At 44.6% G+C, this 72,089-nt stretch overlaps 1 protein-coding gene across 1 annotated transcript; it reads right to left on the reverse strand.

Annotated features, from left to right (window-relative positions):
• Positions 1 to 1,366: 1,366 nt before the first annotated feature.
• Arid3b (AT-rich interaction domain 3B) lies at positions 1,367 to 53,503 on the reverse strand. Its single transcript, XM_036191693.1, has 9 exons — positions 53,404 to 53,503; positions 50,310 to 50,914; positions 23,911 to 23,982; positions 23,650 to 23,722; positions 9,823 to 10,006; positions 8,207 to 8,514; positions 7,839 to 8,087; positions 6,457 to 6,555; positions 1,367 to 3,671 (listed from the first exon to the last, which is right to left on the reverse strand). The coding sequence occupies exons 2-9, from the start codon at positions 50,841 to 50,843 to the stop codon at positions 3,478 to 3,480; spliced, it is 1,713 nt and encodes a 570-aa protein (XP_036047586.1). The 5' UTR covers positions 50,844 to 50,914; positions 53,404 to 53,503; the 3' UTR covers positions 1,367 to 3,477.
• Between the last annotated feature and the right edge of the window lie 18,586 nt (positions 53,504 to 72,089).

Raw genomic sequence — 72,089 nt, forward strand, 5'->3', positions numbered from 1 at the left:
TCTCATGTAGTCCTGGGTGGCTTTGAACTCACAATGATCTAGATGGATCTCTGCCTCCCGAGGTGCTAGGATTAAAGGTGTGTGCCATCACTGTTCAATCTAGCAGTTTGCTCTGTTCTCTGATCTTCAGGCAAATTTCATGAGGGTACACACTATATCACCACAGAGATCAGAGGACAGGTTGCAGGAGTGTTTCCCCCTTCTACTGTATGGGTTCCAGAGATCTAACTCAGGTCACCAGGCTTGGCAACAAGCACCTTACCTGCTGAGCCACCTTGCTGGTGGTTTTTCTTTTCTCAGGGGACACGATCTGGCTATGTATCTTATGATGGCTTGAAACTCAAGATCCTTGTGCACAGTGTGATGGTACACCTCCCACTGGCTAGTGGAAGCATGAATCTGCTAAGGTTCCAGTAGTTCCGAGTGGCAGTGAAAGGGGGATGTGCATAGACAGGTGAGCTGCTTGTGGTCCTGGATGGTGGGGGCATTACCAGCCCATGCAGGCCCAGGCCCTGCACATTTCCTCCTACCGTGCTCTAATATTGCTCAGCCTGGCAGAGAAGACTGACATCTGGTTGTAGGTCACCCTTCTAGTCCATGCCCTTGCTGTGGGATGTCCTGTATGTTGTAAAAATATGTTGCTATGATTGAATTATAAACAAACACTGACTGGCCAGTAGCCAGGCAGAAAGTATAGGCGGGACTAGCAGAGAGAATTGGGGGAGTGGGAAGGCGGAGTGGGAGAGACGCCAGCCTGCCATCCATGGAGCAACAGGTAAAGCCACGGAACACGTGGCAACATATAGGTGAACAGAAATGGGCTGAGTCAAGTGTAAGAGCTAGTCAGTGGTAGGCCTGAGCTAATGGCCCAGCAGTTTAATTAATATAAGTTTCTGAGTGACTATTTTATAAGTGGTTGTGGGGTCTGTGGTGCTGGGGAGGACTGGAGAAAACTCCAGCTACATGCCCTGGTTAGAACACATTCTCTAAAATGCAGAAGATGTTGACAAATGCAAATCCCTTGGCTTGAGGCCCTTCCAGGGCCCAGACACATTTCTGCAGAATCAGACCCAGCGAGAGCTCAGGTAAGGATCTGCTAGGCCACGGGGGTGGTCCCTGCCAGTCAGATACTAACACACCACTGCTGTCGGTTTTGGGGACTGGTAATATCAGGAGATTCTCACAGCACAGCAGGGAAATGGAGGTCTAGCCCTTCAGGGAAGTAGACAGTGAAGGGAGAAGGTTCAGAAGGAGCTAGGGACCTAAGGCACAGTTCACGAAGTCCCTTTTCACTCTGAAGGACCTTGTCAAGTGCAAGTCAGTGAAAGGAACCCAGACCTATTCATGTGGAGAGGTAGAGCTTTATTGAAATATAAACATTCAAGAACATGTAAGACAGAAAATAACCACGACATATACAGACACTTGCTGTGAGAGGACATCTGAGGTATTTATTCACTGCCTAGGCTACCATGTGCTATCACATTTTTTTTTTTTTCTGGTTAGAATACATACAAGACACAGAAAGGAGGGATGCCATCCTGCCAGAAGACCTTCAGGACTATGCCTGCAGGGGAAGCTCCATTTGGGCCAGAGCCCTAATGCTGGGCACACATGGGCACCCAACTCTTGCATTTTCTGGCTAGGAGCCTGTTGCTGGCTTGAGGGCAGTGAGGGAGCAATGGAGAGGGACAAGTGGACAAGCTGCCTGGAGAAAGAGAAAGGATTCGATGATCAGAAAGACCTGCATTGTCCCTGACTCCCCTGGATAGGAAGGGTCTATCCTTCATGACTAAATCCTGAGACACCCTGGCCAAACAGAATTCCCACAGCACCAGACCCCAGATGTCTTCTGAGGCCCTAAGAGGGTGAGACTCCAGTATAGGAGCTAAGTGTGTGAGTCACTGAATGTGTGTGTCCTGGGGCAGGGGAAGAGCCACAAGTCAGCAGTGTGGCGCTTGCCAGGCTGAGGTATACTTGTGCACAAGCTTTTGGTTTCCCTTTCTTGTCCTAGACAGGACTGCTGGGCCATGCTGTGGTCTCCACTGCACAACCTGAGTAGTCCTAGTGGGTGATGCTTTGTGTAACAGAGTAGAGGACACTGGAGTGAGAGCGGAGCCCTGTGTGAAGACCACCCTTTCTCTACACAGTGGCCTGCTCCAGCTACATGCTAAGAGGAGACAGAGCTCTCTTAGCACCCTCTTAGCACCCTGGGGCTCAGTCTCAGGCAGGGCCCACAGCCATTTGCCTGTGTCCCAAGGTGAGGGCTCCAAAGGCAGAGAGATACCCTGCCTTATTGTCAGCTGGAGTAGGGGCAGAGAACCAGTGTGGTTTCAGGATCCACCAGCAAGCATGGGCCCCTCCATCCCATCCTCCTGCTGTGGTGATCCCTGAGTCACCCCGCCTGCTCTACCTCCTGGCTAGAGCATGGGCAGGTTGGAGGGAGGCTGGCTGCAAACCGCACCTGGCTGGGTGATCTGCTTTCATTTCTTTGGTGCTACAACAGCAACAATAAAAATTTAAAAATTAAAGTCAGCAAAACACATATAAAAAAGATTACAGAGATGCAAATACTTCCTGAAGACTCAACTATCAACAATTACAAATCTGAGGTATTTCAGTGAGCCTGACATCAGTGTGTCTGGGGCTGGTGGGGCTGAAATGGCCCCAAGAGACAACGGTAGGGGCCAGGGACAAGTGATATTTTAGGAGAGCTGGCCAACATGGGCAGGCAGGGAGCTGAGGTTTGGGGATTAAATGGAGTCTTGTCAGGTGTGTACCAGGGCCAGGACACCATGAGCTCTTCCTCCTTTTCATGTGCAGAGTCCCTGAACCTGGAGCCTACCCCACACTTTTTTTCTTAGAACAGCAAAGGGAGTAGGTACTCCAGGGCCCTGAGGACTGAAGTTAAGACTTGGGTTGAGAGACTCATGCCCAAAGAATAAAGCAGTAAGCAAGGAGGACCAGGAAACCCATCCCCATCCCATGCTCAGCACAAACAAGAGCAAGGAAGACAAGCTCCCGACTCCCAGAGCACCAGATGGGGTTTAAACACTGGGGACGGGCAGACTGAGAGCTGGTGATCCTGGGGTGAAGGCAGCAGGCAGCAGGAGGGAAATAAATTAAGGGAAGGGAATGGAAAGCCTCCAGCCCCGTGTCGCCTTACAGATTGTCATACATTGCTCTGGGATGGGAGGTGATTGGGAACGCTGGGGAAGCTGGATGCCCAGATGCCCTACCCAGTTCTCCAGGACAATCCCTGATTGGACAACGCTCTGCCCTGCCTCCCCCCCCAAGTCTCTCCTTGTCCCCAGAGTACAGCAGAACCTGAATGGAGCCTGGACAGATGGACACTTCCCAATTCAACATCTGGCCAGATGGTGTCTGATGTGGGCTCCATGAGATGAGGTAAATTCTGTGCATCGATCTCCCTTACTCTCTGCAGGAGAGCAGGGAATGGGTGCTGGGTGCTGCTCATCAGAGGGACCAGCTGGTGGAGGGCTCTGCACTGGGGGTGCCCCGGGATGAGGTAGGACTTGGTGAGCAGTGGGAGGAGCTGCTGCTGCTGCTGCTGCCGCCGCCGCCGCCACCGCCGCCGCCACCACCACCAATGCTCTGGGGAGCAGAGCCTGCAATGAGGTGGACCACTGGTTTCTGGGCGAACAGCACACCTGGGGTGGGAGAAAAAGCAATAAGGCTCAGGAAGAGACTGTGACTCAGTTAATTAAACAAGGGAGATCGCTGGCCTGATCCTGGGTGCTCCATTCTCCTACCACACCAGATGTCAGCGGAAGCCCAGACAATTGTCCTGTCATCAAAGGCTCATATACTGCTGAAGGACAGGCATGGAGTATCTCTGCTGGAATGACATAACTGTTCTGGGGCTGACGGAGTGCTGCTGTAGGGACATCGTGAGGGTCTGGAGAGGAGCAGAAGGTACAGCCCAGAGAAGGCTTAGTGGAGAGTGTGGGTCTTGTGGTGGTATTGTGTCCAAAATATTGTGCACCCTAATAAACTTATCTGGGGTCAGAGGATAGAACAGCCACTAGATACAGAGGCTAGAAAATGGTGGCACTCATACCTTTAATCCTAGCATTCCAGAGGCAGAGATCTACCTGGATCTCTGTGTGTTCAAGGATACAGCCAGGCTTGGTGACTTTAATCTCAGAAAGTGAGCCTTTAATCCCAGGGAGTGACGGCAGAAAGCAGAAAGGTATATAAGGCGTGAAGACCAGAAACTAGAAGCATTTGGCTGGTTAAGCTTTCAGGCTTTAGAGAAGCAGTTCAGCTGAGATCCATTTAGATGAGGACTCAGAGGCTTCCAGTCTGAGGAAACAGGATCAGCTGAGGAACTGGCGAGGTGAGGTAGCTGTGGCTTGTTCTGCTTCTCTAATCTTCCAGCATTTACTGGCCTCAATAACTCGCTTCAAGTTTGATTTTATTAATAAGACCTGTTAAGACTCGTGCTACAGGGTCTAGACTGCTCAGAGAGCAGCAAACGGAAGAGATGGTGGCCAGGGAAGCCAAGACACAGCAACATGAAAGGCTACTCCATCGGGGCTGGGGAAGGTGTAAAAGGTCAGGCAACAGCAGAGTAAAGGAGGTGGGTGGGGCCTTGTATAGCTAAGGAACCCATTTGGATGCCCTGAAGTTTTAAGGAGAAGGATACCAAGACATGTGGAACTCAGGATGCTCTCTGGGAGGTCAGAGGATGAGGATGCTCAAGTCCTAGGAGGCCTGCAGAGAAGCTAGCTTAGCAGACGCAGCAAGCATAGGTGTGAGAGGCAGCATGTAGAAGGGAGCTAATGGAAGATGGTGGCCTGGAGTCTCAGAACCACCCTTAGGTTCCTGGATACCCCATCCTGACTGAGAAAACCTGGGGCAGACAGAGCCAAGACAGGTAAGTGGCCCACTGTCTGAGTGTTGGGAGCCTCAACTCCTGACCCTCCGTACTGTGAAGGCAAAGGAGAAAGTTACCCACTTCTTCCTCTCAGGAAGATGACAAGAGGGCATTGAGATCTCACCAGAATGCCCAGTTCCTATTCTCTTCAGGACGCAAACCAGGCCCAGATGTCCCAAGCCACATCATGAGTGGGCACAGGGCACCAGGACAACACAAGAAACTGGCAAGCCACAGTGGCATGGCTGCTTCTATGAGCCCATGCTTCCCTGGGCCAGGGGCTATTCCTAGGGAAATACTCTGGTTAGAATGCTAAGGTCTTACTGGTCTGCAAGTGGATGCTCACCAGGCAGCTGACACACCTCATGCCCTGGTGAAAACAGGCCGATGTCACCAGCCTGAGCTTGTACCCAAGCCTGTCCCTAAACAAATGGAATAGCCAGAGATTCAGGGTTGGGGTCTGTTGCCTATGTGAGCTCTGTAAAACACCTTTGAAAGATCTGTTAGTTAAAGATACAAACCCAGCTACCCACCAAAATACTGCAGGCAATTAGGCTAAGGAGATCCAAGCGGAAAAACGGCAATGCCTCTAGGGGTCAAGGCTGCTTGCGGCACTCAGAGTCACTGCTGGGATGTTTCATTTATTTTTGACAGGGTCTCATTCTGTAGTACAGTCTGGCCTTGAACTTGTGACGGGACTGCTTTAGCCTCCTGACTGCTGGCACTGCAGATACATGCTACTACATCTAGCTATGCTGGTGTCACAGTCCTTAGTTTATTTAAAAAAACACAGGAGATGGGGTTGGAGTGATAGATCAGCAGTTAACAGTGGACTTGGGTAGGATTCCCAGCATTCACATAGTGTACGGATATACATGAGGACAGATGAAACACTCATGCATTACAAAATCAAAGACTTTGTAATGGAGCTGGGCATGGTGGCACAAGCCTTTAATCCTAGCACTCAGGAAGCAGCAGCAGGAGAATCTCCGAGTTTGAGGCTAGCCTCATCTACAGAGTGAGTTCCAAGAATAGCCAGTGCTACACAGAGAAACCCTATCTCAACCACCCCCGCCAAAGCACATACCCAAATAAATAAATAAATAAATAAGCAAGCCCTTTAATGAGTCTTTTACAGCCAGGGAAATGAGTCTTGTTCTCTAGAAGACTGTGCATGGTAAGTGGTGACCTAGCTCATAATGTATGCTGAAATGTGTGTGGGGATGTTGACAAAAAAACCCTCATACTAAATTATATCTTCAACTAACTGGCCATTGACTGGAAGGGTTCCTGTCACTGTAGAAGACTGCTCATCCTATCAGCCTGTGCACCTACAGTCCAGGATCTCTGTATCTTAGGAATCTTGTGTTAGTGAAAAAGGACCCCCTACCCCCAACACACACACACACACACACACACACACACACACACACACACACACACACACACACACACACACAGAGCCCAAGGTATCTCAGGGAAGCAGACAGGGCAAGCTGGGAAGCCGCACTGTGACTGGCAGCCAGCACGGGTCTCCCCACAGCTCCAGGGCCTACCTGTATAGGTGGTGCCATCAATATCCACAGACATATTGATGCTCCCAATGCCGCTGGTAGTCAGGTTCAGCGCTGCAGCCGAAGTCTCTGCTCTGTCTTCTGTGAACCAGAGAATAATGGACCTGGTCAAGCTTCCCGCAGTCCTCTCATGCTGCAGTCAAGCTGCTCTGTGGTCTTTCATCATAGGTCTGACAGCAGAACCAGCCTCACCGACTTCCTATTAAGTTATTCCCTGACTCTCAGAATGAAGGGACAGCAGGCCAACCCTAACTGAGTTACCTATTATACATCAGCCCCAGAAAACAGTCATAGCTTCCTCCTGTCCCTGGGACACCTCAACTGTAAGGATCTCTGAAGAAGGATCTTTTGCCTCCAGGCCCTAGCCCTCCCAGCCCTGTGGGCAGCTGGCACAAAGGGCTTCTGCCTGGCTCACTGACCCCTGCTTTCTTTGTTTTTGTTTTTGTTTGTTTTTCGAGACAGGGTTTCTCTATGTAGTTTTGGTGCCTGTCCTGAATCTCGCTCTGTAGACCAGGCTGGCATCGAACTCAGATCTGCCTGGCTCTGGGATTAAAGGCATACGCCACCACCACCACCCAGCAACCCCTGCCTTCTCCTTCCACAGAGTCAAACATTCTTCCATGTGAGTTCCCTTTCCACTGGCCTCTAAATGGTTCCCTCTGCCCACCATCCAGGAGGGCTGTCTGGGAATCTCAGTGGCTCCTTTGACACCTGCCTCCCTTCTCAGCACACAACTACCCATGTGTGCTTTGACGGAGAGCCACGGCAACAATGCCACAGAAAGGGGCTTGAATGGGAGAGAGAGCAGGGGCAAGAATGAGGGAAAGGGAATGCATGTTTTAGGAAGAGAAGGTAGAAAACTAGAAAAGTGGGGGAGGGAGGAGATGTCAAATGTACTGCTAAACTTGTATTGCCTACTTCTTTTCTTATTCCAGAGGCCGTTGGTGGTTCCGCTATTGCTCAGGAACGACAGGCCTGACTGCAGCCTACATCTGGTAAAGTGGGTGGGATGGGTGCAAACCCTGTACTTTAGATAGAGCAAAAGGCTAGGAAGGGTTGGAAGAGTACAACATCTGTCTCCTCCATGAATAAGCACCTTAGAGAACAAGGACTTCACTGCCTGAAGCAACTTCTGACCTAGAAAACACCGGGGTGGTGAGATCTTGGCGGGCATGGAACCTCCAGTGGCTCTCTTCTGGGGTCTTCTAGGGCAGTGAAGGCAATGGGAACAATGGTTGGAGAGGATGTTTCCTAGGCCAGGAGGTCAGGATGTACCTACAGCCACACCAGCCTCGGGGCCTTGAGCGGAGCTGGGGTGTGGAAGGCGTTAGGAAGGGAAGACAGACTTACACACTGAAGCTTACCCCTGCCGTTGATTCTCATCTTCATGGGGAGCTGCCGCGCCATGCTCAAGAGGTTGCGCTGGAAGGCCTGCTGCACCAGGCGCTGCTCCTCCTCCGACAGCCTCGAGGCCTTCTTCTCAGGGGGCTCCCCTGACTCTAGACGCTCCCGCAGCTGATCCAGGGGGCCTGTCCGGTTGCCAGCCTGCTGGCCTGCCAAAGTCCCAGGCACAGCCAGGCGATTTGGCACCGCTGTCACTGGGACTCCATCACCTGGGAAGGAGACGGAGCTAGACTCATGTGCACTGACTTAGCCTCCACCTTAATGCCCATCCCTCTCAAAAGGAGACTGGGCTTGCTCTCCCCCTTCCTCCTCCAAAGGCCCTGCTCACCTTTCCTGAGAGTAGAGGCTGGGGATATCCGAGGGCTACTGGCATTGGTACCACTACTGGAGCCAAGCCCAAGGATGGAGAATCGGATCTTAGGGGGTGACAGAAGGGCAGGGGCCCCAGCAGTGGCAGCATTAGCAGCGGCAGCGGCGGCAGCAGCAGCAGCAGTGGCAGGAGAATAGCCGAAGAGGGAGGAGCTGTAGCTGGGCCTCCGGCCTTCCCGACGATTGCCATCAATGGCTGCCTGTAGTTCAGCTGGGGAGCTCAAGGCTTTCTTCTCACACTCGTAGGCATAAAGATACTTCATGTACCTGCAGAGAGAGGGAAGAAAAATCTAAAACACAGTACCAGAGACCGTCAAATCAGGCAAGAGCTAGGGTGTGGTATGTTGCACAGCAGAAATGGTCTGGGCTCACTGACACATTCCTTCAGGCTTCTCTAGTACTACTTGGGTCTATACACTGCTTGACTCTGAAGCATCAGTCATAAAGCGAACATCTTTCCCACTGGCCTCTATACCTTTGGAATGCCCTTAGATGCCTGTGTTTTGCAGTGCCTTCTTGGCTTCTTATGATTTAGTTAGGCTGGTCAAACAGGAGCAATTCTTCCCACTGGATGGGACCCAAGAGGGCTGCCCTTCTTTGTGAGTGTGGCCTGTCCCAAGGAGCCATTCTTTCCCCTAAAACATTGACATTCTGATTATAGCTACTTCTACTAGAATAGTCCTGATGCATAAAACCTTTCTTCTTACATTTACTTATTGTGTATGTGTGTGAATATGTTATGGGCATGAGCACATGCATGCTGTGGTGTTGGTATGAGAACCACTTAAGGAGTCCTCTTCTATAGTGAGGTGGGGCCTAGGGACTGGACACAGGCAGTCGGTGTGGCAGCAAGCATCTACCCACTGAGCCTTCCTTCTGGCCCCAATCCTTATCATCTTTCTTCTCCCTTTTTTTTTTTGAGGCAGGGTTTCACTGTGTAACAGCCCTGTCTAGGAACTAGCTCTGTAGACCAGATTGACCTTGAATTTACAGAAATCTGCCTGCCTCTCCCTCCTAAGTGCTGGGATTAAAGGCGTGTGCCACCACCCTTTCAATAAGGCATGATGATACCTGACAGATAAGCCAACTGATCATTCACAGAGCAACTAGAACATTCTGGAAGAAGACTCTCCACTTTGTCTGTGTTCTACATGGCTACTCTCAGATTTACTGTTTCTGTCAACCCTTGTAACTAGTTAATCAGTAACAAAACAGATCAGCAACTGATGAGGCTGGACTGACCTGAGGCTGAATACAGGGTAATAGGGGCCACTTGGGTGATTCCATTCTGCAAAGAGTGGACAGAAGCCCAAGTCTGAATTTCAGGCTCACTGGCCCAGTATGGCACTAGCTAAATTGATTAGCTCAGGGTTGTTTTTATAATCTACAAGATGGGAAGGTATCTATTAAATCACACAGAATAATAAAATACTGGCATACAACAGTAATGGTAGCGGCTCATCTCAAAGGCTCCTCACTGTTTCAGGAATTTGGCTCCCTTTTTCCCTTACTCGACTTAGGGCTAAGCAGCAGCCTGTTATGTGCTGAGCTTCCTTCTTAGCCCCGGCCACTCACTGGGTCCTCAGAGTGAAGGCAGCACTGGTGATGGACGTGGGTAGGTTCAGGCCTTTGGTGATCTCCCTCCAGATTTTCTTGTTGATGATCTCCACCAGGCCCCCCTTCTCTGTGACCAGTTTATATAGCATGTACAGGTCCAGGATCTGCTTGGCCATTATGGGAATCCGGTTGATAGGCGTGCCTGTGATTGTCCAACAAGAGAGAGGGCTATGTCCGTCAAGCTGAACTAGAAGACATCACACTCAACATCAGCGGGCTGGACACAAAGCTTGTGAATCTCAGAAGTGTGATCTGACTCTAACGCCCTAGACAGGAGTTAGATTCAATGCCAGTTCTCTCCAAAATAAGCAGGACAGGCCCAACTCAGGGGGCTGTGGCCTGAAGCAAGTCCCTTAGCCTTTCTGATCTAGAAGAATTTAGCGGGTGTTGTGTGTGTTGTCAGAAGCACAATCTCTTCTAAGAGTTCGGCAGCTTAAACTCCTAAAGCCTTTGAAGTCAATTCTGCTTGGGCCTTGCTGACCATCCACCTGCCTAGACCCCTGCTAGTGCTGAGAGCAGTTGAAAAACATGCCTTTTCTCCTGAGACAGGATGGAGAAACATTGTTTTCTTTTTCTCTTATGACTAGCCAAGTCAAAGTGGCTACTGGACATAAAGGTCCCCCAGGGAATAAAAGCCACTCGACAATTCTTACCCACTCACTAATCACTCCCCCCCTCCCTGGCCTCTGAAAGAGGGAGGGTCAAAGCAGCTTCCGCCCACTGGCCCAGAGGGGAAGTGAAAGGGAACCAGGGACTTGATTAGGAAACCTGGCACTGGGCAGGAAGGGCTACTAATGAGCACCGGGGGACAGAAGTAAGGGAGGGGCCCAGGTCCTTTCACAGAAGGCTGGGATGCTCGTCAGGAGGCGTGATGGATGACTGTCATTTGGCAGCCTCGGGATTAATGATCTGGAGGTCAGAGGGGAGAATTCCACAGAGAAGGGTCAGCATCCGGGGCAGCAAATGAGACTTGTTGCCTTTTGATGGCAAACTCCTCTTACTGTACATGGGCTGCTGCTCCTGCACTACCCCTTCCCTGCCCCCATCTTACTGAGTTGCCTCACAGTGGCAAGCCAGCCCAAACAGAGGCTGCTCCTTTCCAGTGCTGCTACTTTATCCCTTAGCTGAACATTAGCTTCACCAAAAATAATTTTCTGTGGAGGCAGGGTTCAGCTAAGTTGACCAGGCTGGCTTCAATGTAATACCCTCCTGCCTCAGTCTCCAAAGTGCTGGCCTTCTGGGATGTGACAACACATCCAGCTCATCAGCTGTTTCATAGGATAATCCAGACAGGAGAATGGAATGAAGGCTCCCCCCACTCCTAAAAAATATCTTATGTAGGGGCTGAAAAAATGGCTTAGCAGTTAAGAGCACTGGCTGTTCTTCTAGATGCCCTGAGTTTGATTCTCAACATCCACATGGAGGCTCACAACCATCAATAATTCTAGTCCCAGAGGATTTGATGCCCTCTTTTGGCCTCTGTGAGAACTGAATGCATATGGTACACAGACACATACAGCAAAACACCCACACACATAAAATATATGGACGTGCTGGCACATGTCTGTAGTCCTAGTACCTAGGAGAGAAAAGGGGATAGATCTTGGACCTGTGGGTTCAAGGCCAGCATGGTCTACACAGAGAGTTATAGTCCATTGAGGGTTACATGGTGAGACTGTCTCAAAATAAATAAATAAATAAAAATTTTAAAAAAATCTGTATTCGTGTATGTGGAAGTCAGAGGACATCGTGTCTGTCTTCCTCAGGAATGCCTCTACCAGGCCCCATTTCTGAAGAGAAGCAGTGTGAACACAGCTCTGGGGATTGCCCGGGTAGGGTCAGAGCTCTTTCACCACGTAAATGGGGAGGCCATTGAGCCTCAAGACCTCTGTCTTGACCAGCTGTTTTCTGACCCCTTTGCAAAAGGTCATGAAGTTAGATTTAAAATGCATAGGTAAGGGCTGCAGAAATGGCTCAGCCGTTTAAGGCTAGGCTCACAACCAGAAATGCATAAGTAACCCAAGGAAAATGACATATGACTCTAACTCCAGGTACTGAGAAGCCTGTGACAAGGGAATCTCAAGTTCAAGGCGAGTGTCTGATACATAGACCACTGACCACTGTCTCTAAATACATCAATAAAAAGACAAAGGAACCAACACAAATTAATACAGTAAACACCAGGTATCTGACAGACCCCAAGACTCACAGCTCCAGGTGGAGCACTGTTTTCTGTGCTGTTCTCAATAGCGAACCCATTCCTACCATGAAGACAAAATGCCTGAGATGGTGGAGTTGTGCAGGTCAGGGCTGGTACCATCTTCTTTTGTAGGTTTGCACACCGACCTCACCTTCACCTCCTCAGCCTGGCTGCTTACCCTCTCTCTGCCTCTCCTCCCAGCAATACCACAGACCTCACAAGTAAGACAGTAGATGGGTCCTGACTATGCTCATCACCCACTTCCTGTAGCTGGAAAGTTCCTCCGGTCCTGCCCGGACCCACAGCCGTGATCAAATAATCATTAGAGGCTTATATTCATTACCAATTGTATGGCCTATGGCAAGCTTCTTGCTAGCTAGCTCTTATACTTAACCCATTTTTATTAATCTATAAGTTGCCACGTGGCTGTGGCATCATTGGTCTGCTAGCATCTTGGTGTTTCCCTTTCCTCTTTCTTCTCTCTGTATATCTGTTTGGACTGTCCACTTGCTTCTAAGCTGCCTTGCCATAGGCCAATGTAGCTTTATTTATTGACACATATTCATAGCATGTAGAAAGACATCCCACAGCATTTCCCCTTTTTTGTCTAATCAAAAATCAAAGTTTTAATTTTTAACATAGTAAAATTACATACACTAGAATAGTTATCAAGCAAGAATTAGTTATAATATCTAGTCTATTTGTATTTGGCAAAATTAAAGAAAATATTTTATCTGTCCTATATTTGTGAGTCTAAGGTTTCATATCTAATTTATCTTATATCATAACTAAGGAAAATTATAGTTATTTAGTCTTCAACTACATCAAAGACCCCAGAAGGATATAATATTACCTAAGTAAACAAGAAGTGCATTGTAAGCAACAGGTTGTTGGGAGGCTCCACCGCCTCTTCCTCTGAGGTACCTCTCACAAGTATTTTTCCTTTTTGGCCTGGGCCACCAACCTGGGTCAGGTCATTGTCACCTGCAGCAGCCTGTGATCTGCACCTATGATCTGCACGCTACGGCCAGATCATCTTCTACTCTTACTAGGTATTTCACTTGCTTATTTTTTAAATGATTTATTTATTTGTATTTTATGTACATTGGTGTTTTGCCTGCATGTGTGAGGGTGTCATATCCCTTGGAACTGGAGTTATAGACAGTTGTGAGCTGCTGTGTGGGTGCTGAGAAGTGAACCCAGGTCCTCTGGAAGAGCAGCCAGCACTCTTAACCTCTGAGCCATCTCTCCAGCCCTTCACTTGCTTATTTAAAAGTCTACAAAGCGTCAGGGCTTATCCTATCTCACGCATCTAGGTCATATGATCCACATTCACCAATACTTCATAAAGATGGTCTATTTTCAGCAATTCCCAGTAACTGTTCTTGCTCTAGTCAGCTGAACCTTCTCAACACCACCCTCAAGCCAAGCCTACTTTTGCCTCTACTACCCCTCCTCAGTTCTGCCAGAACTTATCTCCACTTATGTCTCCATGCTGTCTGTTCTTCAGTATCCACTGCCCCAAGGGAGAACTTTCTTAAGATTTCCTTTTTAATGACTTATTTTTATGTGCATTAGTGTTTTACCTGTGCGTGTGTCTGTATGAGGGTGTCTGATCCCCTGGAACTGAGAGTTACAAACAGTTGTGAGCTGTCATGTTGGTGATGGGAATTGAACCTGGACCCTCTGGAAGAGTAGCTGGTGCTCTTAACCACTGAGCTATCTCTCCAGCCCTGGGAGAACTTTCCAACTACTCCAGTTCACACAGGTTCTTTCCCTCTCATGATTTCTGTGACACCCTTCCAAATTAAGCAAACTGCTCTCATTGTTTCCTATCTGTTCAAATAGTTTCCCAGGACTGTGAGCTATGTAAAAGCAGGGGTTATTTTTCCTTCATGCTCGAATATTATTGTGGCTAAATCAGCTTATTAGGCAGATTAAACAATGATGTTTCTTTCTGGGAGTGATGGGGTACATGGCTGTAATCCTGGTACTTGGGAGGTGGAGGCAGGAGTTCATTTTCTACTACACAGGCCAGCCTTGGACAACATGAGACCCACTCAATGAGACTCATCACTAGCTTTGACTGTCTAATGGTGACAGGCCTGAACAGGCTGTCCCCTGTCAGGTCCTGCCCTGGATCATTTGGATCACAGTCATTATTGAAGAAGCTCAGAATGAGCGAGGTCTCTGCTCTGGCTCCCAGTTACAAAGTCTAGCAGGAGACAAATGGATGCAGAGGCGGGGTGTTGGCAGGCAGAGCAACTGTTATTCCATCAGTGGAGGAGTGAGGAGAGGAAGTGCAGAGAGAAGATGGCTGGGTTATAGAACACATGGGTCATCTGTAGCTGAGCACTTAACCAGCACAGCAGGGTCTACCATTGGACATGTACTGTTCTTCAGAAGGTCTGTGGAGAGCCAGATACATTTCAGATCACCATGTCTGAACAGCACTATTTTCTTCTGGATTATTTCAACACTAACCCAACTTCCAAAAGAAATAACGCATCCTACTTTTTGAAATGGTCATCATTCATCTGGAGCAGAGCCAGGTGTGCAAGATGAAGGTGCCAGTGTTTGTTCATACTCCCTCCCTCCCTCCCTCCCTCCCTCCCTCCCTCCGAGGTTCACCTGCCTCTGCTGGGATTAAAGGCGTGTGCCAGCACTTGCAGGCTGTTTTCTGACTGAAAATAAGGTGTGGATACAAGCCGTGACAGCCTGTACTATAGATCAAAACGCGGAGCTCCGCAAAGCAGTTCCTCAGAAAGGACTTTCACGTTCATTTGAAGCAGTCACTAGACTAGGCTCTGGCCACTGGCAGTCTATGAAGGGCAACACTACTGCAGAACACTCAGGTATTAGACTGGGAATGGCTTAGGGAAGGAAACAGACCTGAGGAGGTAAGAAAGGCCAGAGCAGTGTTTGAAGTCAAACCTGTAATGTAACTTCACCAGGAACCTCACTCAGCTCACCCACAGGGTGAGCAGACACCCTGGCAACTATCTTCTCACACCAGAGACTGCAGCTCTGTGCACAGAAAGCCAAGGCTCTGTTTCCCTTCACTGCTCAGACACTCAGGTTCCAGAGGAGGTTCCTGGTACTGAGTCCACAAGAGGACTGGTACTGTATGTCTGGTTTGAGGCTAGCTCTCTGTTAAGAGTGTTAACATTGCTCCCAGAGCAGGCTGGCTCCTGAGCTCCCTCAGAAACACGATGCGCTTTTCTTACACTACCCAGATAAACCACACAAAAACCTGCCTTGCCTCTGATTTTTCTGACAAATAGGAGAACCAACACAGGCTGGTTTCCTGGCAGTTTGCTTTGCACTGAGTGGACCTGGAAGCCGTTTCCCTTGTCCAAAGGAGATGCTACTATGACAAGGAAGTCTGCTAGAGGACTGTGCCAATTATCAGGGTGTGTGTACATGGGAGATGGCAGATTCAGGCCACAGTTTCATCTGTGAAATTGTCTTGGTTAGGGTTTCTATCGCTCTGATGAAACACCATGACCAAAAGTAACTTGGAGAGGAAAGGGTTTATTTGGCTTATATATCCTAAACCACAGAACACTGAGGGAAGCCAAGGCAGGAACTCAAACCTGGCAGGAACCTGGAGATAGGGGCTGACACAGGGCCTGGAGGATGGCTGCTTACTGTCTTGCTCAGCCTATTTTCTTTTCTTCTTCTTCTTCTTTTTTTTTTTTTTAAAGATTTATTTATTGTGTATTATGTATACGGTGTCCTGTCTATGTGCCAGATCTCATTACAGATGGTTGTGAGCCACCATGTGGTTGCTGGGAATTGAACCTAGGACCTCTAGAAGAACAGCCAGTGCTCTTAACCACTGAACCATCTCTCCAGCCCGCCTATTTTCTTATAGAACCCAGGACCACCAGCTCGGGGGAGTCCTCACCCACACTGGGGTGGACCCTCTTCCATCAATCACTAATGAAGAAAATGCCCCACAGGCTTGCCTACAGCCCCATCTTATGGCGGTATTTTCTCAACTGAGGACCTCTCCTCTCTGATGACTCTGGCTAGCTTGTGTCAAGCTGACATAAAGTAGGACAGAAATGAAGAATGTGGTTTAGGTGACTTTCAGTTTTAAAGGCTTAAGAATGAATGAGTCAGCTGGGTGGTGGCGGTGGTGGCACACATCTTTGATCCCAGCACTCGGGGGAGGCAGAGGCAGGTGGATCTCTGAGTTCAAGGCCAGCCTGAGCTACAGAGCGAGTTCCAGAACAGGCTACACAGAGAAACCCTGTCTTGAAAAACCGAAAAAGAATGAATGAGTCAAAAATTAAAATAAAAACTGGTACTTGTAATTATTACTGAAGGTGGGGGTTTTGTTTTAGGAGCCTGCCTGAATTAGGGACTAAGGCTGCCATATGACCTTGAAATGGTTAATTAGGCCTCTTCTCTTTTGAAGGACTACCATGAGACTTGATGATCTAGGATCTGGTCTAGGAAGTTCATGGCCACAAGCAATGGCTGCTTCCCCAGATTTCTAGAGAAGGGAAAGGGTCTCTGGCTGCTCTCTGGTCTATGTTAGATCTTTCTCTATGCCAGGAGAGTCTCTGCTTGAGAGAGACATGCAAAAGCAACTGTAGGGCTGCAGCAAGGAAGCAAACACCCATGGAAAAGAACTCTGGGGGTCGCAGTGGTGGCCCTGCAGAAGATCTCTACTCTAATGGGGAGGGGGTGTCTGGGGGGGGAACTTGACAGGGAAGCCTGTGGACTGTCAGTCACTGCTATCAAAGCAAGAGCTACGATTGAGGGTAATTAATCATGCTCACTCTGACAGGAATCCAGGGCCTTATCTGTACCCCAAGAAATGCCACTGGTCTCTAGTTCCCTCCTCAATAAAGGAGACTGACAGCTGCAACAAAGAGGGCCCTTATCAGATTTCAGCCAGGGAGCCTAAGGCAGCCCCAGGGACGGATGTAAAAGGCTTTTATGAGGGCAAGGGACCCAAGCAAAGCCTTTGAGATTCCTGGGGCTTTAACCCTTGTTGGTGGGAATGCTGCTGGACAGTACCAGTAGGCTAGAGGTGTCATCAGGAGCTTCCAGTGTAGATATGGCTAGGCAGAAGCTGCTCCCTGGGCTGGTACCTTCTTTATCACTCAGGTGATACAGATGTAGCTAGAGTAGGGGAAAGGCAAAGAGACAGCTGCCTTTGGCTCAAGACACAAATATGGGAGTCTAGGGGAATGCTGAGGGGAAGGAAACCCCTTCCTTTCCATCAGAGAATGGCCTGTTCCAATGAAGACCAGCAACAATCTGGGCAAAGAGATTCAAAGGGTGTTTTCTGCCTACTGGTCAGGGGTGAGGAGGGCCCAGGACCTAGGGTGTGGCTCTGCCAGGGATCCTTGCTGTTTTTTTCCTGGCTTTGAAAAGGGTCATTAATCACAACCATAGCCTGACTGTCAAGACAGCCAACCAAGGAGTCTAGAGGAGTTAAAATCCAAGTTAGATGGGAATGTATACAGGCAGGCAGGCTGACATCCCAACCACTCATTCATCTGTATATTAATCCTTGGCTTGTTCCTTGAGAGCAAGAAAGGAAATAACTGATGATTTCTTCCTCTGATTACTTCATGAAGAACATATCCTCCAATAGGAGCTTGGGTAGCAGTGTCCAGCAGTCTGCAGCAGTTTGTGCTATGGTATTACACAAGGAAAGGCAAAAGCAAGAGCATGCCAATAGCCATCATTAGAATGACTGATATACTTAAGCCCTCGGCTTCCAAATGCCCACAGCATGGATCTGTAACTTACACGTGTGAAGTACACTAATCTGAGTAGGCCAAGGATTTTCCATAAGCACCCTCAGGTTAGAATATGAAAATTTCTAGTTTCCCTCAAAGCCCTTCCCTCCTAATAACATTCCCCCTCCCACCCTACACCAGTGCTGGAGGTGCCCACCATTCTGATGTGCATTTTCTTGAACTTTATAGAAATGGAATCATAATGTAATAATCATAGTATAACCTTTTACGTCTGGCTTTTGCCCCACATTAGGTCTGTCAGAATTGTCCTGGGTGTGCAGGTAGCAGATCATTCTTATGTTGTGTGGTATCACATTATCTAATTGAGACAAGACTTATTACTCACATTTACTCTTCCATCAGAAATAAGTAAGACTCTGGCTGTGCTACAACCTGGGAAGCTAATTTTAAACGAGCCTTTTTGATACTACAGCTTGGGTTTGCTTTAGGTGATGTCACATTCTGCTGTGATTAATAATAAAGTCATGGCTATGACCATACTATCTCTTACTTTACAGTACAGTGCTAGCTCAGCATGCACAAACCCCTGAGTTCAAAGGTTAACAAAGGGTTTGAAGGAGGTCGGCTGTGGTCCACCTGTTTGTTTGTTAGTGGATCACATCTTGCCAAAGTTCAGAGGAGAGGGACAGTAGTTAGGCTGGGGCACACACGGCTATCTGCTTCTTCTGCCATCTGTGGTAACAACCTCACAGCTCCTCACCTTGTCCTAATGGTTTAAGTTCCTTAGGCCAGCTCTTAAAATGCTGACCCACACAACAACAGAGGGACAGAACACTATACATAATTTAATTTTACCATGTGTTAATTCACCAATGCAAGATTTTTGAAGGGGAAAGGTGAAATTAATAAAAGTGAGGAATTCAAATTAATTATACCACTGAAAAACCAGACTCCCTTTCCCATTATTATGGACAGCTGGGAAGGTATATGGTATTAAGTGACAATTAAAGATAGGAGGAAGAAAAACAGTACTTAGCAGCAGCAGCTGGATCACCTGGGGGAGAGAAAAGGCTCTAATTCAAAGACTAACCCTGAGATTATCACAGATTTGCATTTCAGGCTCTCACTTGCAGAACTTTGAAGATAAAGCTTCCAAACCCATTCCATCTGACAGACAACATCTTAGTCTATTAGAAAGCGTGTCCAGGGCACAGAGCATTTACGGCAAGATACCAGAACACAGAAGAAACCACCTCCACCAAAAGGCAAAGCAATATATGTCAGAACATTTCCTTGCCTGAGATGGATAGATAAGCACACAACAGAAGGGAAAACACTCAAATTGCACTTTGAGGCAGACCAAGCTCTTTTCCCACAGTAAATTCTTTGTATATGCACACCAAAACCAAATCTAACAATCCACTGGGGAAAAATCAAGGCCAGTTTGTGGCTGTGATGGAACTGGCATGAGGGCAGATCTGTGAGTAAGGTCTTGACAAAAAATGTTTTCCCTGTGACCATGCAGTGGCTTACCCTGACATGTCAAGAGTGGGGATGGGAATGTAGAGACAGAAAGGACAATTTGCTAGAGAGTATTCTGGGTTTCTCCAAGGTTCACTGCCTCATCCTGCCTCAGCAAATAGCAGATTGCTGAGCTGTTACACTTGTCCTTCCAAGAGATACAACTGACCTAGAGATGAGGATTCCCCTTGCACGCAACATTCTACTCTGAGTCAAGCAAATCCTCTACTAGACAGTGGCCAGTGAAGTGGTGAGTACCCTATGCTACAGTGGGGGACAAGGCTTGCCTGAGTCTCTAAAAGTAAGCCATGGGTTTGCTGGTGTTAGGGACAAGTCTCTAGTAAAGAGCACTGGCCTATGCCTTAGGAGACCAAATGCTAAGTCTGCTCTCCGGATTTGGGTTAAGTCCCCTAACCTTAGGGCTGATTCTTTATGGTCACAGTTTAACTTTTGCTCTTTCTATCCCACCGATCTGGAGCTCTTGGTGGCAAAGGATCACATACATAATAGATTGAAAATGTTCTGCAAAGTATATAGGATGATATTAAAAAATAACTGTAAATGGGCCGGGGATTTAGCTCAGTGGTAGAGCGCTTGCCTAGCAAGCACAAGGCCCTGGGTTCGATCCTCAGCTCAAAAACAAAAACAAACAAAAACAAAAACACTGTAAAATCACATTACCACCACCACCACCACCAGAGCTCACACTTCTGTTTTCTTCTCAGGGAAAGAGCTTTTCTTTCTTACAGAAGTGAGAATGCAACCACCTACACATGGCCTTTGCTATCAGACTTAGAAATTAGCCCATCCTCTTCGGCACTGGAAAACTAAACGGTCATTGCATAAGCGAATAAAAGTTCAGAAACTACCCACAGTGAGCTAAATTAGCAGACAATTGTATTTTATTTTACTGTTTGGCTTTATTTTTGGCAACACCCCCCTACACACACACACACACACACACACACACACACACACACACCCCACTCTTTGGCATATATATAAAGCAAAAAAAGGACACTAGAACTTTGAAATCTAAGCATCATTCTGAGAACAATGTTCTGCCTGGAAAAGATTCTTAAAGCAACATAATTTGTGTAATTCAATTTGGCTTCAGTCCACAAAAGAAGAATGTGCTATTTGGCAAAAGGGAAGAAGCATTTGGTCTCTTAGAGAATCTTGGGTACCTTCATAGAATTATTCTGATAGGGAACGACTAACAGCTTCTTTTCTTGTTTCTCCCCAAGGGTAGCCGTGGCCTGTAGGGAGCTTACTTAGCAGAGCAATCATGGAAGTAGAGCACAGAACCTTCAACATCTTACAGACAAGGAAGGTGCGGCCAGAGAGAAGGCTTTCACAATCATGGAAAAGGGTGGGTGTTTGCCTGGCTTTGCACAATCCACAGCCTTTTCCGTCTTGGAGGGCCTCATTTCCTTAGGCCAGCAGGAGCTCAGCCCACCGTGATCTTAGGCTCCTCTCCTGACAGACTGACCTATTGGGAGGGGAGGGGCCACCAGGGTGTAAGTAACTGGGATAGGCCTAGAAACTAAAGGCCAAAGGCTGAAAGGCCCATCTGTTGCAGTCAATTCACCCAAATGTGTTAACAGGCGGGAGGCAGCACAAAGCAGCAGTTACAACCTGTGCCCCTTCCCACATGATGACTGTTTTTATCACCTGCAGCTGCAGTCGTTTGTGGCAGCCTGCTGTGTGCTGCCTCCCTCAGAGCCCTGTCTACTTCCTCTGAGGTGCTTGCTATATGGAAGCTGCCCAGCCCAGGGGAGCATCACCAGGACTTTAAAATCCAGGCTTGTACACTAAATCCGGTGGAATCAACTGCTGCTGAGATCCCAGTTTAGGAGACCAACACTTCCAACACCCCACACAGTCCACTCTGAAGAGTGACAAGTAAGAACAGACTACACCTGCTTCTCAACTCACTCCCCACTCTACCCTAAACTAGTAGCTACAGTGTTCCATAAAGGAGGTCCAGGGCCTGTCTCAGAGACTGTCTCTGTGCTCCACTGCCATGTAAGCTCCTGAGGCTCAATTCCATCCTTTCAAGCAGATGGGTGGGGAGCCTGACAAAAGCCGACCCTAAAATGAGGTAAGATGATATCCATGGAGGTTTTTTTTTCCCTGCAGAGAAAACTTTCTACTTACTCTTTCCAATGACATGGCAGTGGCTCTTTCTGGAGGGCAATTTTCCCCAAAGGCCATTTACAATATCTAGAAGCATTTCTTTCCAGGATTTCTTGTAGTCAAGGCTGGCTTCCAATACCTTGTACCTGAGGTTGGCCTTGAACTCTAATCCTCCTATTTCTACTCCCCAAGTGGAGAGATTACAGCAGGTATATGCTCTATACCTAGCTTCCAGAGACATTTCTAGGTACCATGGCAGAGCACTGCTATTGAAATTTACTGGGAAGAGGCCAAAGATACTGCTGATATTCTACAGTGTACAAGTCTACTTCCACAAAAAAAAAAAAAAAAAAAAAAAAAAGATAATCCAGTCCCCAAAGTCAACGACTGCTAAGGCAAAGAAAATCTACATTACAGTAACTAACAAGCAGGGGATTCAGTTGTCTTTACTCTCTTGGTGATGCCAGCAAATGGTGAAATGTTTGGCAAAAGTGTTGAAGACAGGCCCAAAGAGCTATAGACCGACATCACTAACAGCTGCCCTCCCTCAAAAACATGCTGGACGACTCGCTGTCGGGCCCCAGGACAGCAAGGCCATGAATATTGCTCCCTACCACTGACCTAATCTACAGTATTGCTATGGAAATGAAGCAGATCTACACCAGGCTCCAGGCAGCTCAGCCACCTGCAGGGCAAGGTGAGTCAGGAGAACCAACAAGATGCTCAGACAGCAAACAGCCTAAGCACCACCTGCCTGGCTCCAGAGACAGAGGGATGACAAAGTGACTGTCCTCCAGGAGCCACAAGTCTAAAGGAAACATGAAGGAGCCGACAATTACCAACCTTCACCCATGGCTAGGCTGCTCTAGCTTACATTTCCTTTCGAAAACCCTTCTGGGAAGAGAGAAAAACAATAAAGTAGAAAAATAAAGCGGTGGAGCTCCACCACTGATTCAAATCTATATTGCTACGGCAGCCCCTCTGAGAGAGGATCAGCGCCTGGCTTTGCACCAGCTGGGCTTGTGGAGCTTGTAAATAATTAAAAGGTAATTGGAAGGCGAGCCCAAAGTATTAAGTGGATTTCTCTCTCTCAGGGCATAGGGAGTTTCCCTGCTGCCAGTCACATTATCTTTCAGGGCTGTATTTTTGTTTTGTACTCACACATACCAGCTCCAGAGAACTGTTAGAGGAGTAAACTAATTAGGGCTGCATATACTGCTCAGATAGGCTTGGAGACAGAGGAGCAAAGCCTCTAACCTTTCTACTGTCTTTTAAAGCAAACCAGCAGTGAGTGCTCACTACCATGAAGGCATAGGCTTTAGAAAAAAGCAACAAGGAGAGGAGGGAGTGGCAGGGGCGGAGAGGAGTAAGGAAAGGAAGGGGGAAAGGGAGCCAACAGGAGCTGTGTATTCAAGAATATTTAGCTGCTATCAGCTCAGCCTAGAACAAAGAAAAAATCATTCCCAGATCTTACTGACAGACCTCAAAGAATCTGTGATCAGATATTAGCAGGGTTCTAGGGAAGTGGCTGGTGGTGGCTGTATCTTGAAGGTGATGAACATGGAGCTACATAAATTATTAAGGGTCTTCTCACAGGGTGGCTGAAGTTCTGGCCATGTTTCCTGAGGCCTGACCTAGCTGGTGAACCCATTGCTGTGACAGGATATAAAGCCAGGAAGTTGAGTCATTGGGCTCAAGAGTCAGTCACGACATGGTCCAGAGTGCAGCCAGCTCTAGGGGGTAGCGTGGAGGGAGAGGAAGACAAAGAACCTTGAAGTGGGTTATAAATGGATGTCTACATACTCAGCAATTAACTTGCAGGAATATCCCAAATATGTCAGAGATCCAATAGTTTTATGTTGGCCCTTCCTTTGCATGGGACATTTTACACTCTCCAGAACCTTTGTCAGTCTAGGTGGGACTAACTACACCAACAGTGCATGCCACATGCTTTTCTAAGGCTACAATAAAAACATATTTGGATTTGAAATGTCTCCAGAGACTAGTTAATTAGAAGAGAGACAAAATTAAGGAAGGACCAAATCTATCTTTTGCTAAGGTCCTCTCTGCTCCCTTCAAGCTGGCTGTCAATTATTTAAATAACCCTTGGACAGGGAGGAGTGAAGGAGGACGGGCAATAGTAACACAGCAGTCACTCAGGAAGCACTTAGTTGGAACAATGCGAGGCAACACACTTACCCCTCTTCTGCATAAAGACAAAGAGGTCATCCAGAAATTCTTTCCTTTCAGGATCACCGTCCAGTTCATACAGCTGCAGGCCAGACCCCAAGAAAAAACCACAATGAAACATCCCATCTCACTGCAGGTGTTATCCCAGAGATACTACAGACGCGAGTAACTATACATGTGACTCATCTGCCACTCACATCTGTATGTGTAGGGGAACAATACAGCCCACTACAGAACTGTTTCTATCTTTATCACAAAGACATTACAGACCTTGGCAAAATCTCGAGAGATCTCTCTTCCCCGGCCTCCATCAGCATCATCACTCCAGGCCAAAGCACCATTCTGAAGGGGACAAAACACAACATTGAGAGGGGAATGGGAATCATGAGTGAAAGAGCAAGACCTTCATTCAGAGAAATCGTCAGCATTCCTGCTCTCCTGGCTCACACTTGAAAAGCTTATTCAGGACCCTCTACCACTTTTTCAGGGACTTCCTGTTTTGCTTTTGATGGTGGTTTCAAAATATGGTATGTAGCTGGGATAGTGGGTGGGGTGGGTTTCAAAAGAACCACCTCCCTTACTTGGCAAAGATGGATGTCACTTATGCTTGATAATGCTGAGAATGACACAAAAGCCCAGAGTTCCAAGAACCCCCATCCCAGCTGACTTTCTACAAACTGCCATTTTGAGACACACTCACTGAGCAGTGGCTGCAAAGATGCTCAGCTCAGCTCCCAACACTGCACTGAGGTGAAGGGCCAAGTGAGTGAGGCAAAGATGGACAAGTTTTGGTCTCTTGACCCAGCTTACCATCAGAAACACTAAGGCTAGTGATGAGAATGCCTGAGGGACTGCAGGCCACCACAGCCTGAGACTATGCCTGAGGTGAGACTAGGCACAAAACTTAATATTCATTAGGAAATTAAAAAACAAAACAAGGGCTGGAGAGATGGCTCAGAGGTTAAGAGCACTGCTTGCTCTTCCAGAGGTCCTGAGTTCAATTCCCAGCAACCACATGGCAGCTCACAACAATCTGTAATGAGATCTGGTGCCCTCTTCTGGCCTGCAGTCATACATGCTGTATATGTAATAAATAAATAAATCTTTAAAAACAAAACAAAACAAAACCAACAACAACAACAACAACAAAACAAGCTGGGCGGTGGTGGCACACGCCTTTAATCCCAGCACTGGGAGACAGGCAGGCGGATCTCTGTGAGTTCTAGGCCAGCCTGGTCTACAAATCGAGTTCCAGGAAAGGTGCAAAACTACAGAGAAACCCTGTGTGTATGTGTGTGTGTGTGGGGGTGTTGGGGAGATGTTGGGGTTGGGGTAGAACTCTTGCCTAGCAAGCGCAAGGCCCTGGGTTCGATCCTCAGCTCCAAAAAAATTAAAAATTAAAAAATAAAATAAAACAACAAGAACAAAAAAAACAAATAAAACCTAAGCTTTGGTTAGATCACAGCAATGCCATTCAATGGAGTAGGAGGAAGGGGAAGGATGCCTGTGATTAACATTCTTTATTCAGCTGGGTAACTTACTCCTCTTCTATTGGAAACCCATCCTTCACCCGGTTACATTCAGAACACCAGAAGCAGACTCTGTCTGCTGCTAGTTCAGAATTTCAGCCTTTTGAAATTATGTCATCTCCATCAGAAGGAATGTCCTTGATAGAAAATCAATCTTACTATCTTCTTTGTACTCCAGCACAATACCACACTGCCTGGTACATAATCAATTTGCTATTTGAACTAAAAATCTCTTCCACAGATACATAAACACATATACCATAGAGACAGTCCAGCCACCTCCTGTGTCAGTGGCAAGTATGAAATCTCCCAGTGTAGTTTTCTGTTCACTCTGTCTTGGTGGATGCAACAGATACCTCAAGCTAGGCCATCCTCTCCTTCCTCCCGTCTCCTGGACCACAGGCACATGTAGGCACACCACCCTGCTAGCAAGAGTGTGCAAGTGCTGGAGAAGGCCTGAGGGATTAGGAGCAGAGATTTCTTAGAACACTCTTGACTGCACAGGAATCTTGTTCTAAAACCAAATGATAGCCTGGGCGAATTTTACTCTGCACCCATATGCACACCCTGTACCCCTGTGCCTGAAAGCAAGAGGCCATTATTCAGCTATATTTTTGAGGCCACACTTTGCTTTCCCCACTCAAAATTGGCTCTGAGATGGAGATCCATTTCTTCCTCATAGCAGCAACAGCACACAATATATAGAGAGGTAAGTCTGACAGAGAAGTGACATCTTGTCAGTTGAAATGAAACAAGCTACGACAAATTGCTTTCCCGATTATCTAGTGAAAGATGTGTGTAAAAAAGTGCTTGGTCAGCTGGGTGGTGGCCCTCGGGAGGCAGAGGCAGGCGAATCTCTTTAAGTTCAAAGCCAGCCTGGTCTACAAAGTGAGTTCCATGACAGGCTCCAAAAGCTACACAGAGAAACCCTGTCTAAAAAAAAAAAAAAAAAAAAAAAAAAAAAGGGCTTGGTCAGGGATTGGACAGTGCACACACCAGGTCCAGAGGCAGACACTGTTACTAGTGTCCTTCCAAGCCAATAATCAAGCAGAAGCATTGTAGTTTTTTTCTGTTGTTGTTAAATTCAACCCCACATTGTAATTATAGTCACCAGAAATCTAGTATCATCTGGTGGCAACTAGCACAATGAATAATCAAGATGAATTATGCCTGTTAGGTCAGCAAAACCAGACCGTTATATTTGAAGCCCTTTCAAAGGGTGCAGTAGGTTGCCCTAATGCCCAATGATTTTGTTTGAGCCAGTAATTCCTGCTGGAAAGTCAATTATCCTGGGAGCTCCTATTGGCTGAAAGACATTTAATGGGGGATCATTGTGCTTCTGTTATGTCAGCTGTTTACTGTGGCAGCTCAATTTCCAACTCTGCAGCTAGAGATCCGAGGCTGACGCTCACAGGAGGATTCTTTATCAGTCTCTCAGATGAAAACACTGAGCATTTGCTAATTACAGTAACTTGCAGGCATTCCCAAGGCTCAGAAACTATGTCACTCTCAGTTGGAGGGAGAGGACCTAATCCACAACCTTGAATGAGCAGGGGCTTTCAGCAGTGGGGGAGGGGTGTGAGAACAAGCATGCCAGTGTGACCACCTTAGGGCTATGTGTGAAAATAAACACCCAACTGACGACAGAGAAGAGAAGAATGCTGGGGGTGGCAGGGGTGGGAAAGAGCTTGGTCCCACTATGTCTCCTCTACTTTCTCCAGTTCTGCCCCAATTGCAAGGGATTCCAAGCACTGGCTATTGGTACAAAGTAAGGAGCAGCTTATAATGTGTTTGGTCCAGAGAGGAGTCGGCAATAGGGGTGGAGTGGAGAGAGGAGAACAAAGAATTGGGAACTACATTATAAAGTGGATGCCAATATACTCTACAGGGACAGGAGTTTAGCCAGAAACACCTCTAACCCAATGACCACAGAGAAGGACGCTGGCCACAGGGCAGAAATGAGACACTTAACTTTATTTTTTAAGAATGAAAGGGAAAAAAAGGTTGCCTGAGTGTGTGAGCCTTCCTTCTCATGTTCTAAGGAAAAGACAGTCCATTTCTTTTCTTTTCTTTTTGGTTTCTCAAAACAGCGTTTCTCGGTGTAGCCCTGGCCGTCTTCAAACTCACCAGATCCACCTGCCTCTACCTCTCAAGTGCTGGGATTAAAGGAGTACAGCACACTGCCCGGTGACAGTTCATTTCTTAGTTTAAAATACTTGGTTGGGACCTATGCAGAAATCTCTCATTAGTATTTTGTCTTCAGGCAGTTATTAAATTCACTCTGCTTTGTACGCCTGCCCACAGACCAGCTAGGGTGCCAGTTTCTTCATGAAGCATCCTGGCTTCCCTTCTGAGTTGTCACCTCATGTTCTGGTTACTTTTTTTTTGGGGGGGGGGGTTGAGACAAGGTTTTTCTGTGCAGTTTTGGTGCCTGTCCTGGATCTCGCTCTGTAGACCAGGCTGGCCTTGAACTCACAGAGATCTGCCTGGCTCTGCCTCCCGAGTGCATCTCTAGTCTTAAACACCCTGAAGCTGTCTCCAGCTCTTAGCACAGAGACAGCCATGATACCTGCTGAGAGACATGGTCAGCTCCCCTGGGACTCACTGCCTCCTCCTGTCTCTCCTCCTGCCTGTGCTGGGAGGTTGGTTATAGAACCTTTTCAGTTTACAACTGACAGAATGCTATACATGGCTCAATTGTGCAATTCCAGTTTTCCTCACCTCTCATCAGGGTGTGGACATGACTAAAAAGTTATCAGCCCCCAATTAATTCTTCTTAGACATCCAGTGTGGCTGACAATACAACAGTGGGGAAAGGAGGGGAAAGCAGCAGCAGCTGGAGAATGAGTAAAACACATGCCAAGGGACAACTCAACTTTGGGGATCCCGAGGGAGGGTCCCTAAGATGAATAGGCTTTGATGCCACTTGCACAGGCAGCAGTATTAAACATCCCAGAACTGGGGTTACGAGAAATAAGAGTAGATGTCAACAGTAGCCAGAGGTTACTTATTGCCATTTACAGCCTCCTCTTACTTCAGAAATCCCTTTTAACATCTTTGATCTCACTAGACGCTCACAGGAAACTGACACTTATCTCGAAATATCCACCTAAGAGTAGTTTTAGCTGTCATACCCACATTCAACTCACGTCCACCAGGGAAACCAGACTATTTTCCCTTAAACTCCTTCAAAACAGAAGGGAAAGACTGGGAGAGGAGAGTATTTGTGGCTACAGTTTTCTCACTTGCTCCTACATACAGAAATGGCTCGAGTTGGGGACAGCATGGATCAAAGAACTTAGCAGCCACTTGCCCAAGGTCTTAGAGCTCCTAACAGGCAGCACCAGTGCTGGGTTTGCCTGGCTTGCTTGGTGACATCATGCAACTTCCTGAGTTGCAGAGAACAGCATAAAGTATCCTGCACAGGACAAATAAGAATGGAAAAAAAGGAGAGAAAGCAGCATGGAGAAGCCTGTCCACAGAATGGTTACATCATGGCCCAAGTGGCTCTTAAGGGGAGGGTCTTTCATTCTTGATCTGGCTTCATCTGTGTATTTCAGCCAAACAAAAATTGCCCTCACTTGTCCTGGAGAAGTATCTGAGGACACCAAAGAGGGGAAACCTTTACCTTACTTCTACCTCCAAAACAGACCATCTATTCTAGGAAGACCCTCTTTCCCCCAGGGGGACAAGAAGAAGGGAAGTGGAGGAAGAGAGAAGAGATTACATTTAAGGGACCAGAGAAATATGGTACCTAGCATCGTGAGACCATGTACACATAACGGTTTCAAAATAGAACAACTCAAAGTCTTAAATTACCTGACTGCTACTCAAATCAAAACACTGAACCTCCAACTCCTCAGTCCTAGAAGATCAACAAAGCAGAGGGAAAATGAATGGATTCATTTTTTTGAAAATCTAAAAAGCTGCCCATGGAGGAGGAGCCAGCCTCAGTCCCAGCAAAACTAGCACAGCTGGACAGAACTGGCCTGGAAGCTCTCAGGTCTACACATGAAGGCCTTCTTCTAACAGAACTGCCTGGCAATGGAGAAAGCCTTCTGAGGGAGTGAGCAGCTGCTTCGTTCTGGACGACTATCCATCTGGGATCTCAGGGTTTGGGATCTCCCACGAGGCAGGGGTTGGACCATGTGGCCTTTTTTCTCTTTTGTGAAGCCAAGATCCAATGATAAACTTATTCAGTCCAGATTTTCTTGAGAACACACCCCAGGGTGAGCAAGCTGCTGAGGAAAATAGCTCCCCTGCTTTCCAAAACAAAAGTGGTCTGCAGCACTAGGAGGATTACCCAAGAGTTGGAAAAACAAATTGGACATACACAGAGTAAAGCTACAAATATCAAATCAGAAACGCTTGGAAGGTAGGTTGAGGCTCAGAGCTGGAGGTTAAGGTGGCCTTGAGGAACATGGACTGAGGGGAGATTTATAGTTCAATTGATCACTGGGATAGAGGATAAACAAGGCATGTTTTGGCAGGAGGATGTAAGTACATCAAATCTAATAGCTAAAGTGGAAACAGACTGTGAAATGCCTTGAATACCAGGAGGAAATTTAAACTCTGAACTGTGGGCAGTGGGGAGGGAGGCAGTAGAAAATTTCTGAACTGAAAAAAAAAAAGTAAGATGAAATCAAACTTCTGGAGAGTTTTAACAAACGATTTTTGTTGGAAAAATATAATCTATACATATGAATGTACAGACAACTAATGGAGCGGGGCTTATAGGTGTCTTTTACTTTTCAGTTTTTTCTGTTCTATTCATTCATATACAAACTTCCGCTCTCCTAGGATATACTGCAATTTCTAAGAAGTGCTGAGAAAAAAAACAAAAACAAAAACCGAAGACAGATGAAAGCCTCTGACTTAGTGGAGCTTAGACTCTCACGTAGGGAGATAGACAATCTAAAAAATGATCTGTGCTGAGGATGTAGCTTAGTGGGTGTGCTCATGCTAGTTCCTGGGTTCAATTCCCAACGCTGGGGTGGGGTGGGGCAAAACAAATCCCATTTATATCTAGAAGGCTTGCTTGTTTCGAATTTGAGGTTTTAAAGGGTTTTTTTGTTGTTTTGTTTTTTTTAAATGTGTATGGGTGCCGGGTGGCAGTGGCACACATCTTTAATGCCAGCACTTGGGAGGCAGAGCCAGGCGGGTCTCCATGAGTTTGAGGCCAGCCTGGTTTACAGATCGAGATCCAGGACAGGCACCAAAACTACATGGAGAAACCCTGTCTTGAAAAAAAACAAACAAAAAACCCAAACAAACAAAAAATGTGTATGGGTGTTTTTACCTACATGTATGTCTGTGTACCTGGTGTATCTGATGTCCCTGGAGGCCAGAAAAAGGTGTCAGAAACCTTGGAACTAGAGTTACAAATGTTTGTTAGCCACCATGTGGATACTGGGAATTGAACCCTGGTCTATGAAGAGCAGCCAGTGTTATTATCTGCCAAGCCATTGCTCCAGTCCTCTGTCTATGCTTTCTTTAATCATTAAATTTTTTTTTCTACATTAGCTTTTTTTGTTTTTTGTTTTTTTTTTTTTAAACAGGGTCTCACTAGTTCCAGGCTGGCCTTGAACTCAGAGATCTGTCTCTGCCTCCCAACTGCTGGGATTCAAGACATACGTCATTAAGACTAGTCCTCCATTAACTTTTAAAAAATATTTATTTTATTTGTATGTGTATATGTGTGCTTATATGTGTACCACATGTATGCAGGAGCCCTTGGAGGTCAGGAGAGGGCAGTAGACCCCTTAGAACTGGAGTTAGGTGGCTGTAGGCCAGGTCCTCTCCAAGAGTAGCTGGTGCTCTAAATCACTGAGCCATCTCTCTAATCCCTACATTAACTTGTGACTCATGTGTCAAGATCTACTGTATGCTCCCTGGCCCTCAACCCAGTAATGAAGGCTAGTACTTAGAGCATACTGGAAGGACAGAATAACCTATCACAGAAACATCTTCACAGAGCTAGTCTTTCACACAAAAGAACAGTCTGACTCTTCATTTACAAAAATATCTTTTTAATGCCCCCCCACACCCCATGGTGATTTACAATGCCAATATATTGTTTGTATAAACAATGATGGGTGGGTGGTTTTGTCAACCCTGAGAAACTGGGTTGGGGAGGGGAGCAGCAGAACCAGGGGAAATGACTCTCCTAAGAAGCAGCCAACTCAGAGAATCAGCTGGATTGGGCTGAGGGGATGAAAGAGAGGATGACTGAACTCTTAAGGGAGAGAAATATGTTCCTGTGCAAATAGAGAGAAGCCAGGCAGGGGATCAAGCAGGAAGCCTTTGAGCACTAATGAAAACAGACCACTGTCTAGGGGATAGGGTGACAGTACCAATCCTGCAGCTAGAAAGAAAGCCAGGTTACAGAAGCAGAAGCCAAAGGCTCATTATTGCCAAGTGTGGAAAAAAGGTGAAAAATTAGCAAATACCTCCAGACCCAAGAAGGCTTGGCTTTTGTTTTCACTTAGAGTGGGGGTGGGGGTAACCCCACCAGACCACGCCTCTAAGACTTCAGGAGCCAGCACTGCATTCCTCAGAGCCCTACTTCCCCAGAGACAGGAGCCTGACTTTAAAAGCAATTAAGTATCTAGGCTATTTTAGGATTACTCCTTGACCACCTGGAATATCTTATTAAAGCACAGCTCAGATGTCCAAAGCAATTTTAGTTCCCATTCTTCACTTCTCCTCAAGGCAAAAATTAACCCTTTTCCCTAGGGTTAAGTACAAGGGTGAAGCTACCGCAGCTCTTCACTTGGGATTTCTACATTCTGACACCTAAGAAATTGTCCTTAAAAAAGGAAAAAGGTAGGAAGAAAATTTTCTCTCCTTAACACCTTGGTGCTAACTGATAACTCTTAGGAGATTCTTGAACATTCTCTGAAAAGACAAAACGGTAATGCATTTCCTGTCTACTTTATAATCTAATAGATATGAGCCCCAAGGGCAAGTATCTAGGCAAATTCCTAGGAACTGAACCTCAAAGCAGTCATTAGCAAAATCACCAGGCTTCAAAGGCACTGATCTCAAGCTCTTGGATACCAATTAATGGCTCTGAAATATAGTTCCTATCTAAAGTATTCAGGCTGAATATGGCTGTTTTTGTTTTCCCTATAATAAGCAACACATAACTGGCTATCTTTGTCCAGATCCATGGCTCAGTATTATATGTGCCATGTATGTGACAGCTTTCCTGATGACCTAGCTGGTGGTGTTGCAATGTTAAAAGTCCATTTCCTAGATCTTAGTATGAAGAAAAGCAATTGCAGGAAGCAATGAGACACAGAAAGGTAAGGGGCAGGATTACAGGAGAATCCTAAGGGGAGAGAGAAGCCCCAGGAAGTAAAATAGATACTGTTAGAAGCTACACTGTTGGACTACAAAACCTTCCTGATAAGATCAGGATTACTGCTCTTAACTAAATCACTCTAGCCCTGGAAGCACTGGAATTATAATTATCAGATGCTCACCTTCCGCTGTCAGGTAACTTTAGCAGGAACCAGAAAGAGCTTGCCCACCTCCCACTAGCAACAGAGATCATTCAAACTTGGTGGCTTGGAAAAAGAGCCAAGTGACACTTCTGATTAAGCAGCAGAAAGGGGGCAGGGTGGAGAAAGGAGAGGACATTATTCTACGTTCTCATCTAGATACAAATCAAGCCATGCAATCAGGAAGACTGGCAGAAATGATGTGTTTCTCTGAATGAGGGAGAAAGATGAAAATACGAAGTTGGGGATGAGAGGACCCAATGCCAAGAGGTGAAGTGCAAATGGTCTAGGAAGAAAGCCCAGCTCCTTCCTTCTCTGTGGAACCCAGCACTACAGCCTTTGCAACCTCTGAGCTTCTTGCTTCTGACAAGACTGCTGACGTGGTCCTGGAGCTTCCTCAGAGCTACAGAGCCTGTGAGACCAACTATGACACAACAGGACAAATAGCTAAGAGATCAGGAGCCTGGCCAGCCACGGCTCTCAAAGTCTCATAAAACACAATTTAAATGTATACGAAGCAAACATTTAAGAGGGAAAAAAAAATCTATCATGCAGCAGTTTATAAATGTTTTTTTAAAAGTTTCATCTATTTATTTGGTCTGGGTTCTGTGTAGCAAAACGGGCTGGAACTTTCAGCTTTCCTGTTTCAACTTCCCAAATGTTGGGAGGACAGATATGAGCTACCAGGCCCAGGATAATATTTAATTTAACTTATTTATGTGTATGTGTCTGTGTAGATATGTGCACATTCATGTGATACCACAGAGGGTATCAGATCTAGAAGCTTGAGTCACAGGGGCCAGCAAACATGGTGCATATTCCTCACAAGAGCAGCAGGTGCTCTGAACCACTGAGCCATCTCTCTGGTCCTTCAAGCCCATTTGTTGAACTCTAAGTTTGTACTCTGAATTCCCTATAATGAACTGCCTGTTCATTAGCAGTTTTGTACTTTTTTTGATTCTGAGATAAGTGACTATAAACATGAGTAAGGGGTGAAATATAGCTTTGTGGTTAAACAGAGCTTGCCTAGCATGTAAAAGAACCTAGGTTCAATCTTCAGTACTACGAAAGAAATAAACAAGAAGCCATGCATAAACACAGCTTCAGAGCTGGCGGTGATGACACGTGCCTTTAATCCCAGAGCTCAGGAGGCAGAGGTAGGCAGATCTGTGAGTTCGAGGTCAGTGCAGTCTATAGAGTGAGATCCAGGATAGCCAGGGCTACATAAAGAAACCCTGTCTCGAAAAATAAACAACAACAAAATAATAGCTTCATGAATATTTATAAAAGCCAGCCACAGTATTGAGAAAAAGAAAGTTGAAGTACAATACATAGGGTTTCTGTTTTTGTTAAAAATATAAACAGATTGTGATTTTTAAAAATCTGAAAAGGTATAGACTTATCAAGAAACCACCCCAAAGTCCTGCTGACTTTTACTTCACATGTTTTAAATACATTTGACAGATATGATGATTCAAGTCTGTAATCCCAGTACTTGGGAGGCAGAGGCAGGAGGATCCTAAGTTTGAGGCCAGCAAAGACTACAGTAACATCCTGTCTCAAATTTCTAAAAACTATATTTTATTTTATTGAGACAGAATCTTACTATGTAACTCTGGATGGCCTGGTGCTTGCTCTGTAGATCAGCCTATCCTTGAACTCACAGAGATCCACCTGCCTCGGCCTCCCTAGTACTGGATTAAAAGTGTGTACTAAATGAAAAAATAAATAAATAAAAAGGAAAAGAAAGGAACATGATTGCTTCTAGGTATGGTGGAGAAGGTTGAGTGTACATATGTGGGAGAGCACAGCCAGAGGTAGACACAGGGACATCTGGGAGAGTCCAGAGTGGACATGTCCAGACTGAGCTGTGCCATGTAGGGAGAGGGGGAGGGGGAGGAAGAGGGAAGAAAGGGAAGCAGGTGTAGCAGCCAGGAGGCCAAAGGTACAAAGAGAGCAGGCAACCAAAATGGTTGAATCTTATTGGGAAGAACAGTCCAGGCCCCTGGGTAGGAGGTGGGATATGTCAGCCAGGAGGGCCCTGTAAACAGGTCGGGATTGAGGGATTGGTGGCCAGGTCTGCTTTGATATGTTAGTAAGCACCTCAGCCATTTGTCCTGTGTTTGAAATCTAACGTGTATCACTATTAATTAAATTTTAAAAATGAAACTTTAGCATTTATTTAAAGAATAAAAATTTTGCAGACTAATCAGTAATAAAAGCCAAGCACAAAATTGTATATAGAATAAAATAATAAACCTATAGTAGGCATTTTCCTTTAAAATACAAAGGATATACCACTTTGTATGTATGACTACAGTTGATTGTATCTTTTCTTTATAAATTTGTGTATTTTCCTTATTTCCTAAAATGAGCCCAAATGACTCCTACAATCAGAGGAAAAAACCCATCCTATACATTGATTACTGAGACAGGGTCTTAAGCAGTCTAGGACTGGAGTATTGCAGCTGAGGATGACATTGAACTTTTAGCCCTCTAGCCTCTGCAGAAGTCAAGACACCAAACACCCATTTTATGTGGTTCTGGGGATTGAACCTAAAACTTTGTGAAGACTAGACAAGCACTGTACTGAGCTCCAGACCACAAAGTTACTTTTAAAGTGATGAAACCATTGAGAGACTATACTTCTCAGAAGGGAGCACAGGGCTGCAAGCCAGATTTGCCTGGGTTCACTGCCCAGCCTCCTTCTGGTGAGACCACATACAGCCTACTTCCCTCTTTCCTCAGCTGTCAATAAAACAGAACAAATGGGAATGATGGCAGGGCTTGCCTAACACAGCTCAATGACATAAAGCCAGTAATTGCCAGGGCAGGTCAAAAAATCCTAGTTGTTAAAAAACAAAGAGGCAAACAAAACCACTATCAAGGATAATCTGATGTAGAAGAATTCTACTGACTCCCCCCCCCCCCCCCCTTTTTTTTGGTTTTTCAAGACAGGGTTTCTCCATGTAGTTTTGGTGCCTGTCCTGGATCTGGCTCTGTAAAACACACAGAGACCAGCCTGGCTCTGCCTCTCGAGTGCTGGGATTAAAGGCGTGTGCCGTCGCCGCCGCCACCGCCACCGCCACCTGGCAGACTTCCCCCATTCTTTTTTTTTTTCCTTTTGGTTTTTGAGACAGGGTTTCTCTGTAGCTTTGGAGACTGTCCTGGACTAGCTCTGTAGACCAGGCTGGCCTGGAACTCACAGAGATCCACCTGCCTCTGCCTCCCGAGTACTGGGATTATAGGCGTGTGCCACCACCACCCGGCTCCCCCATTCTTAACCCTATAGAAATGCTAGATAAATTTAACTCTATACCTCCTACACAGAACTAAGCATGAAATCAAGAAAGGGCTTCACAAGTAGAAATCAGAGCAAGTGCTAAAGCTGATGGCTAAAGAACGTCACCCAACTAGTTTTTAAATTTTTAATTGTAATAATTTATTCCTTTTTATATATTTATTGTGGGGGGGGTTGTGAGCCTTGACCCATGTCTCCTTCCACTATGTAGGTCTTAGGGGGCCAAACTTAACTCAGAGATCTGCTTGTTTTCTGCCTCTTGAGTGCTGGGATTAAAGGTGTGTACTACCACGCCTGGGGCCCCCAGCAATAGTTCTTAATAGGGGTGAGGAACAGGATTTAGTCATTTCCCCCACCCCTAGAATTCAAGTTGCAGGTCTCTGGCATGTCAAGAACCAGACCTGAAATAACTGGGCCTGGCAAACCTGCACACCAGGTCGGAGGCAGCATCGAACTTTGCCATCACCACACAGCACCCACTGAAAGTCAGGCTCTTAATAGGCACAAATGTACACTTTAAATCCACACCAGCCAAACCAAAGGAAGCAGCTAAGCAGGGGAAACCCCAGCAGAAGAGAAAACAAAGTCTTCCAGAAATAAACCCCCGCAAAATGAGCTTACCAAGAAAACAGCAAATTAGCACAAAAGGAAATGTACTCTTATGCAGGAGAGGACAAGACAAAAGGAAAAACATGCATCGGAATTTAAAAGCACGTATCAAAGGAATGGTCAAATATGGATACTTGAAAGAAAGCTAAGCAAAGTCTTTTCACTTCTTTTGTATGCTTGAAGCTTCTATAACAAAAAAGGTTTTGTTTTTGTTTTTTTTTTCTGAGACAGGGTTTCTCTGTGTAACAGTCCTAGTTGTCCTGATCTCACTGTAGATCAGGCTGGCCTCAAAGTCACTGAGATCTGACTGCCTCTGCCTCCCAATTGCTGGGATTAAAAGTGTGCACCACCACTGCCCAGCCAAAAAAGCTTTTTTCAAACATTTTTTATTTTACTTTATGTATATGATCATTTTGCCTGCATGCATGTCTGTACACCACTTATGTGCTCCTGGAAATGGCGTTACAGACAGTTGTGAGCTGCCATGTGGGTGCTGGGAATTGAACCTGGGTTCTCTGGAAGAGCAGTCAGTGCTCTCAACCTCTGAGCCATCTTTCCAGCCCAACAAAAAAGTTTAAACAAATCCTATGATTCATAGTTTAAAGAAACTAAAGGAATTAGCTAGGCAGTAGTGCACATCTTTTTTTTTTTTTTAAATAATTTATTTAAATTTATGTGCATTGGTGTGAAGGTGTCAGATCCCCTGGAAACTGGAGTTACAGGCAGTTGTGAGCTGCCATGTGGGTGCTGGGAATTGAACCTGGGTCCTCTGGAAGAGCAGCCAGTGCTCTTAACCACTGAGCCATCTCTCCAGCCCAGTAGTGCACATCTTTAATTGCAGTACTCAGAAGGCAGAGGCAGGCAGATCTCTGTGAGTTAGAGGCTAGCATGATCTACAAAGTAAGAGTTCCAGGACAGCTAGGGCTATGTAGAGAGACCCTGTCTTAAAAAAAAACAAATGAACAACAACAAAAAAAAACACCCCCCTCAAAAAAAAAATATATATTTTATTTATTTTTCTCCAAGCACTTGCTTTGAAAGCATGGGGACCCAAGTTCGATTCCCAGAACCCACATACAAATGCACATGCTTGTGTTCCTATCAGTGGGGAGACAGAGTTAGAAGGATCCCTGGGGCTTACTGGCCAATGCTCCTGTGGATGACACATACCCCCAAGCATGCACCTGAACATACAAAATTGACCAAGAAAAAAACTGTCCAAGAAAAAAAATAGTTAGTGGAAATAGAGGAAATGACCACAAATCAGGCTTATGGGACAGAACAGGGTTCAAATGGAATAGATAAAAGAGAGTCCAAATCTAGAATACTTTGTGTCAAGCACAAAATAGTGGAGTAAAATCTTAAAAAACAAAGATTTACAAAGATCAGCAACCAGGCTCACACCATGCTACACTCTCCAACAAGAAAAATGGGATTAAGGAAGACAAAATAATGGTCAATGTAGGGACCCAGGGTCCACAGGGCTGCGAACAAAGTACAAAAGGAAAAAAAGAAAGAGATGGGGTTGGGGATTTAGCTCAGTGGTAGAGCACTAGCCTAGCAAGCACAAGGCCTCAGCTTAAAAAAAAAATAAAGAAAGAGATGAAGAAACGATGGCTGAATTTATTACAAACTTAAAAACTCAGTGAAGAACTAAAGAAAAATAAAGCTAGAGAGTAGAATATAAGTAGTGGTGAGGAAAAAAAAATACATAAACTTGTTAAGTATAGAGAATTGGCCAGTCGGTGGTGGCGCCAGCCTTTAATCCCAGCACTCAGGAAGCAGAGGCAGGTGAAATCTCTTTGAGTTCAGGCCACCCTGGTCTACAGAGCAAGATCCAGGACAGGCTCCAAACCCTGTCTCGGAAAACCAAAACCAAACAAAAAAGAAAAAAAAAAAAAAAGAATTGACTTTTAAGGGGGAAAGAACTGGAGAAAGGCAAAAACAAACCAAACTGGAACTAAAGTACAAACCACAAGAAGCTCCAAGTCAGAACTGGGGTGTCAGAAGTTAAACACAGAATTACTTAGGTGCTAAGGTTTGCTGAAAGAGTAAGGATGCAAATTTCAATCTAAAAGTAACCAATAAAAATGTGCTGGGGATAAGTGGAGGTAGGGTGATTCAGCAGGTATAGGCACTTGCCATCCAGCCTGACGACCTGGTTCAATCCCTAGGAGGCACATGGTAGAAAGGGAGAACCTCCAAGTTAACTTGACTTCCACATGTACGCTATGGCATGTATTTGTACACACACACTCTAAATAAATATAATTTTAAAAATGCCTGTCATCTCAGCTACTCAGGAGGCTAAGGCAAGAGCGTGACTCAAGCCTATGAGTTGGGGACTAATCTAGGTAAAAGTGAGACCTACATCTCAAAAAAATAAAAAGTAACCAACAGAAGAATAGAAAGTAAAGTTTCTAAAACCATGTAAGAGATAAAGAATAAGTAAAGACAACACCTAAATAAACAAAGACAGGAATGGAGAAAAACAAGAGGGGCATTCTTAAGTCAAAATCAAAACAAGAGGTTGAAAACAGATCCACATGTAAGTCTCAGGATGTGTAGCTCAGTAGTACAGCACTTGCTGGGCTGAATTTTAAAGAAACAAGAAGTAAACCTACATGGATCAACCCCAATAACCAAATACTAACCAAAAAAAAAAAAAAATGCTATTTTTGTATTAGAATATTTTAATTAAGCTTTCTCAGAACCTGGTCATTCAAAAAAAACTTAGAATATAAGGAAGATCTAAGTAAATGCAAGTTAACAAACTCAATCTGATAGACAAAGATAACACTGTATCTGTCAAGTAGAGAACACACATTGTTTTCAAGGGCATTTATAGAAACTAAATCATACATAAGGCTAAAACAGAAAAATCTTAAATTTCAGAGACTCAAAGGCATGCCAGTTTTCAAGGGCCAAAATTTGTAGAATACAGCAAAAGTGAGATTGATTCAAGAAAAGTATTTATAGCCTAAAATGTATTTGTTAAATAACAAGAATTCTAGAAAATGTGTTATAGCTAAAAGAAAAAAAATTTGTGTAAATAAAACTGACCAATGTAAGTATGATCACCAGATCATATCAACCTCAAGAAAAAGGGCTGGTCAGTGGTTGCCAGGAGCCAGCAGGCAAGGAAGGCTGAAACAGTACAACATCTGATTTCCAGGGCAGCAAAGCTGTTTTGTATTATGGTGGATATACATCATTATATATTTGTTAAACCCACAGAATGAACAATAAGAATGCATCCCAAAGGCTGGCAGCACAATGGCTCAGAGAGTAAAGGTAATCACTGCCAAGTCTGATGACCAAGTTTGATCTTTGGGACTTACACAGAGGAAGAACTCGAGCAAGTTAGCCCCTTGACCTTCACACATTCACCACGGGATGCACATATTTAGACACCACTACCCCCACACATAAAATAATGTCATGAATCTATTTTGTAATAATTTCTTTAAAAAGAATTTACCCTAATGTTAACTACACACTCAGTGATAATGTGTCGATGTAATTTCCTTGATTGTAATAAAGGTACTCTCTGGTATAAGATTTGATAGTGATGAAGGATGGGAAGAACGATAATCACTGTACCTTCTGCTTAATTCTGCTATAGACTGAATAGATAATCTATTTTTAAAAATGTGTGGTTGGCAGGATACTTCAGTGGGTAAGGGCCCTTGCTTCTGAGCTTGATGACCTGAGTTTGATATCTGGAACCCACAAGGTAGATGGTGAGAATCAATTCCCACAGATTGTTCCCTGATCTCCACATGTGCCCCTTGCCTCAACACAGAAAATAATGTAATAATAATTTTTAAAAAGGTTTAGAGCAAATGAGGCAGACACTAACACTGCCATCTCCCCACCTGCCACCCACCCCACCCACAAGCACAAAATGTAACCAGTCACATGAATGCAGAGTAAATGAAAAGAACAAGTAAAGCAGAGTAAATTAAAAGAAGGTAGAAGCAGCAACATCTCAAGTGCCTACTATGTCATGACTGTACTGTCTGCTGGAATACAAATAAGTGTGGTTCCTGTCCTCTGGAGCTCACCATCTAGTCTGTGGTTCATCTAGTCTGTAGGTCGAACAACCCTTCCATAGGGGTTGCATATCAGATACTCTGCATTTCAGATATGTACATTATGATTCATAACAGTAGCAAAATTAGTTACGAAGTAGCAACGAAAATAATTTTATGGTTGGGGTTCACCACAACCTGAGGAACTGTACAGCATTACAGTTGAGAACCACTGATCTAGCCTACTAATTAGACATCTACCAACCAACACAAACATAAAATATATAAAACATAATGCTCAATGACAGCATACAGAGAGAACCTGATACTGCATTGAGGGCTAAAATAGGACTTCTGAGTAAATGACAGTTACAATGGAGAACTGAAGGAGAGAAAGAATGAACCTGGGCAAGAGTGCCCAGGCAGAAAGATCACCATAGCAAAGGCCACAGTTCTTAAAACAGTGACAAGACAGATTACTAAAGTCAAGGCTAAAGATGATGAGGCAGGTCTTAGAGATGCAGATTTTGAATTTTATAATTAGAACACCTGACATCTGTAGAGGACATTAAAGCAGTGACACAATCTGACTCAGTTTCTAGATCATGACAGGCTATGTCAAATGGATTGGAAAGTGGGGTGAGCACAGACTTGGAGGAGGCAGGTAGGTGATGGCAGACAAGTGGCAGGATTCTAGATATCTAGAGGAGAAGATTGATAAGCTTTGGTGATGGGCTAGAAACAGGGTGACAAGAGCAAGTATGAAATAAGCCAACCCCAAAGTTTCTGGATGAATGACTAAGTGTCTAACAAGGCCATTTTCTGAGAAGGAAAATCAAAGAGAAAATGATTGTAGGGTGGGTATCAACACCAAGAGTTCAGTTTTTTCAGTACTTGAGGAATGGGTGCAGGAGGATCAGGAATTAAGGGCAGCCTCAGCTATATAGCATGCTGGAGAACAACCTGGGCTACTTGATATTTAAGTTCCCGTCCTTTAAAGAAAAGTTTTTAGTTGTTTTACATGTATTAAATTTGAGGTGTGAATAGGATATCTATTTAGTTATTTATTTTGGTGTTTTGACACACAGGGTTTTTCTGTATAGTTCTGGCTGTATGGGAACTCATTCTGTAGACCAGGTTAGCCTTGAACTCAAAGATCCCCTGCCTCTACCTCCTAAGTGCTGGGATTAAAGACATGCATCACCACTGCCCATTGTGAGTAGGATACGTTAAGCAGTCAGTCTGGATTATATATGCTGATCTCAGACCAGAAACATAGATTCAAGTAACATACATGCTTCATTCATGACTGAAATCCGAATAAAAAAGCCTCCCAAGGATGACATAGCAAAGGCTTAGAATAATACCTGGAGAACTAGGTGAAAAGAAAGGATAAAGCACTACAGGATAAAGAAACATAAGTAGAAAGAAGAAAATACTTAAAGGAGGGAATGGTCAATGGTACCCAACCCTCTTCTGAAATATCAAATGAGGTCAGGGAAGCCCGGACCAGGCACCATGACAGCCATTAGAAACTTTAGCAAAGAAAAATGGAGGGGTCAGGGTTCTGGTTAGAGTGTGTTGGCAAAATTAAATGTAAGGAGTACAAGTCCTTTAAGAAACCATGAGGATTGGGGATTTAGCTCAGTGGTAGAACGCTTGCCTAGCAAGCACAACAAGGCCCTGGGTTCGATCCTCAGCTAAAACAAAACCAAAAAAACCACCATGATTGGGGAAAATTGCAGTCCAAGACTTCTTTAAAAAGCAAATTTACAGGGGCTGGAGAGATGGCTTAGCGGTTAAGAGCACTGGCTGCTCTTCCAGAGGTCCTGAGTTCAATTCCCAGCACCCACATGGTGGCTCACAGCCACCTGTAATGAGATCTGGTGCCCTCTTCTGGCCTGCAGTCATACATGATGTATGTATAATAAATAAATATTAAAAAGAAAGCAAATTTACTGTCTTTTAACAATCACATGATGTGTGAATTTAAAGACTACAGTTTTTTTGTTTGTTTTGTTTGAAAGTTTGAGAGATGATGTTTAATTGCAGAGACTGCTTCAGAAGAGAGGAGTCTAAAGAGTCAGGAAATAGAAGTCTTCACTGATGGAGCAAGTCTCTCAAAGCTTAGGAGAGAGTGGGACCTAGGACATGTGCATAGGGATTAGTCTTGGAGGGATAAGGACCAAACTAAGCCAGCTATCACTCCCGAAACACTCACACAGCCCTATGCTAACACAAAAAGCAGAACACGGTTCATGTTTCCACAAGCCTGAATAGTTTCATGGGACTCTACAATACTTATGTTTGGCCATAGCCTTAGAAAACCTAAAGGAATTGTCCTTAAGTAGTATCTAGGATTTACATCTTACCTACCAAGCCAGTAAGGACTAAAAATTAGAGCCTTAAGAAGTACTTAGGATGGTGGGCAGTGGTGGTGCACACCTTTAATCCCAGCACTTGGGAGGCAGAGCCAGGCAGATCTCTGAGTTTTAGGCCATCCTGGTCTACAGAGCGAGATCCAGGACAGGCACCAAAACTACACAGAGAAACCCTATCTCAAAAAAAAAACAAAAAAGAAGTACTTAAGAATTAATGACAATTCAACCTAACTTCAGGCATTACATGCTTTTTACAAAGATGGTTCACTTCCATTTTTCTTCTACCTTTGTAGCAGCTATAAAACAATCCCAGGCCAGACAGTGGTGGTGCATGCCTTTAATCCCAGCACTCAGGATGCAGAACCAGGTGGATCTTTGTAGTTCAAGGCCAGCCTGGTCTACAGAGCAAGATCCAGGACAGGCACCAAAACTATACAGAGAAACCCTTTCTCGAAAAACAAAAAACCAACCCCAATGATGGTAGGAAAGAAGTACCATCCCTCTGGAAACAGAGGTACACATGGTGCAGATGATTAAAGTACTTTTTTAAAAAAATAACTTATTTAATTTTATGTGCATTGGTGTGAAGATGTCAGATCTTCTGACACAACTGACAGTTGTGAGCTGCCATGTGGGTACCGGAAATTGAACCCGGGTCCTCTGGAAGAGGATCCAGTGCTCCTAACCCCTGAGCCATCTCTTCAACCCTGTTAAAGTACCTTTTCAAAGCACTGTAACAAACAAGTGGTAGAGCTAGCATCTAGAGCCACACCTCCTGTCTCTCAAACAAAGACTGATCTAATAGTCAAATCTGCTGCTGAGTAACAGATGTGTCAAGTATCTGCCTTAATCTTTGTGGGTTAACATGTGGAGGGGCAACCAAGCTCTCTCATAAACTGCCATAAATATCATGGATAGTTCATAGGGCTGGGCTGGAAGAGCTATGTAAGATCCTCAAGGTGTAGATCCCAAAACTTTCCCAGGTATAGTGTGTTCACTGTAATGACTACCTAAGGCCATAAACTCAAAATGGACATTAAATAGAATTAAGTTAGGTGTAGTGGCACACACTTTTAATCCCATCTTTCAAGAGTCAGAGGCAGGCAGATTTCTGTAGTTTGAGGCCAGCCTGGTCTATACAGCAAGTTTTAGGCCAGCCAAAGCTACACAGTGAGACCCTATCTCAATTAATTAATTAAGATTAAAAAAAAAAAAAAAACAGGAAAGAAGGTGTGCATGGTGGTATAGGCCTTTAATCCCAGCACCTGGGAGGCAGAGGCAGACAGATCTCTGAGTTGGAGGCTACAGAGCGTTTCAGGACAGCCAGGGCTACACAGAGAAAACTTGACTGGAAAAAACAAAAAAGAAGAAGAATAGAGAATACACAGAAAGACCTTGTTTCAAAAATCAAAACAAAGCAAAGAAAAAAGTAAATAAGCAATGGCAAAAATAACCAGAAATAAAGAAAACTCAAGGCTGTCAAACTCCTCAGCTACTAAGAGCAGTGTACAACCAACCACCTTTGAAAGCACAGCCTACTCTGCCTAATGAAACCATAGACAGCAGGGGTTCTCAACCTTAGCACTTTCGACCAGACAAATGAGAGTTGGAGTGAGCAAATCTTATCCAATTCTCTGTGTAATGTTTAGCAGCTTCCATGGCTCTTCTCATTAGATGCTAGGAGTACACATCTGCTTCCAGATGCAGGCACCACAAGACAGCTAAATGTCAAGCATTAAAGAAGGGTCATCTCCAACTGACAGTCACTGATCTAGACCGACAGTGATTCCAGATACTGGGGCATGAAGACACACTACAGAGAAAATGGAAAGCACCTACCACCTTTTCTTTCCAGTCAACAGTTTAATCAAGTTTTGCAAACCCCTCAAATGTTTTGCATGAAGTACTTATCAAGTATGTAGCAAGTAGGCCTAATGATGGGCCCACACACTAGAGGGACAGATCCTGGAAAGCAGTTTGTCAGAGCATTAGAATAAAAGGACAGATGCCACACTGCAAGCTAATAACCCAGCAGGAATTAATCTCACATAGTAAGACAAGACTCATTTGATTTTTTGAGAAAAAGTCTCATGTAGCACAGCCTGTCCTCAAGCTCAACTACATAGCCATGGATTATTTTGAACTTCTGATTTTCTTTCCTTTACCTCCCAAATGCTAGACTGCAGAAGTATGTCACCATGTCATTTATGGGATGCTGGGGATCAAGCTCGGAGTTTATGTGTGCCAAGTGAGCACTCTGCCAAATGAATCACACTTGAGCCCAATTTTCATTTTTGTATGCCATTAACAGGCACTTTATTAACTGCACACAAATTCAATGATTTAGTTAAACTAAACCAAGTCATGCTCCTTTCTGTCTACCAATGCGCATCAAACTAACTGATCTTCCCACCTGCCTTGGAGCTTCCTTGGCATCTACCCTGCAGAGGTGCTGCCACAGGCTAAAGAGGCAGCGGATAGCCCCCAGATGTTCAGAACTGGGGTACCCTGTTCTCATTAACATGTGATCAGCAAGCTTTCAGAAGGGTTAGGTATTCTTCAGTTGCAAGTTTTCAGAAATAAGATTCTTCCATCCTAGAAGGCAACTTTGAACAAAGCCTGTACAACACATGGGACTGAGGAGGGGCCAATCCTTATTGAGCAATGAATCCCAGTAAATTTCAGTGCTTTGCACTGAGCTGGCAATGCAAAGCCACACATATTAAAAGTGTCTGGCAAAGTATGCAGAAAAGCAGACATATAAACGCTAGCCCCCACATGCCTATCAAACTATCCCTCATCTTCCTGTTCTATGGAAGGAAACCTAGCTCCACTAATGGGCTCAAGACAAAGCCTGTATTGCCAAAACACCCACTATCCAGGCAGCAGAAGACCACCCCTAAAGGGCCAGCACCCCCCCACCAAGTTGGCTGAGTGATCGCCTTTGAGAAAAGGGACACTCAGTTCTTTGTTGTCTTGTTTTACAATTATTTACTCTGCCCATAGAAATCTGACGGGTTTTAAAATGCTGGGCTCCATCGTATTATCCATCTTCCTATCACCCTGGTGTCAGAGAATGAGCCAAGTCTTAGAAGCAAATATTTTGCAAGGCTTTCTTTGAAAAGAGAATCCAGTAATTTTGATCCTATGTGCTGTAAGAACAGGATTTCAGAAACAAAGGCTAACTGTGCTGCCCTTAAGCTTTTCAGTTCAAAAATGACTGCCCAGCCCCTCACCAACTCCTGTAAAACACTTTCTGAGAATTCTACACAATGCTGTACAGAGGAGGGAAAATCACCTCTTTTACTTTGGTATGTATATGAATGTTTGAAAAACAACATTTGTTTTAGAATATCTGCATCACAGAGCAGTCTCAGCAGGGTTTCAGCTGACTTAGGACAGAGTTAAGAGTTAAGTTACTGCATTCCACCTCCAACCCTAACTTGAGATTGCTGCAACACCATTGCTAGACATCTGGCTCCCTGAGGGAGAGCCATGCCTGTATTAGATAGCCCTGGCACAAAGACTCTGCCCAAATAGGTTGCTTAGAATAAAGGACACTATAACTCATTAACAATTAAGATCTTGTGTCAACCATAAAAGGTCTTTGAATTGTTGCTGCAGCAAGTGCTACTTAACTTCTCTCTAAAAGTTAATTACTTAAAGAACAAAAGACTGAAGAACAAAAACAGCCAGTCTCATGGTCTGATGGTTTTTACAGGCTCTCTCAGAGCTATGTTTTTAGTCTTCTGTCCAAAGCATGACTACACACACACACACACACACACACACACACACACACACACCCTCAAGCACATTACTTACTCTTTAAAAACATGTTTAAGGGCTGGTGAGATAGTTCAGCAGGTAAAGGCACTTGCACCAAGCCTGCCAACTTGAGTTCCATCCTAGGATCCATACAATACACAGAGAACTGACTCCTGTTCTCTGACCTCTACCTCTACATGAGGCACGCCCACACATATACCTACTACTTACACTACAACAGGCACATACATGCACATGCACACGCACAAAGTAAAAATTTAAAGTTAATTAATTAAAGCAAGGTTTAAAACAAGGAAGGAGGGTGAGGAGGATGGCACATCTAGTAAAGGCACCTGCCACTATGCCAGCCTGGGTTTGATTCCTGAGCCCCACAGGGTGTAAAGAGAGAACTGACTCCTACAAGTTGTCCTCTGACCTCAGTATACCACTATGGCATACATCTGCCCATGTACATACACAAAATCAACAAAAAAATCAGTAAAAATTTAACACACAAAACAACAAAAATAAAACAAAGGAGGAGCCCAAAGACCAACTTGAAAAACTAAGTTTAAAAGAGGAACAAGAAATGGGCCATTAAAGGTTTAAGACACCGTTTCTCACTGTTTCCCTGACTGAGTTCTTCTCTACATTCAGAAGGAAGGTAAATTTAGAATGAAGCATTAGGCCTTAGCTACTCTGGCATTTATGAAAACGTTTTTGGCAGGTGTTCTGCCAAACAGTCTATATTTAGTATGTATGCCTCAGAAACTTAAATGAACTCAAAGGGTTTGAGCTGCCAACGGCTAGCCTCCAGAGCACTGAGCTGTGCAGCCACGGGGTGGCTGCCATACAGAACGCTGGGCTGGGCGCCCTGCCACAACGTACACGTGTGCACGCACACGCCAGTCCTGAAGAGTCTCTTTTTTCAAAGCTCTAATGGCTTGACCTCAACACCTGCTGCACTTCCTGAAGACAGACAGGCTCTGGAGCTCCACTTGTTCCTCACACACGGCTGCACTTTCTAGGAATGACCGCACACACAGAGGCTGGCCAGCTGCCAAGGCGGGGGCAGCAGCCGCCTCGGGCCTGAACTTTCCCAGCGCTGTCAGGGCGGTTCCTGCTCTAAGCTGACTCAGCGGCCAGCATGGAACTGTGCCAACCACACAGCAGTGCAGGGGCTGCCGGCAATTCACAGATGTTTTACTAAACCAAAGAAATCAGCCAGAAGGCAGATCTGGGCTGGTGGCCAGGTGCCGCTGTCGTGGAAGCTGGGATTCTGATTCTAGTCTTAGCTTTGCTGTTACCCCCTTGGGTGATCTGTGTCTCCCAGTACCTTCTCTGCCTCCGAGAGATGCCCATTAGGATGTGGAAGAGGAAGGTACAAGAGTTGTACAAGACAACTCCTGCAGCATATCTGCCGTATGCTTGGCACCAAACAGGCATTAACATGGTTCACTTGCTCTTTACAACATCCTTAAGAAATGCCTTCTTATTAGCAGTACTAGTAGAGTTTTTACTTTGTACCCCAGGATGGCCTCAAACTCATAACCCTCCTGTCTCAGTCTCACAAATTTAGTTTTTGAATATAAACCATACTTAGCTTCATTATTTTCAATGTGCAGTTGATAAACACAGGCTCAGAACAATTTAGAATGCTACCAAAGATGTGATTAGAACCTACTATTGACACTACTTTTAAAAAGTCAGGTAAACTGCACAGGGCTCCCTGAGTCAAGCTGCCTATTTTTCAGCTTCCAAAGAACCTTTTCAACTATGACTTCCCAGGTATCCTTTTGTAAGCCATAGCTCTTCACAAATGGCTTCTAAGTGGCATCATTGGACTACACAGATGATGTATGTGTAAACTCAGAATATCTAAGTACTAGTGGCCTTATCATGAATGCCCTGCCTATAACATCATCAAACCACCCTGGAACAACTCACCATTACTCTCAGACTTTGAACAGTGAAAAACTGCAGTGTAGCTCGCAGAGAAATTATAAAGACAAAGGCTTCGTTCAGAAGAGATTCCCCCTAGGATCCACCCTCCAAAACAATTCACCTTTAGGACTCTACTGCCTGCCTCCATAAAAAACTTTCTACTAGCATGCTGGAGGCCCTAGTCCCCAGCACCACCACACTCTAGCTCCACCCTCCCCAGAAACAAGCAAAACTCCCTAGGTGACTCTCATATGCAATCATGTTTGGAACTAATTTCAACTTTCCTTGAGTAAAAAGGGAATTCTGAGGTCTCCCTTCTCTCTTTCTTTCTCTCTTTCTTTTTTTGTTTGTTAGTTTTTTGTTTTTTTCCGAGACAGGGTTTCTCTGTGTAGTTTTGGTGCCTGTCCTGGAACTCACTCTGTAGACCAGGCTGGCCTCGAACTCACAGAGATCCACCTGCCTCTGCCTCCCGAGTGCTGGGATCACAGGTATGCACTACCGCCGCCTGGCCCCTCTTTCTAGCCAAATGATGTAAAGATAAAACAGAATGTCTATAAGGCTCTCTGTTGAAAAATACACAAAAGTGCTTTTTAGCAGCTATATTCAACTTCAAAACAACAAAAGAACACAATCTCGGATTTACTTGGAGCTAAGAAATTCATAGGAAAAAATTATTCTACATTCCTACAAGAAAAACTAATTAGAACCATGAATTTCATTATTTAAAAATCTGTAGTCCTGGCTGTCCTGGAACTTAGTATTCAGACCAGGCTAGCCTTGAACTCACGAGATCTGCTTGCTTCTGCCTACCAAGTACTGAGATTACAGATGTATACCACCACACCCAACTCCTTTATTTTTTATTTTATTATTATGATTACTACTACTATTATTATATTATCTTCTGGTTTTTGGGACAGGGTTTCATTCCAGAACTCACTGTAAGTCTTTTCTACCACCACCTCCTAAGTGCTGGAATTACAAGTGTAAACTAACCACTCTGTTTTTTTAGATAGTCCTAATGAAACACAGCTCATTCTTCCTTTATATTTTTGGTTGTGAGCCTAGCCTTTAACGGCTGAGCCATCTCTCCAGCCCTCATTCTTCCTTTAAAAAGTAAAGGGAGAGCCAGGTGGTGGTAGCACACGCCTTTGATCTCAGCACTCAGGAGGCAGAGCCAGGCGGATCTCTGAGTTCGAGGCCAGCCTAGGCTACACAGTGAGATCCAGGACAGGCACCAAAACTACACAGAGAAACCTTGTCTTGAAAAAAACTAAAACCAAAAAAGGAGAGATTCTTTAACAGAAACTTGGAACAAATTGCATTAACAGTAACTTATACACTCTAATGCTTTAATAAAAAGAACCATCACTTAATATTTTTGTGGTTCTAGAGACTGAATCTAGAGCCTTACACTATCATGGAGCTACACCCTCAGTTCAAGCAAACAAAACAAATGCTGAGAAAAACATCAGTCTTCTCATATCTAGGTCAGTGCCGTGGGTGAGAAGGCATAGCACCCGCTCTTGCCCATCCAGCACCCTCTGTAGCTGACCTATAGGTAGAAAAAAAAGGCCTCCCATAGCACAAAGACTGACCTGCTTAAGCTGCTCATCCAAATTCCAGCTTGGCTGCCCAGCTGTGGAGATGGAAGGTGGGGCCTTGGAAGTATCTTTGGTATGGTCTTCTCTAGCTTGTTGTCCCTGTGGTGGGAGTCCAGGTGCTGGAAGCAGGCTGGATATGGGCGCTGCTCTGGGGTCTTGGCGAGTTGCTTTTTGCACATGGAAATATCTGGAAGCAGCCTGGGCCTCTTTTTCAGCCACCTCTGCAACATCATCATCTCCATCTTCATCTTCCAGACCTCCTTCCTCTTCCTCAGGTTCGGAGTTCACGTTGCTCTGCTCAAATACTTGGGTCACTGGTGTGGCTGGTGTAACTCTGGCTAAGGGACCCAGAACAGGGCTACCAGAAGGTCTTCCAGGTGTGACTGAAAGGAGAGTAGGCTGGGCGCCTAGTTTGGGGGCATACAGAAACTGTGCTTCTCTTGTCTGCTGCGGGTTCTGCTTCTCTCTGGCATCCATCTGTAGAGGAGCCTGGTGTGGCTGCTTTTGCTGCTGCTGCAGAGGCTCCATTACTGTCTCAGGCTTCACCCACAGACTGGCATGGCTCTCAACCTGGGCACAGCCCAGCACGCACACTGGGTCTGTATTTTAAGTGAATAACCAAAACCACAAGGGAGGAAGAGGGGGAAAAAACTATGTAAAGCAGGTACAAAAGATTTTCTTTTCTCCAGTAAAGTTCTGAATACTAAACGCTCCTAAACCTGAATTTCAAGATGAGTAAGTTGTAGGGTTTGGTGGGTGGGGAGGGAAAGTTATAAAGGAGAGAACAGGCTCTAAGAGGGGAAAGAAGGGGTAAATCTCAGGAGTGGTGGATTAAACATTTAAAAAAAAAAGAAATCCAGAAGATATTTAAGTTTGTTAACAACTGAGTTCTCATCTCTTACTCTCTACATTATCAAACAGTTATCTACTGGGGCTTGCACTGTAGAGGGGTTTGAATTACGAAATTTGTAATAACTATGAAAACTGCAGTCAACAAAGGCAAAGAATGGACGGACTGCAAAAGAAAGACTATGGCTTATATTCCCAGGCTCTCTGGAGAAGGAGATTCTGACTCAAGCTAGACACAGAGTTACAGCAGACGGACAAAATGACTTTTCTGATGGAAAAAGCAAGACCAAGCAAACTGCTCTTGGTTTAAAACTTCACAAATTTCCCAGATCAAATTGCCGGCCAGCTTGCTGAGTGGACTGAACCAGGCTAAGTGGACATTACAGCCTCCAAAAGAATCCGGTTTCAACAACATGAAAGACAGAAACATGCAAGGAGGCAAGAGTCTCAAATTGCAAGCTTCCCTCAAAAACAAACAGGGGAGGGGGGGAATTCCTCTGGAGATTTTAAAGTTAATTAATTTGAAACAGGTACCAATATTGTCTAAACATGTCAATTTTTTTTTTTAATAAATCACAAGTAAATCTCCTCACATCCTCTTTCTTTCTGATTCACTTCTACTATATTTATTCTATGAATACAGTAAGAAAAAAAAAAGGCTTCCAGTCCCAAAGTATTCTGGGGGCAGGTTTATCTGCATTCTTACCAATCTGTCTCCAAACACAAACCCCCTTTCACACCCTTCCACCTCTAACCCTTCCCAGGCTCCCACCTTCAACAAACCTCACTTCAATTATATTTTCTCACAAGTCTTCCTAAGTGAATGGATTACCATGCCAGAGCAAATTTTAGGGTGAAGCGGACTAGCAACAGGGTGTACAATTTTGTTGCCACATGAAAGGGGAAGCTGCGCTGAGCAGGTTGGGACTTGATATTTGCATTGTCCCAGTGTTTTAGGGCTGAGGTGGAAGATGAAATGAATCATCTTGAAATGAAGAAGAAAATGAAATCTTTACTATCTTCAAAAATTCACGGGGGAAGTAATCCCTAACAAGAAAAAAAAAATGGCTTTGATTCACAAATGTTTACATTCTTATAGGGGTACAATTTTTAAAGCTAGGAAAAAATTTTCAAAACGAAAAACAAACAAAACCAGAGCCATGGTGGACCATTCTCAATTTGTTTCTTAGAAGCACTTGGTTGTAGCTTTCATAGGCTGTTAGAAGATTCAAGTTCCAATCTGCCTCTTACTGTTCGCACTTCCTCTTAGCAGTTTAGAAAGTATAAGCTATGCCTGCAGCAATCCTTTCATTCGCTTTAGTTTTTATTCCGTGAGGAAGCCTGAAAGGATTCACACCCAGTTGGCAAAAGTATTCACTTAAAATAAAAACCAATTTGGGGACAAAAATACAAAAAACAAAACACACACAAAAGAGTAACAAGCAATTCACTGGTCACTTAAAAATATTCACATAATTATTAAAGTCAACCAACAACACAGCCGGACTATTTCAACCAACTCGTGCCAGTCAGTGTACAACTGTTTCTTGTCTGGTTGGTACCATCTTCTCTGCAGGCGGCCCTCAGCAGAGGGGGAGGTGTCCCACCGCCTCTTTATTGAGTAGGACCGAGACGACCCGCTTCTCCAACTCACTCGACACACTCTCCCTCACAGAGCCCGTCCCATCCCAAGCCCTCAGCAGCCAACGATCCAAACAATACTACCAACATTTAGAGAACTTACGCCTCAGGAATCTAAACCACTTCATCCCTTCATCCCTCGCTCGGTCCTCTAAACTTCCCGGACCTCCAGACCCGGCGCAACGGACCGCTTGCCGCTTCAGACCGGCCTTGCTGACCATTTCCCTTACCTTCGTTTCCAGCCGCTGTCCCCGACCCCCTCGAGCCCCTCTTTCTATTCTTTACCCCACTCCCAATGGAGCTCTATCACTTTTACTCCCACCAAACCCCCTCCGCCCACCTCCAGGCTCTTCTCCAAACACTCAAACCCCACCTAAGCTCGCCCTGAGGTTCCTCGGGGGTCCCTTACCTTTCCCATCCCTTTATCTCCAACCACTTCTCTGCGCACCGGGAGGATCGAGCTTTTCCTCAGCGGTCCCCCCGCTTCGCTGGCCCGCGTCTCCCCTTCACACCTGCCTCGGCTCCCATTTCGGTCCCCGCCACCTGCCACAGCCCCGCTCCCGCCGCGGCTCAAAGAACCCAGACCCGCGCCGCTCACCTACGCGCAGCGTTCCGGGCTCGCAGCAGCTTGGGAGGAGGCAGCCGCTGAGGCCCCGGCGCAGCAGCTGAGCCTCCGACTCCTCCGCAGCTGGGGGCCACAGCCGGGGCGGGGCCCACACCGGAAGCGGTGCCGCGGGGGCCGGGCGGTCGGCCCGGGGCGGGGGAGGGGCAGGCAGGGGCGGGGCCTCACGGGTGGGGGCGGGGCCTGAGGCCGGAAGCAGCTAAAAAGGGAAGGAGGTGGGGGAGTAGGGGGGGGGGGGATGAGGCGGAAGTGACTCCTAGGGACCGCCCTAGGAGCGTGGGCGGAAGCTATTTAAGGCGGGTGGACGCTTCAGCCAATGGGAAAGCGCAGACACAGAACAGTTCCGGTGGGAGTGCTTTCGCGGGGAGTTGAAAAAAGCAGGGCTAACGACGTCTGCTCTGCTTTCTGGCAGCGGAGGTTGGACGTTGTTTGCAATAAGTTAAAGAGAGGAGTTACGAGTGCTATCTTTCAGCCGGTCTTCATCAAGCATTCTTGCTATTTTTTCAGGCTTTCTGTAAACTTTTTAGACTAAGATTCTTCTGTCCCCAGGGGCTCCTGCAACCCTTGGAGCACCACCTCCTTCTCCAACCCCACCCTGGTCACAGGAGTTAATATTTTCTTTCCCCAGGTTCCCAAAGGTAGGGGCTATGTGCCGAATCCTGGCACTGCTTATAAAACAACAACAACACACACACAAACCCTCCTTGCTTCTGCAACGCTTGGTTGTGAACATGTCAGTTTATGCGTGCACCTCTGTGTTTTAACTTTCTCCCCTCTGACCATTTTCCTTAATCACTAGCTCACTTATCGTCGAGCTTTACACCAGTTTTCCAATCCCATTCAAAATCTGGATTTTAGCAGGTTTTTTCTTTCCTTCTTTTCTCCCCGCCCCCACCGAGACAAGACCTCTCACTGAATCTCTAGCTCACCTATTTAGCAAGAGTAATTGACCAGCAAGCTCCAGGAATCCTCTTGTCTCTGCCTCCCCAGCGCTAGAATTACAGGTGTGCACCACACTCGGCTTTTTTACTTAGGTGGTGGGTATCCAAATTTAGGCTCCTATTTTTGGTGCCAAGCACTTTACTGACTAATCCATCTCAGTCCCTGATGAAGACTTTTTTTTTTATTTTTAAAAATTACAAATTTTTAGTGTGTATCAGGGCACTGAACCATTACCTCCCACCTTGCTCAAGAACTGTAACATAACTCTTTTTTTACTTTATCATTGCTCAAGAATTGTAACATAACTCTTTGACTTTATCAGAAACTCCAATCTGCTGAAAGCCTCTATTTTATCTCTTGCACTCTAACCTCCTTTACTTCCTTCCTTATGCCAGATTCAATGGCATATCATTACAACCCCAATTTTTCAATCCCCCAAATTCCTTTTCTTCAAATAAAACCTCTAACCAGAAGAGACTTTATAATTTTCATACCTGTATCTTGCTATAGAAAATGACCTAACTGAACGGATTGGAATCACTAAATTATCAATTTAAAATTAACTCTAAATGGTAGCTTCAAAGTTCATTATATTCTTCTACTCAGCTTGATCCTCATTATCTCTGTGAATCTCTAACTCTGTATTCACATACCACTTCCCTTGATTACCTTACCATATAAGTAACAGAAAATGTAGAATGCCCTAAAGTCTAGAAATCTTCTTGTGTTCTCAGCCTGTCTTTCCCTTTTACAAATTACGCAATCAAAAATACCAAATTCCTTGTACATGCCTAGCCAGGTCCTCACCTCAGTGTTCATTGAGCAATAGACAAAACTCATTTCCTGCCTCAGTGTTCTTTACCCGTTCTGGAGAAAGAAAGCAAAATATGTAGTGTCAGATAAGTGCTATGCAGAATAAAGCAGAGTAAAGATTAAACAATTGTGTCAGGCAACTTCTATTTTTAGATGCTGGAGAACTCATTGATAAGGTGCTTTTAAACCGAAACGGGACTGACTTGATAGGGGTGAACCACATCTAGTGGATATCTACAGAAGAGTGTTCAAGCAGAGGAGACGGAATATTCGATTGCTCTGAGGTAAGAATGTGTTTGACAGGTTAATGGGAAGAGGAATATGGACGGTAACAAGGAAGCAATACTCATAGCAAACTAACTTTTATGTCTGAGGGAGGCACAAGAGGCAGAGATTTCATAAGGAAGTAGCCAGGCGCTCAACCATGCAGACCACTGTAGACATAAAAATTATTTTGACAGTCACTGCTAACACCAATGGAAAGTTTTGAGCCCAAAAGTGACTTGATCAGATTTAAATCTCTAACAGAACCATTCTAGTTGTGACACAGAGGCTACTTGTGGATCTTGAGGCTAGAGAGATTAAAAAGGGAAGCAGTAATCCTGGAAGAAGATGATGGGGTCCTGAAGTAGATGATGCCATTACAGTGGGTGAGAAGTAGTCAGATTTCAGGTCTATTTGGAAAGTGAAGCTGCCAGGATCTGCTGGTATTCTGGTTGTGTAGGTTAGAGGGGAGTTAAGAGAGATATCAGGGCCAGGCGGTGGTGGCGCACGCCTTTAATCCTAGCACTTTGGAGGCAGAGCCAGGTGGATCTCAGTGAGTTCGAGACCAGTCTGGTTTACAGAATGAGTTCTAGGACGGCCAGGACTGTTACACAGAGAAACCCTGTCTTAAAAATTAAAAAAAAAAAAATGATATCAGGTTCGGAGCCCAACTAACTAGCTGGAAGATGTTAGCAGATACATGATTAACAAGAAAAAGGACTACAGAATTGATAGACATAAAAATTTGCCATTGGATATTATAACATAATAAAGACATTTCATTGAGTGAAACAAGTCAGAAAATTACACGCTTGAAACTAGAAAAATATGGAGGGATGATTGTAAAGGGATAGGAAAACCTTTTAGTTGCTGGAGTTTATATTAGTGAGGGGTTCTCTAGAGTCACAGTACTTATGGAATGAATCAATCTCTCTCTGGAATGACTTACAGGCTGCAGTCCAGCTAATCCAACATTGGCAGGCTGTGAATGGAAAGTCTAAGAATCTAGTAGTAGTAGCTCAGTCCCACAGGGCTGGGTGTCTCCGCTGGTTTCCCGTGTATGCTGAAATCCTGAAGAAGTAGGCTCCAATGCCACTGAAGGAATGGATGTGCTAGCAAGGTGAGGGCAAGCAGGCAAAGAAGGACAAAACCTTCCTTTTTCCATGTAGGCTTCTAGCAGAAGGTGTAGCCCAGATTAAAAGGATGTCTTTCCGTCTCAAGATCTGGATTAAAGGTGTGTGTCTTCCCACCTCAAGATCCCAATCAGAGGCTTGTGTCATCCTGCCTCAAGATCCAGATCAAAAGCCTGAGTCTTCCAGCCTCGAGACCCAGATCAAAGTCACGTTGTCTTCCTGCCTCAAGATCTAGTCACAGATGTGCATTCCGTTTCTGGATTGTAGTTCATTACAGGTATAGTCAGGTTGACAACTAAGAATAGCCATCCAGGGGTTTTAATTTTAATTTGTGGGGGGAGAGGGCATTTGGAGCCCAGAAGAGAACCTTGGGTGTCATGTTTTATCATTCGCTGCCTTACTCCCTTGAGACAGGGTCTTTCACTGACTCTGGAACTAAGCTGGTGGCCAGCAAGCCCCAGAGACCCTTCTGTCTCTGCCATACCATAGCACTGAGGTTTTATGGATATGAACTCAGGTCCTCATGCTTGCACAAGTGCTTTTACCCACGGAGCTAGCTCCCCAGTCTGAAGGTTTTTTATTTGTTTGTTTTGTTTTTGTCCTTTTTTATTTTTATTTTTTTATTTTTTAGACAGAGTTTCTCTGTGTAGCCCTCCCTGGCTGTCCTGGAACTCATATTGTAGACCAGGCTGGCCTTGAACACAGATCTACCAGCCTCTGCTTCCCCAGTACTGGGATTAAAGGTGTGCACCACCACTGCCTGGCTTTTTTTTTTTTTTTTTTTTTTTTTTTTTCTTAAAGGAAAAACCTTTATATAATCTTAAGTTCCCTTTAGTTCTCAGAAATCTCTCCTTAGCCTCTTATAAATATCGAATCTTTCAGTATTCAAGCAAATTCAAGTTCCACCCACACTTTCAGTGTATTTTGTTTTGTTCTGTTTTGTCTTGGGAATTGAACCCAAGGCCTCACACTTGCTAGGCAAACACATTGCTACTAAGCTATATTTCCAGCCCCTTACTCCATTTGGTTGCTATAGCAGAATTCCTGAGGCAGAGTGCTTATTAAAAAATAAACAAGGCCGAGGGTTGGGGATTTAGCTCAGTGGTAGAGCACTTGCCTAGCAAGTGTAAGGCCCTGGGTTTGATCCTCAGCTCCAAACAAAAACAAAAACAAAAAAACCCAAACAAACAAATAAAAAATAAACAAGGCCGGTCGGTGGTAGCCCATGTCTTTAATCTCAGCACTCAGGAGACACAGGCAGGGGGATCTTTGTGAGTTTGAGGCCAGCCTGGTCTATAGAGCGAGATCAAAGACAGGCACCAAAGCTACACAGAGAAACCCTGTCTCGAGAAACAAAAAAAATAATAAATAATAAAAATAAAAATAAATAAATAAAATAAAAATAAAAAATAAAAAAACACCCAGGGGGCTGGGTAATAGCTAAGTCTTTAAGATGCTTGGTACACAAACATGAGAACCTAGGTTCCATTCCCATATGCCATGTAAAAAAGCTGGGCACAGTAGTGTGTGCCTGTAATCTCCAGAGATCATTAGATCCTGGTGGCTGTAGGGCCAGACAGTTTAGCCTAATCCTAGTGATAGGCCAGCTCCAAAAACAAGATGGACAATGCCTGAGGGGAAAAAGACACCTGAGGTTGTCCTCTGACCTTCACACATACGAATGGTGTACACATGTGAGGAAGTCTAAGACTGACAGGCCCTATCTGGGGATCTTTGTGCTCATCATCCCATGGCAGAAAAAAAGAGCAAGAGAGCAAGAAAGGGACAAACTTAGTTTTGTAAGAAGCCTATCTAGTTCATCATCCATTCAATAATGTTAATCTGTTCATGAAGGCAGAACCATCATGACCTAACATCCTCACCTCCTAGCAGTGTTGTGTTGAGACTCAAGTTTCCAATTCATGAACATTTGGGAATGCATTCAAAGTAGCATGCCTCTTTCTTTCTTTCTTTCTTTCTTTCTTTCTTTCTTTCTTTCTCTCTTTTCTTTTCTTCCTTCCTTCCTTCCTTCCTTCCTTCCTTCCTTCCTTTCTTTCTTTCTTTCTTTCTTTCTTTCTTTCTTAATGGTAGAGCACTTGCCTAACACACACACACACACACACACACACACACACACACACACACACACACACACGATCCACAAGATTCAGTATTGGTTCTTGAAAATAAAGAGTTCTCTTTGTTTTAAAGATGTGCTTTTATTAATTATTTGTGGGGATGTATGTTCATGCATGTAGGTAGTTCCTTCCTTCCTTCCTTCCTTCCTTCCTTCCTTCCTTCCTTCCTTTCTTCCTTTCTTTCTTTCCAAAATGTCACTCTACAGGGAGGGATGTCCCATCATGCTGTCCCTTGGAGTCTCCTCTTTCAAAGAACTGTTTGGATTTTAAATTGGACATTTGGTATTTGGGATCTGGTGACCTGCCTATGTGATAAAGCAGCCTGCACTAGCCACTCAATCTCGGGGAAATATTAGTGCCTACTTGCTGAGATCCAAAGCTAACCTTTGAAAACTTTTTCCAGGTGACTACTCCTATCAGGTGGAGGGGCTGATGCCTGTAATCCCAGTACTAGAGGGAGGCTAAGGCAAGGGGATTGCTGTGAGTTTGAGGCTAGCATGTGCTACATAATAAGCTCTAGGCCACCTTCATTGGGCTACAGAATGGGACCCTGTTTCAAAAATATGTGTGTGTGTGTGTGTGTGTGTGTGTGTGTTAGTGCTGGTACTGGTGTCAGTGATGAGCCCTGGGCATGAGAGCAGAGCAGAACTCCTTTGCTTTTTTTTTTTTTTTTTAAGCATATTCTTTCCTGCCAAGGTTCTTTCCAACAAACTTGATCTGAGGTTTCCCAACATTCTGAAGATGTAGTTTGACCTTATTCCTCTTTCTCATCAGACCATTTATTATTAACTCTTACACTTAAATTAACCCATACTTCTATCTATGCTTTGCCATGTGACTTGGTACCATTTTTCAGCATGGTGTGTCCATCTTGCTCTGTGTTCTGTGTCTTTCCCTCCACCCCTCTTCAGCCTAGTAGCCTCAGTTTGATTGTCCTGCCTAACTTTATCTTGCCTTGCTATATATATATAGATCAATCAGTCAATAACTTCTTTTTTGTTTGTTTGTTTTTTTTGTTTTTGTTTTGTTTTGTTTCTTTTCTTTTTTTGTTTTTTTCGAGACAGGGTTTCTCTGTGTGTTGTTTTGGTGCCTGTCCTGGATCTCACTTTGTAGATCAGAGAGATCCGCCTACCTCTGCCTCCTGGGTGATGGGATTAAAGGCATGCACCACTGCCACCTGGCCAACTTCTTTATTAACCAATGAGAGTAATACATATTCACACTGTACGGAAGGATTATTCCGCAGCATGCCCTAAAACCAATAGAGCCCCAATAAGACAGATGCTGTTGAAGTGTTGACTAAGAGGAAAATGTGCTCAAACTAAGATCAGCCTGGCAGTGAGGCTGCCTGGCTGGGAGTGTCCGAGGGTTAACCAGTTGGTGTAAATGTGTTCACAGAGACATACATGGACTTGGGTTTTCCATGCTTTCCATTTACTGTAAATTTTAATTTTCAGGGCTAGAGAAATGGCTCAGAGGTTAAAAGGGCTTGTTCTTCCAGAGGACTGGAAATTCAGTTCCCAGTGTCATCATGGTGCCTCACAACTGTCTGTAACTCCAGCTCCAGAGCCATGAGCACCTGCACACATAGCCATGAGCACCTGCACACATGTGCACTTACCTACATGCATGAACACACATCCCCACAAATAATTAATAAAAGGAACATCTTCACCACTCTTTTTTATTTTTTATTTTGAGACAGGGTCCATTAAGTTTCCCAGGTTGTCCTTGAACTCACTCTGTAGCCTAGGCAGATCCTTAAAATTGTGGTCCTCCTGCCTCAGCTTCCTAAGTTGCTGTGATTATAGGCCTGGATCACACATTTTCTGCTAGAATTCCTTCTTTCTGGGGGAAAAAAAAACCCAACCCCCCAAACAGTAATATTAAAAAACCAAAATAAACCAAGAACAACCTGTTAATTTCAACAAATTCAACAAAGGACACTAGGCAGGTATTTAACTTTTTGTTTGTTTGGTTTTTGCTTTTTGTTTGTTTGTTTGTTTTTTGAGACAGGGTTTCTCTGTGTAGCTTTGCACCTTTCCTGGAACTCACTTTGTAGCCCAGGCTGGCCTCGAACTCACAGAGATCCGCCTGGCTCTGCCTCCGAGTGCTGGGATTAAAGGCGTGTGCCACCTCCACCCAGCTAATTTATATTTTATAATGTGTTTTGTTGCTGTTGTTTTTTGTTTTGTTCCTTTGGAGTTTTTTTTTTTGTTGTTGTTGTTGTTGTTGTTCTGTTTTGGGGAGGATTGATTTGTTTATTTTGGTTTTTCTTTTTCTTTCTTTTTTGTTTTTGCTTTTGTTTTTTTGTTTTGTTTTTTTGAGACAGGATTTCTCTGTGTAGTTTTGGTGCCTGTCCTGCATCTCGCTCTGTAGACCAGGCTGGCCTCGAACTCACCCAGAGATCTGCCTGGCTCTGCCTCTCGAGTGCTGAGATTAAAGGCGTGCCTCACCACCCCTGGCTTTATAGTGTGCTTTAAATTTTATTTTATTTTTTTATTTGTGTGGATGTTTTGCCTGCATGTATGTGTCTCAGATTCCCTGGAGCTGGAGTTACAGACAACTGTGAGCCTCCATGTGGATGCTGGTCCTTTAAAGAACAGCCAGAGTTCTGAAGCATGGTTTTTGAGACAGAATCTCACTAGGTAGCCCCGGCTAATCTGGAAAACACAATTCTCCTGAGATAGATGTTTCTAGAACCCTGATATCAAAGAGTGCAGGACACTATGGACAGAGTTCAGTAGAAACGTCCCTTCCGAAGTAAGGATGGGAATGCCTGCTTTTTTGGTGTGCTTTTGGGGACTAATTCGTTGTCTCCATTGTACACAGCACTTATGTACAATTAAAAAATTAATGCTATTTTACTCCTAGGCTTTTGCTAAAGTAAGCTATGTATAATATAATGAGAGCTACTGAAATTTTGTTTTGTTTTGAGATAGGGTTTCTTGGTGTAACAGCTCTGGCTGTCCTGGATCTCCCTCTGTAGACCAGGAGAGCTACTGAAATTTTTATTAAGATGAAATGTATTCAATACCACAGAAATTAAGAAGTTGTTTGTCCTCCAGGCCTTTGCTTGCTGTTCTATAGAAAGAGGACATGTTGAATATAAGGTTCACTCAGCAGCACATTTTTTTTTTTAAGCTGAGGATCGAACCCAGAGCCTTGCACTTGCTAGGCAAGCACTCTACCACTGAGCTAAATCCCCAACCCAGCAGCACATATTTTTAACCCAGTTCCAGGGAACAATGGATAAGCTCATTTGGGAATCTAATTCAGAAACCTTACTTTTAAAAACTGAACTGGAATTTCAGTTTCTCTAGCTGAAGTGAAAGATCCGTTAACTTTTTTTATTTAGTTTTACACCCCTTAATCATATTCACCCAAAAGCTTGAGTTTTATAAACTTGTAACTATGCTGAGATCTGGTGTGAAAGGGAGTGAGATGGTTAGAGGTAACTGTTCTAAAACCATGCTGATGAACTCTTTCTTGTACCTCTTCCCTTCACACACCATGGAAAGGGGCAAATTGTTCAACACTGCGATCCCACCAGCCATTTCCTAATATGGGCGGTTCAGCCAACCAGTTTCACTTCTGAAACCCAAGAGCTAAAAGAAGGGCATTTACATTTGTGCTTCTACAACTCCCTCCCTTCACCCACTGTGAAGGGAGGGAGCTCTGTGGGGATTGTTTTACCATGAGTAAGGCATCATCAACAACCGACTTTCCTGTCCCTACATTAGAGGATCTGCCTTGGAGTATTGTAGTTTAATTACAAGATTCAAGCAAATATTCACAAAGTTTAAGGACTCTCTCTTTATTAACAATAGATGGCAAGCCAGGCATGATGGTACATGGTGGCCATCTAAGCACTTGGAAGGTGGAAGCAGGAGGTTCATGAGTTCAAGGCCAACCTCACTAAATATGTACAAGACCAGCCAGAGGTACAAGAGACTCTGTTGAAAGAAAAAAGAAGAAAAAAAAAAGAAAGAAAGAAAGAAAGAAAAGAAAAAAAAAAAGACAAAATGGGGTTGGCAAAATGGCTAAGCAGGTAAAAACACTTATTGCCAAGCTTGAAGGCCTGAGTTCTGAGATTGATCCCTGGAACTCACATGGTGGACAGAGAGAACCAGCTCCTGCAAGTTGTCCTCTGACTTCCACAGATGCAAGTTTACACACACACACACACACACACACACACACACAAATATTAGAAGCTGGAGAGATGGCTCATTGGTTAAGAGCACTTGCAATGGAATTATGAGGACCAGAGTTTGTATTGTATCCCAGAACCCATGTAATAAACTGGGCACCCCATGAACACTTGGAATGAAAGTCAGTATACTACACTTGTATTGACATGGGAAAGTATCAGCGATTCAATCTGAAAAGAAACCAGTGGGCCATTGTCACCAATTCTGAGGACATGAGTTTGATTTCTCAGGCCACATGGTGGTAAGAAAATTGGTTCCTTAAGATGTCCTCTGAGCTCCATACTTGTGTCAAAGCATGCACACATACATGAACACACACATGCACACATACACACACAAATAAATGTAATAAGAATTTTTAATAAAAAAAGAAACTAGGGGTTGGGGATTTAGCTCAGTGGTAGAATACTTGCCTACAAGCACAAGGCCCTGGGTTCGGTCCTCAGCTCTGGCAAAAAAAAAAAAAAAAAAAAGAAAGAAAAAAAAGAAACTAGCTAGATAGAATTATGTAAGATCATTTTGGAAAAGAAAAATATTTCACTGATTCAATCTTAGGAAAACAATCTTTCTATTTTTGTTTTGTTTTTGTTTTTGGATACAGGGTTTCTCTGTGTAGCTTTGCACCTTCCTGGAACTCACTCTGTAGCCCCTGGCCTGGAACTCACAGAGATCCACCTGGCTCTGCCTCCCCAGTGCTGGGATTACAGGCATGCGCCACCACCGCCCGGCTGGAAAACAATTTTCTATCTTATCAATAAAGACAGCTATGACACATGTCCTATTTTTAAACTAAAGGTAAAACATTGCTTTCCTTGGTAGTTGAGGAAATGATATATTTAGGAAGAACCTCCAGTACACACCTATGAACTGAAAATCTCCCTGTGCTGAGCCCTTCATTATCTTGTAGTTCTCACACAGACTTCACTTCTCAAGAAAGCTAATGATAGAATTGAGTGAGTTGTTGAAACTCCAAGAAAAGGTCCGTGTTCTAGCGTAAGCTAGGATTTGTGCTCAGGGGCGTTTCACTGTGATTCATGCTGCAAGTGTGAGGACACTGCTCTTATTTTATTTTTCATGTTTACATTTTATGTATATTGCGTACATGGATGTGTAACACAAGCATGGGTACAGGGAATGGAACCCTGGTCCTCTGGAAAAACAGCCAGTACTTTTAACCACTGAGCCATCTTTCCAGCTCCGGCAAACTTCTTTATTTTTTAAAGATGTATTTATTTATGTATTTTATGTATATGAATGCTCTGTCTTCATGCACACCAGAAAAAGAAATTTGATCCTATTACAGATGGTTGTGAGCCACAGTGTTGTTGCTGGGAATTGAACCCAGGACCTCTAGAAGAACAGTCAAGTCCTCTTAACCACTGAGCCATCTCTCCAGCCCTGAGGGCACTGTTCTATAAGTCTTCCTACTAGTGTAAATATTTGCCATGTAATCACTCAAGTATCTTCTCATATACACTTTGCAATAGTAGATGATGGACAATAATAGGGATACATATTAGCTTTATAATCTGTCAAAAAACTAAAAGAAATTATAAGATAGTGGGTTGAACTGGATAGTGCTGGGCATGAACCTAACAAGGCTTTGCATGTGCAGAACCCCAGTGGAAAGAACTTGAATACAGGACAGTAGCAAGAGATTAGTAACATCCTAAATGTCTAGCCATAGAAAACTGGTAAATAATGTGTGATACTTAAGCTACACAGAAAACAAAAATAAGGACCAGAGATGTAGTTCAGTGGGTATGTGCTTAGTATGAGTGAGGTCCTAGGTTCATTTTCCAACACCAAAAGCAAGTAAATAAATAAATAAAACAAATGTAGCCCAATTGGTAGACTCTTACCTTAGATGCGCAAGGCCCTGGGTTTGATTTTCTATAACATTTTATAAAAATGCCAAGTGTGTGCCACCATTCCTGGGACACACATAGGATTCCAGTACTTTGGAGGCAGAGGCAGGTGGATCACTGCGAGTTTGAGGCCACCCTAGCTTATATAGCAAATGCCATGTATTACAGGCCAGTCAGGACCACATACTAAAAGAAGAAGCAAGACATTTCCTCCAAAAACAAAACAAAACAAAAAACTCTGGTGTGGTGGCACATACCTGTAACCCAAATACTGGGAGTAGAGACAAGAGGATCAGAAGTTACTGGTCATCATTGGCTACATAGTGAGTTCAAGGTCATCCTAGGCTACCTTGAGACTCTGGCTCACAAAACAACAACTAAAAGAAAAAAAAGAAAATCTCATAAGGTTTACTACAGGGTGTTTAGTATTAATAATTATCACTAATAATTACTTGTAAGCATATATATATTTATGTATATGTGTATATACGTAAATAATTACGTTGAGGAAGTATGACTCAGGGTATGTATCAGTTAATGTTTCCTAAACTGCAACAAATATCTTCAAAACATGACTCAACAAAATAATTTCTTTTTAAAAATATTTTTATTTCATTATGAGTGTGTATGTGTGTCTGCCCACATATGTGTGCAGGAACTCTCAGAGAAGGCCATAAGAAGGTATCATATTTCTTGGAGCTAGAGTTACAGGAGATTGGAGCAGCCTGATGTGGGTGCTGGAATCTGAACTTTGACTCTCATGATTGAGCAACAAGTGCTCTTAAGTGCTGAGCAATCTCTCCAGCCCCAAGCTATTTAATTTCTTGTTCAGGAAGTGTTCTTGGGTAGGCTCTCATTCATTGTTTGCATTTGGAGCCTGTATTAGGCAGGGTTCTCTAGAGAAACAGAACCAATAGACTGTATATGCTATCATATTAGTTTATTAAATTGTTTATATGATAGAGGCTGGGTAGTCCAACAATGGCCATCTGTGTGCTGGAGTCTACAAAGCTGGATGCTACAAGAGTCTCTCTGAAGGTCTGGAAGCTTCCTGGAGAGTCACTGTTATTCAGTCCATGCTGGAGGCCCAAAAAGGTAGAGTTGGATGCCCGCAGAGGATGGCATCTGTGGTATTGGCGGCGGCAGCAGGAGGAGGGTTGGCCACACTTGCTTATCAAGAAAAGAAAGGAGGGGATGGCTGCTGGGGTGGGGCCCTAAAAAAAAAAAAAAGAGAAAGAAAAGAAAAGAAAGGAGGCAGGAGACCTCCTTCTATCTGGGTCATCCGTTGGAAGATACTGCCCACTCTGAATGAGGGTCTTCACCTTTCGGTATAATCCTTTCTGAAACTTCCCTCATAGACATACCCAGAAGTATGTCTCTTAGTTGATTCCAGATCTCATCAAGTTGACTATCAAGATTAACCATCAAGGGGAGGTAGGGTGGTGGAGGGCTAAGGACACTTGTAGAGACGCATGAAAGCTGAAAAAAGACTTGGGGAGAAGAGGGATACAAGGGAGAGTCAGGGATAGCAGCAGGAGGTTAAGGACATTAATATCCAACACCCTGCTTGTTAATTCAAAAACTTTAAAAAGACAAAACAACAAAAACAAAAACAAAAACAAAAAACAAACAAACAAACAAAAAAACAACCCACTATCGCAGTTCCAGGTTCCAATCCATTCGTCTCAAGCTCCGCCATGCCTTCATCAGAAAGGGCACATATTATTTGACTATAATGGAGAAAACTCAGCTACATGGAGACCTCAGATGGAAAGGTAGTTGTGTGCCTAACGAGAATAGTGGCTTTGATAGACAGCAAGGGGTCTCTGCTACAGTCGGCGGCCTGTCCACCAATAGACTTAGCCTTCTGTAAGGGAGATGCAGAGAATTCCAGTCAATTATGGCACTCATATCAAAATCTGGAAGGCAGAGCCAGGAAAGCAGCTTATGTGTGAGGCCCTGAGTTCAACCCTGAATGCTGCCCCCATAGCTGTTTTTCCTAATTGATCTGAATGCATTTCCTTAGAAATGAAGGGCCAGGTTGTAGTCATTTCCTCACCACCCCAGTAAACCCACCCACCCAACATGCCGTGATGGAGCAAGGAAACTGACAACCAACACTCCTATCAGGAAAAGGGGTGAACTAGGACACTCACAGCCACAGCCATGGCACCCCAAGTGTCTGTGAAATACTATAGACTATATCCTCTTTCCTGGCCATAGAGGAAGCTCCTAGATAATTCTCTTGTCTTTATTCTTATCTCTGATTCTGCCCTCTGACAGGCTCTTCCCAACTGCTGACTTTCCTGCCCTTCTCGAGGAGCATGTGGCTGTGACAGCATGCTTCCTGATGGTGGAGTTTGTGTAGCCAAGTGCTGTTTTATGGCTTTACTTGTGTATTCAAATGTGAGTGGAGTTATTTCTAGCTATTTCCCCCAGAAACCTTCTGGACCTATTTGTCCCCAAATTGTTCCTTGGGTTAGAAATGATGCCTAAAGTTGTCGTTGTTTTGGTTTTTGTTGTTGTTTGTTTGTTTTGTTTTGAGAAAAGGTTTCTCTGTGTAGTTTTGGTGCCTGTCCTGGATCTCTCTCTATAGACCAGGGTGGCCTCGAACTTACAGAGATCTGCCTGGCTCTGCCTCTCGAGTGCTGGGATTAAAAACATGTGCTACCACTGCTCAGCACACAGCAACTCTTATAAAAGAAAACATTTAATTGGGTGGTGGTATGTGATATTTTGTGTGTGTGTGTTCTGGCAAATAAAGCTTGCCTGAAGATCAGAGGGCAGAGCTAGCCACTAGTTAACCATAGAGGCCAGGCAGTGGTGGCACAAGCCTTTAATCCCTGCACATAGGAGGCTCATGCCTTTGATACCAGCACCTGGGAGGTGGAGACAGGAATATAAGATGGGTGGGGACATGATCTCAGCTTCCCTAGTGCTGGGATTAAAGGCATGCCCCACTACCACCCAGGTTGCTGTTTTTAAGATACAAATAGCAGCGTTTATTTATCTCTCCATTCCTTGCCTCTCGCTCATATCCATGACAATCACTCTGAGGCAGAGTGTATGGAATATCAGGCTTAGCTATTCTTTCAACTATGCTTTAGTTGTTCTCTGTAATACTGCTGACTCCCTTGGATTAGTTGCCCTATCTTAGCAGATCTTTGCCTCTTGAAACCTTTTCAGTTTGCTGTTGGGGTTCTGTAGCTGCTCTGTCCCTGCGAAGACCCGTCTTTGGACTCCATTAATTCTGGTTCATTTCACTTGGGAATGAGGAAGTTCTTGCCTGAATTTCTGCCTCGAGTCTCTTGTTAAACACAGCACACAACAGTAATCAATACAACTCACGTTCTGACTCATGAGTCATAACTTCAGAGCACCACTGGGGAAAACAATGCTGTATTGCTGTTGTTAGACATAAAATTGTAAGTTTCTTCTAAATTCTTCAAGTTCATTTGTACGAGTGTGTGTGGTGTGTGTGCATGTGTTAGCATGAGCACATGGTGTAGGTATTTATTCCATGGTGGGCATGTGAAGGTCAGAGAACAATTGTGAGGAGCCGGTTCTTTCCTTCCACCTTTACATGGGTCTGCAGATGGAATTCAGATAGTTGAACTTTCAAGGCAAGTGTTTTTACCCATTAAGCCACCCATACACCAAATGAGTAAGTTTCTGGACATCTTAGAAATAATAGTCGGGCTGGAGAGATGGCTCAGAGGTTAAGAGCACTGACTGCTCTTCCAGAGGTCCTGAGTTCAATTCCCAGCAACCACACGGTGGCTCACAACCATCTGTAATGAGATCTGGCACCCTCTTCTGTATACATAATAAATAAATCTTAAAAAAAAAAAAAAAAAAAGGAAAGAAAGAAAGAAAGAATAGTCACTAAGAGGCCCACAATGAAAATAAAAAAAATTTAAAAAAAAAGAAAAATGCTTTCCAGATCATACTTACAAGGTGCTTTGCCTGAAGCCTTTTAAACAGTGGCTTCTTTTAAAAACTGAATAATGAGCCGAGTGGTGGTGCACAGGAGGCAGAGGCAGGTGGATCTCTGTGAGTTTGAGGCCAGCCTGGTCTACAGAACTAGTCCAGGACAGGCTCCAAAACTACAGAGAAACCCTGTCTCGAAAAACCAAAACAACAACAACAACAAAAATAACCTGAATAATGAATCATGTAAACTGAATGATGAGTCATGCACACTGAATGATGAGTCATGTAAACTGAATGATGAGTCATGTAAACTGAATGATGAGTCATGCACACTGAATCTCAAGAAGTCCATCATATATGAATAAGTCAGGTAAGATGCTGGCAGACAGTCTCAGGCAGCACTGGCTGGAGGACCTTTGTTCTCCTTAGATAGGAACTGTGGAAAGGCAAGGACGAGCTAGCTCTTCTGGTGGAGATCCCACGTCCTTGTGTGCCTATGGGTGGGTGGTGTAGATGGACACAACCAGAGTCTTACAAGTTTGAGAGCTAGGGGCCTGTTGTTCCAGGAGTTTGGAGCTAGACTGGTGGTTGCAGGCACTCAGGTTGGACCCTCCAGGAGCCCTGGCATTTGATTACTATTGTGATCCTTGGCTTCCAGCAGCTGTGAGTGGCAGTAGCAGTCTGCACCCAGCAGGAGCAGGTGATAGCTGGCACAACAGCTCTTGAGCCCGACTCAGTTGCTGGGACTTTTGCCCTAGAGCAGGGGTTCTCAACCTTCCTAATGCCGTGACCCTTTAATACAGTTCCTCGTGTTGTGGGGACCCCCAGCCATAAAATGATTTTGTTGCTACTCCCTAGACTTCCTCCGGTGACCGGCACCTGTAGTTTCTCTTCTCTCTTGGCTCTCCACCTTTTCTTGCCTTCTCTCTGCTTCCACCACCTCTGATCCCTGTTGCCACAGTGTGTTTGTTCCTACTGCTCTGGCTGCGGCCACCGGCCACCGCCGCCACCCTGCTGCTGCTTCTGGGGTCCTCCTTGTACTGCCCGCAGGCAGCCCGCTCTCCCGAGGAGCAAAATTTGTCAAGAAAAGACTTTTCTGGTGTAACACCAGAGGGCAGCATAGGAGAGTGTTTCCCAGCTGAAGAACTGAGCCACACAGCCTGTATGGAAAGCTTCAAATGAGTGTGGCAAGGGTTTGCAACCTTCACAGCCCATATACAAATGAAGGGGGACGTTTGTATCCATTCTGGCACAGTCTTTCAAGCAAGTGAAGGATTGTGTTTGCACCAGCCTCAGATCAGAGGAAGTGCTTCCCTTCTGGCCTGGGTGAAGTGGCTGCAGGGTCACTTAGAATTCCCCAAACCTTGTCTAGCTCGGAGTTCTGCTTTCCAAGACTGTTTGGATTGGTTCCGAGCAGAGTTCTTCTGTTGTCATTATAACGATCCTCTGCAGCTGGTAAAATAACCTCAGAGAAATTGTAAAGTGTCCAGACTCACTAGGCTGCCATTATGGCAGGCTGGCTGGTTGCCAATAAAGGGGCGGGTGTGGCTGACAGCTCCCCATTCAAGGCTGCCAGGCATAAAGGAAGGGCTGTCAAATGCCGGCTCATGACAGTTTTAGCCATTCACATAAAGCATTAAAAGGGCGTTTACAGTAAAGGCTTAACAAAAGCTCAACACAGAACTAACAATTCTAATAGCTCACAGTAGTTGATGGTATTTAACAATGCTTAAAAGTGCTTAACTCCTGCCCCAATGCTCCGGGGAGAGGCGACTCCCTCTAATCTGTTTCAGTAGCACTAGCAAACTTGAAATGGGGCTTACAATGGTTCTCTTTGAGAACTGGGTGTAACTGGTGAAAAACTTCTCTAAGCAGGAGATGTGGCCAATTCTTGCTCATTTGTGAACAATGCAACACTAGAACTTTCTAAGGGTGAAGCAAAGATTGGACCTTATCTTTTTTTTTTTTTTTTTTTTTTCCAGAGCTGAGGACCGAACCCAGGGTCTTGTGCTTGCTAGGCAAAACGCTCTACCACTGAGCTAAATCTTCAACCCCGGACCTTATCTTAAGAGACCCTCAGAGCACCTCCAAGGGGATCTCACGCAATGATTTCCCTGTGTGAGTCATAGATATTGTGATGGCTATTCTTGGTTGTCATCTTGACTACATCTGGAATTAACTAAAAACCCAAGCAGCTGGGTACATCAGTGATGGAGTTTCTTGATTGGATCGTTTGAGGTTGGAAGACTCCTCACCCTAAATCTAGGCCACACCTCACGGCATCCTATAAAAGACAAGGAGGAAGAAAGCTTTTGCTTTTTGCCTGCTTGCCCTCATCCTCACTGGCAAGTTTATATACCCTGCTGCCGAGACATTCTTTTTGTGGCATTACAGCCTACTTCTTCTGGATTCCAACATATACTGAAGACCAGCTGAGACACAGAGCTTTGTGGATTGAATTACTGTTGGATTCTTGGACTTTCTGTTAGGAGACAACCATTGTTGGGGGTAGCTGGACCACACCTGTAAGCTAGTTTAATAAATCACACACACACACACACACACACACACACACACACACACACACACACATGCAGTCAGGGTTCCTCTAGAGAACCCTGACTAATACGGTTATGCGTTGGTAGTAGTGTGATAGCATGTTTCTTTTCTCAGTGAATCGAGGCAATGGGCAAAGATCACAGCCCTTGCAGTGGCTAAGGAGCTGCTAGGCTTCATATCCCCATAGTGGTTACTCCAATCTAGTTGTCTAACGATAGAGGAACACACTTTACTAGGACAATAACTTTTAAAATACGTACAGTATTGCCTTTAACATAGATGTTTTAGTTTTTAATCCCTTTCAGTCATCACAAAAAATCAAAATCAAAACCAAAAATGATATTAAAAAATTAAATGAGCTAAATCATGAGACACACGTTGAATTCCCACACATCGCTTAACATTAGGTATTGCTCTGAGAAATGTATCTTTAGGGTTTGTTTTGTTTTGTTTTGTTTTTCATCATTATTTTAACATTATAGAGTATACTTCTAGCTGTCTGGTTAGTTTTTATTCCAACTTGACACAAGCTCCAGTCATCTAGGAAGAGGGAACCTCTACTGAGAAAAATGCCTCCATCAGATTAGCCTGTAGATATGTCTTTGGGGCCATTTCCTTGATTAATGATTGTTATAGGAGGGCCCAGCCCACTGTGGGTGGTGCTATTCCTAGGCAGGTGGTCCTGGGTTGTAATAAGAAAGGAGGCTGAGCAAGCCATGGACAGCAGGGCAGTAAGCAGTGTCCCTGCATGGCCACCATTTCAGTTTCTGTCTTTACGTTTCTGCCCTGGCTATCCCT

This window comes from Onychomys torridus, chromosome 7 (genome assembly GCF_903995425.1).
Source record: "Onychomys torridus chromosome 7, mOncTor1.1, whole genome shotgun sequence".
Taxonomy (NCBI): domain Eukaryota; kingdom Metazoa; phylum Chordata; class Mammalia; order Rodentia; family Cricetidae; genus Onychomys; species Onychomys torridus.

What these genes read in the sequence shown, in the direction of transcription:
- Arid3b (XM_036191693.1), bottom strand. Translation starts at nt 50,843, where the DNA reads ATGGAGCCTCTGCAGCAGCAGCAAAAGCAGCCACACCAGGCTCCTCTA. An exon ending in TCTCTCGAGATTTTGCCAAG is followed by an intron (nt 23,723 to 23,910) that starts GTCTGTAATGTC and finishes TCTGGCCTGCAG; the next exon opens with CTGTATGAACTGGACGGTGA. An exon ending in GCCTTCACTCTGAGGACCCA is followed by an intron (nt 8,515 to 9,822) that starts GTGAGTGGCCGG and finishes CTCTCTCTGCAG; the next exon opens with GTACATGAAGTATCTTTATG.